General features: G+C 43.1%; 1 protein-coding gene across 4 annotated transcripts; it reads left to right on the forward strand.

The window, feature by feature from the left end:
• The first annotated feature begins 5010 nt into the window (after positions 1-5010).
• ZDHHC1 (zDHHC palmitoyltransferase 1) lies at positions 5011-48178 on the forward strand. 4 transcript variants are annotated; one of them, XM_073659604.1, is made up of 12 exons: positions 5011-5174; positions 11073-11459; positions 28928-29146; positions 30644-30819; positions 34186-34287; positions 34992-35116; positions 36375-36533; positions 38400-38515; positions 40019-40101; positions 41974-42064; positions 45232-45340; positions 47608-48178. In XM_073659604.1, exons 3-12 carry the CDS (start codon positions 28928-28930, stop codon positions 48111-48113), a joined length of 1686 nt encoding a protein of 561 aa, XP_073515705.1. In that variant the 5' UTR covers positions 5011-5174; positions 11073-11459; the 3' UTR covers positions 48114-48178. The 4 variants fall into 4 exon arrangements, with proteins under 4 accessions (XP_073515705.1, XP_073515702.1, XP_073515704.1 ...); XM_073659601.1 differs by having other exon boundaries at positions 5013-5174; positions 45229-45340; XM_073659603.1 differs by lacking the exon at positions 5011-5174 and adding an exon at positions 7965-8061 and having other exon boundaries at positions 45229-45340.
• The last annotated feature ends 23911 nt before the right edge of the window (positions 48179-72089 follow it).

Below are 72089 nucleotides of genomic sequence, written 5' to 3' on the forward strand. Positions count from 1 at the left end.
GGCTACTATTCTTGCTAATTTTTCAAAGCATGGTGAAGCTTTTCAATACAGTCTAATTATTAGACTGTGGAAACTTAGACAAGACAATCTCAATATGCACCAAATTGATCAAAGTGGTGATCCTTGATAAATTTGGTATATCTTTAGACTATCTAGTCTAAGTTCACATCACCTGTTAATTTTTGGTGAAAATTGCACCTGTATTTTGGCACATTTAGCATGATAAATTTTGCCCATTGACTAATAGGAGTAGATACTGATACTTACTGTACAGTGGGTACGAAAAGTATTCAGACCTCTTTAAATTTTTCACTCTTTGTTATGCTATGGGGCAGTGCAAATCTGAATTTTTTCATTGGCTGCAAGCCATAATCATCAACATTAACAGAAATAAACACTTGAAATAGATCACTGTTTGTAATGACTCTATATAATATATGAGTTTCACTTTTTGTATTTAAGAACTGAAATAAATTAACTTTTTTATGATATTCTAATTTTGTGAGATGCACCTGTATACACATATACACAGATACATACACCCATACCATATATAGGCACATACACATATATACTACTTATACACACATGATCATACACATATACACAGCCATATACAGTGAGTACATAAAGTATTCATTGCAGCCATTTGGTAAATTCTAAAAAGTTCATTTTTTTCTAATTAAAGTACACTCTGCACCCCATCTTGACTGAAAAAAACAGAAATGTAGAAATTTTCGCAAATTTATTAAAAAAGAAAAACTGAAATATCACATGATCATATTTAAGTCACATGCTGTCGATTTCCTTGTGATCCTCCTTGAGATGGTTCTACTCCTTCATTGGAGTCCAGCTGTGTTTAATTAAACTGATAGGACTTTATTTGGAAAGGCACACACCTGACTATATAAGACCTCACAGCTCACAGTGTATATCAGACCAAATGGCTGCAATGAAACAAAGAGTAAAAAATTGAAAGATGTCTGAATACTTTCTGTCCCCACTGTACCTGTCATCAGTGTCCGGAAGGCCAGGCAATCTGCAGCATTCAGCACTGCCACCCATCATAGACCAGATCTCCTAGGTTGCATCACTGATCTTCTAGGTTGCATCACTGATCTCCTAGCACCAGCTGATGACTTCATGATAAAGACCTATTTAAACCTAGACTCAGCATGCAGATTGCTGATTATAGGCATTGTGTGCTTGTGCTGGCTATTGCTATTTTTTCTTGATCTCTGTTACAGATCCAGCTCTGCCATGATTTGTGCGGCGCCGGACCCCTTTAACCCCATGAGGAGGAAACCGGACTAGTTAGTAAAAGCAAAGTCCTTTTTACTGTGAATCAAACTTATGTACAGACGGTGGCAGGAAATAAGCTTGTAGTTTTCTTCTGCACAATACAGAAGCACATTCTTAGTGGCTGATCGTCTCCCTTCGCCGGCTGGCGTATGACGTCATTGTCATGCGCCTGCTGTGAAGGGGGTGCACAACTCAGCCGCCAGAGAAGGAGGACACCGCACGGGAGTGCAGGAAAGTAAGAGGTATCTTTGTGTATATATATATATATATATATATATATATATATATATATATATGTACAGTGGGTACAGAAAGTATTCAGACCCCTTTACATTCTTCACTCTTTATTTCATTGCAGCCATTTGGTAAATTCTAAAAACTTCATTTTTTCTCATTAAAGTACACTCTGTACCCCATCTTGACTGAAAAAAAATGTATTAAAAAAGAAACTGAAATATCACATAATCATATTTAAGTCACATGCTGTCCATTTCCTTGTGTTCCTCCTTGAGATGGTTCTACTCCTTCATTGGAGTCCAGCTGTGTTTAATTAAACTGATAGGACTTGATTTGGAAAGGCACACACCTGTCTATATAAGACCTCACAGCTCACAGTGCATGTCAGATCAAATGGCTGCAATGAAACGAAGAGTGAAAAATTAAAAAGAGGTCTGAATACTTTCTGTCATCAGTGTCCGGAAGGCCAGGCAATCTGCAACATTCAGCAGTGCCACCCATCATAAACCAGATATTCTATGTTGCATCACTGATCTTCTAGGTTGCATCACTGACCTCCTAGCACCAGCTGATGACTTCATGATAAAGACCTATTTAAATCTGGACTCAGCATGCAGATTGCTGATTATAGGCATTGTTTGCTTGTGCTGGCTATTGCTATTTTTGCTTGATCTCTGTTACTAACCTCTGGACTGTTTACTAACTCTGCAGGGGTCTTGTTCTGACTTTGTGTACTATGGATCTGTCCTGGGCTTACCGGATTTTTCAATTGCTGTATTAGTACCTCTACCGATCTCATGTTCCCGACCCTGCTACCTATACTGTTACCAATTAGTAATGTCCACATTTCCGTGAGTGAATTCATATGTGAAGCCCATGTAATCCCTTAGTCCTTGTGCCTGGTTTAGCCAGCTTAAAATGGATTGTGACAACAGAGGATCCACTGGTGGTATTGTAACAGTTCCTTCTCTAGGTGGCACTTGGGAGATAGTGTTCATTTGTTTGGGCTAAGTTCACATTTCCATATTCAGTTTATCTTCCATTCTAAAAACTGACCCAACAAGGAACCCAGAAAGACAATATATTAATCTATAAGGTTCATCTTCTTCTGTTTGCATCAGTAATGCAACATATCCATACTTCACATGAATTCTAATTGTCAGATGTTCCTAACGGAACAGACAAATGGAATATGGAAATGTGAACCGAGCCCTACGTTTTCCCACTATGCATTACTAATGATCTCCTGGTCAGCTGGCCTCCTTAAAGAATTAGTTCTTTAATGGGGGGTGAACATCAAGCAACTTTACAATTTATTTCTTATTTCTCTGTTCTCGAACATCTCAAGGGATTTTTAACTCAGTTATGTACTGCTCATTACTACAGTACACTTAACCTGTTGAATGCTACTGTCAATTTCTGACAGCGGCATTTAAGACATGTCGGCATGGGGGCACGTCACTCAGTGCGCCCATCGGCGTGCCTGTGATATGATTGCGGGTCACAGATGGGTTGCTATCACAGCTAGGGGTCTACTGAAGACCTTCATGCTTGTCATTATAGAGCCCATTTGAAAGTCAGCCTGTGACAGCGCTTTAATGAAGACCACGATTTATGCTATGTGTATACAGCGATGCTGTGTATAGCATGAGCAATCAGTTGATTGCAGCTTCAAGGCCCCAAGGCGACTAACAAATATAGTGAAAAGTAAAAAAGTAAAGCAAAACTTTAAAAAAAAAAAAAAAAAAGTTCAAATCACCCCTCTTTTCCTCAAATAAAAATATATATATAAAAAAAAATACACACGTGGTATCACCACATTCAGAAAAGTCTGATCTATCAAAATCTAAAAACAAGTAACACAATCAGTAAACACTGTCAATGAAACAAATTCAAGGACGCAAAAATTATGTTTTTTTTGGCAATTCCACAAAAAATGCTGTAACAAGCAATCAAAATGTCATATCTATCCCAAAATGGTAACAATAAAAAGTTGTCTGGCCCTGCAAAATATAAGCCATAACATAGCTCCATCGACCAAAAATGAAAATAATACGGTTCCCGGAAAATGGCAGCACAACCCAAAAAATTATGTTTGAAAACTTCCGATTTTTTTTTTTCACCACTAAAATAATAAAAAATACTGGACATGTTTGGTATGAGGATAATCATTTTGCACGGTCATTTTTATCACACAATGTACACTGTAAAAACAATTCCCAAAAAAGCAATGTCACATTTGCATTTTTTTTTTCACAATTTTTCCCCTCTTGGAATTTTTTTCCCGTTTTCCAGTAAACTACATGGTAAAATGAATGATGCCATTCAAAAGTAGAACTCGTCCTTCAAAAAACAAGATCTCATACGGCTCTATCGACATAAAAATAAAAGACATGACTCTGGGAAGAAAAGGAGGAAAAAACGGAAGCGCAAAAACAGAAATTGGCCACGTAGTGAATTTGGTTTTTGGTGTGTATACATATTTTTGTTTTTATTCTTTATGTGCAGTATTACAGATGAAGGTCATTTTATAGCCGATACATCCATATTTTTGGATTGCTTGCACGTAATAAATTTGCATTTACATCATACTGGAGTGCCAAGTCTTCTCTACATGATTTAATGGTTAGGGACCATCCATATTAAAAGGTCACCTTGATGTGGTTGGATGGCTTTTGCTATTCTTTGATCAGAAAACACTCAGTACCTCATGTTTTTAATGTTTACAGCAATATTGTAGTTCATGTATTCATTAGTCGCAGTGCCCTGACACACCGTGTGTGTATATATATATATCTACATATATATATATTAGTATATTGGCCACATAGCGTATTTGTGCACCTGTACATTAATTGAATACTAAAGGTGTGCAGGCCATATTTTTTATTTTTTGTAAAGAAAGCTATAGTTTGGTGTCGCCGTAATTGTACTGAGCTGGACAATCATACTTTTACCACACGGTGAACGCCATAAACACAAAAAACAATTGCGGAATTGCGTTTTGTTTTAACTATTTCACTGCAATTGGAATTTTTTCCCTTTTTCAGTACATAGCTTGGTAAAATGAATGCCGTCTTTCCACACTATATCAAGCCTGATACAAGAACGGAAACATAAAAAAGCTATGGTTATTGTCAGAAGGGGAGGAAAAAAAGGAAACGCCAAAAACTGGAAAATGGAAGCTTTTCCCAGTGTATACACTAAATATCGCGCTCTGACCCACCGCCATATATAACTGCTGAGATGAAGGCTGTGGTGACTAGGTGTAATAATGATGGGGTACCAGTGATAATAACTGAGCCACATTTATGACAGGAATAACTGCTCAGTGACTCAGTCACCATTATTATTCCTATAGTTAGTCAATGGAGGAAGAGTCCTCAGAGTGGCGGCTACACCCAGACTCTACTGAGTCACTGCTCTCAGCAGCACAGAGCGCAGGATGGTCTTATGATGAGCGGACGCTTGGCTTCGCGTTCGCACTAGTTTGGTCCTCCTCCGCCGCCGTCCTGTTGCAGTATCTGCTCCCGTTGTACACAGCGCATCTGCTCCAGTGACCTCCTTGTGTACACAGCAGCTCAGGCGGCCGGTGTGTGCGGATCTGTACCGAGCACTGCCGTCTCCGGTACCAGGTGAGTCCACGCAGCAGTGACTTTACATTGCTGTAGCGATATGTCCCATGCAAACCGGGCGCAGCTGCCATAGCAACCAAGCAGATTGCAGCTTCTATTTGACACAAGCGCTTTCTGGTTGCTATGGGCAACAGCTCCATATTTCTTCTCCCCATCTCCAGTGTGCACCGGGTTATTAATTGCTAATATTGATGGTGTGAATGCGCCTATACCAGATGCGAGGGGTTTTGCTCCACTTTAATTTGGTGCAGGAAGTGTAGAAGCCATTCCAGCTTGTCATATTGATTGGTGCATGCACCATTTTTACCAAAAATGGCCCCATCTGCCTGACAACCAGCCTACACTGCCTGTTATAGATATGTCGGGGGTTTAGGACGTGTTCACACTGCGGATCGCTGCATAATGCGACTTGCTCCAGAATCCGCCACATTCACACCTACAGAAGGTTTGTGCATCGACTTACTGTTATTTCTATGGAAGAAAAATAAAATCAGATCTAATCACCATCTTCAGATCCTCTCTGTCGCTGCCAACAGTCTTTGTAGACAGGCTGCAGCGTTGATGGTGAAGTAACTGATTTTATTATTTTTTTCCCAAATGCAAAGGAAGGAGCATAAAGTTATTATAAATGGAAAAGTCCCTTTAAACGATATAGACGCTTTTTTTTTGCTCTTTATTCACCTATGAACCCAAACATGTGACCGCTGCAGCTAATCACTAGGCTGCGAGGATGGTGATTGGCTACAGCCATCACATGCGTATCGCCTATGGCTCGTTTTCACTGCAGGGCGATTAAAAGACAGTCAGGAATCACTGGAGTGGATGCACCAGAACAAGAGGGGGGTTGAGAGATTTCTTTTTATTATTATTATTATTATTATTTTAACAGCACTCTCTGTATTCTTTAAGTAATATATTTGTAAATCTTAAACAACCCCTTTTAATTGTTTTTTTTTTGTTTGCAAAATATCCAAACAAAACAAAAAAAAAATCCCTCTAAGACATTATAGGTTTAAATATTTATTTTAGCACATTAATGTATTAACTTAATTCTTTATACCAATATATACTATCTAAGTCATCTAGGGCAGACTGACTGCAGGACTATTGTACAGACCACTCTGGGATCCATTCTACGTCTTCCAGATTGACGCCCCCAGTCCCTGATTACGTCACCGGGACATCCTTGGCCTGATGAAGGTCATCCAGTCCCAGCTGTTAGGACAGGACCTAGGTGGTGATTGGTCAGCCAAGCGCACGCCCTAGGGTGACACAGGAAAACATGGTACTCTAGAATAAGTCACCTTAGAAAAAGACATATTAGTAGTGAATATAGGGGATCTGTCATCCGATATCACAATACATATCCCATCCATTATAAAAAAGGTCTTCCTATACCAAGTCCACGTCAGGAAGATCCTTTACATATATTTAAAAAAAGCCAAAATGCCAGGTATTTAAATGAGCATTTTCAGCAAAAAGTATTCAACCATTCTGACATGGACATCCACAGTAGGTACATCAGACTCATCAGGTCTAAGAAATCTATTTAATATCGTATACAGGTTGTTTTGTGAAAATTGGTGATAGATTTCCCTTAGGCCTTATTCACGTGTCCGTATTTTTCGTGCTTTGTATTTTTTAAACTGATGGCACACCGACACATTATATTCTACAGGTGCTTTTTTGGCTCATGATTTGTGCATCAAGCTCCCACATTGTAATAAGTCTTTATTTCCAATGGACAGCACCCTCCGCGTACTGATCGTATAAAGGGGATGTCCGCTTTATAGTATAACAAATGTTTGGGAGAAATTTTACATGTCCTTCATAGGAGAACTGCAATTTTGTTATATACTGCAAAATTGAAGTATATAGTATAAGCAATCAAAGGATCACAGGTTCACGACCCCCAGGGGGATTAAGAAAAAAAGCAAAAATTAAATAAAATAGGGAAAAAAATCTGTATGTTTAAATCAACCTCCCGTTCCCCCCTTCAACAATATAGAAATAAAACAAAACATATTTTTGTGTCATCGTGTAAAAAAAAAAAAAAAATAATAATAAAAAAAAAAAATATATATATATATATACCAGCGTAGCCTTCCCCCAAAAATGCATTAAAAAGCGATCAAAATTTTATATGTGCCCCAAAATGGCATCAATAAAAAGTCAACTCAGGGCGCAAAGAATAAGCCTTCACACAGGTCCATTGATGGAAAAGTTAAAAAAAAAGTTATGGATCTCAGAAAATGGCAACACAATTTATTTTATTTTTTTAAACAAATTTCAGATTATTTTTCACTATTAAAATAACCCCAAAAAGTAATGTAAGCTTGGTATCGCCACTCTCGTACTGGCTTGGTGAATGATGTTGCCAGCTATTTTTACCATACAACGAACGTTGTAAAAATAAATCCAGACCAATGGAGGTTCTACAGGTTTTTTTTGTACCACACTTATACTTTCCCACTATTTTTCCGTACTTTATACAGTAACTTGTCCTGCAATAACAAAAGCCTAAATACAGATATGTATGAAGTTATGTCTCTTAGAAGAAGAGGAAAAAAGCAAAACTGTCCCTGGTCATTCTAGAGTTAACTAAGCCCCCCTATCTCACTTCGGGCCCCAATCACACTTCTGATTTTATATGGAGATGCCCAGATTCTTGTAGATGTTGTGACAATCTAGACAAAAAGTATGATAAGACTGCTCGGCACGGGGAGTGCATCCACTCACAATAAATACACCAGGAAATCTCTAGGGCCACCCACTGTAATCTGAACAGGCCACTACCCAAACTGGTTCCCTAAGAGACTGTACACACAAATGTGCAGCACGCTAGGGATTAGTAATCTGCATGTGAAGAAGAAGCCAAAATCCGGAGGTATTCCCAGGAATTACATCCCAATCTGTCATGCCTGATGTATGTATTGTAGGATTTATGGGACACTTGTTTCGTGAGGCTCAGGATTATTCTGAAGCTAAATGTTGCAGAGCTGACCCATGATTGTGTTCACATCCTGAATATTACTGAAGCATGATGATTGGGGGTCAGGCATAGGACTCGATTAAAGGGGATGTCTGGAAATGTTAAGAACCTTCAAATCCAGACTGTACAAATGTGCTGATTGTAGTGAAATAGAAATGTAAAATGGTAAGGCTGTGAACGGGGGATATGTGACAAAGCATTAGTTGCTGTGGACAACTGCTTCACTTTTCAGTAGTTGTGATAAATGCTCCCAATGTCTTGATTGTTGTGTATAGCTCAAAGGATACTAATTGTTTTTGGACTAGTTTGGGTTGTCCAGTCTAAGAAGTAAAGTTTGCAGTCACTCTGTGTGCCGCACACTGTCATGATTCCCCTTGCGGGTGGGCAATCACGTCGCTGCATGTCTGTGATTTTCAGAATTGCAATCACATGCCAACTAGACTCCCGTCTGCTAGAACATTGAGAAGTGAAGGCGAGTCTAGTCGGCATGTGACCACAAGTATGCAAATCGCGTATATGCAGTTGTGACCCCTCTTATGCACAGGGAAGATGGGAATGGTGGCCATGATCGTATTGCATACTCAGTGTGCAGGAGCATAGAGTGACTGCAGACTCTTCTATTTTTCCTGCACAGCCACTTCTGGCTCCTGGATGAGCATGACCAGACCCCACCCATGGAAATGTGATTAGGGCTCAAAGGTTAACTTAAAATGTCATCTACTGTTCATTAAATGGGAAGTGTGATTAAAGCTTAAAGGGATGTTCCAGAGTCTTGATGTCAGAAACATGGAGGTTTGATTCTTGCTGACTGACTGGGTCCCCTTGTTCTAACAATCGCCTCCTTTCTAGATGATGAGGCGAGGCTCTTTCATTTTTGTAGAAACTGCATGATCCTGCAGCTCACTGCTGCCCGGCCCGTCATCCGATCAGTGGGGTGCTGGAATCTGAACCCACAGGTCTGGTAAAGCGAAGGGCACGCGGAAGTAGCTGAGTAAATAGTGACACTGCACGGAGATGTGACCTAGAATAAAAACAAAATGAATAAATACCCTGCAGTAAGTAGAGAGTCATAGTAAATAACATGGGTACTTAGTTGATACTGTTTTGATTTAAAAAAAGCATAAGGCTGTGTGCCCACTATACGTTTTTCAAGCGTTTTTGCCGTGGAATTTCCGCAGCGAAAACGCTTAAAAAACGCTTGGTAATACGTGCCCCATGGTCCCCAATGATAATCTGTGCACATGCTGCGGAAATTTCCGCTGCGGATTATCATTGCGGAAAAATCCGCAGCATGTTCTTTAATTTTGCGGACACGCAGCGTAATCTCCGCCATTGACTTGCATTGGACTACGTGACATCCGCATCACTGCATCTGCACATGCGGATATCACACGGTTCAATGTGCGGATGGTACCCAGGTCTGGAGAAGAGGAGACTCTCATCCAGACCCAGGTACCTTAGTACCTGTTAAAAAAAGAATTTAAAATAAAAAAATAAAGATTATACTTACCTTCTGATGTCCCCCGGTCTCCTCAGCGATGCGTGCGGTGTGTTGGGCGGCTCGCGGTGGTGTGAGGACCTGCGATGACGTCATCGGCGGTCACGTGACCTGTCACATGACTCAATGACGCCATCGCAGGTCCTTCACACCACCGTGAGACACCAAGGAGACCGGACACATCGGAGAAGGAGACCGCGGGCCATTGGAAGGTAAGTATAATCTTTATTTTTTATTTATCACCATTCTTATACTTTTTTTTTTTAACTATTTCTTGGTCAAACTATATAAAGCCATGCAGGTTGCATGGATTTATATAGTGTGACCAAGTTGTCAAGCACTTTCCAAGTGATGCTAAAATCACTTGGAAAAGCGCTTGGTAACCCGCATGCGGAAATGCATGTGAAGAACGCTTCACAAACGCTTCTACCTGGCGGGAAAAAAGCATGTAAAATCCGCATGCGTTTTTCCTGCCAGGGAGAAGCGGAAAAAATATGCAGCATTTCAGCAACGTGGGCACTTAGCCTAACAGCCATCCCACCCATAACAAGGTGAACCGAATCAGGACTGTCCTACCTCTAATGTTAAACCTCTTTGTGCCAGCAGGACTCAATAGATGCGAGCAGAGCAGGACCTATTTTTTTTTTTATTCTATGTTACGTTTGTTATTGGCCACAGTCTGAATGTGCACTTATACAAAATTGTAACTTACACCAACAAAAAATGCAAATATATGTAGTAATCACCTATAAAGAACTTATATTATTGCATCTATGATGAAAACTCTTTATGGGTAATTAGTACATATATTTGCATGTTTTGCACATTTTATGTCTACAGGTATTTTGCACATATTTAATCCAGTTAATGGCCATTATATATATAGGTGCTGATCATATATGCTTTTACCCTTCGAGTAGGTCCTATTTACCTTTTTGTGACATGTTATACGCAGAACCTGTTTATTATGGAGTGTGTCATTTGTTAGGTGGTTCTCAGCCCTATTCTGGGTGACGTTCTGTCATTTTGTTTGACTTTACATTGTTTTTAAACTTTTTGTGGCTCATTTGCACCAATAAAGCATTGTTCTATTTTATGGTGATCCTTGTGTATATGTCATGTTTCTTTCTCTCACATGTTCTAGTTGACATGCCACAGGCGGATCCCAGGTATTTGGTGGTGCCCTCCATTTCCTTCTGTTGGATTGGGTCACCTTGTCGTGGTGGGATGGCTTTTACACTCTTTTGTTCAAAATAGTGTCGGACTATGTTCCCTATGTTATTTACATGCACTGTTACGGTTTACTTACTGCAGGGTATTTAGTCATTGTGCTTTTATTCTAGGTTATGTTTATTAATATAGCGTTTTGCTTGCTTTTCTGATCACTTCTGTTCTTTTGTATCTGTAGGTCTTCAGCAGTCGACTCCACATTGTAAATAGAAGATAATTTCTGTTCCTGGAGCCGAGCATGAGACGCCAGGACTACGCCTCACTGTGTGCAGTTTGGCCCAGAGCAGGCAGTGTCATCTGCGGAGGATTAACCCTGTACTGAGGAGCATGGATGGCTGTCCAGTCTGGACTTTCCTGCTCCCCTTTTATGTCAACCATCAGTTTTAGTCTGATTTTTATCCCATTATATATAACGTATACTGTACACTGCTCCTGATATTCATGTATCATTATATCCAGAAAGGCCCAGATGCGTGTCAGCCAGAACACTCCGTTCTGGAAGAAATACCACTAACTTTCCTACCAGTCAGAAGCCTCTTGGAGGCGAAAAATCAAGGTGATTCTGGTAAGTTCCATAATTCTTCTATGCAAAGCTGTGAATCCATGGTGACTAACTTGTATCACTGACACAGGATGAGAATTTTGTATTTATTTTTCTAGTGACTCCTTATGGTAAATTCAGAATTTTTCTGATTACAAGAGAGCAGTGTAGATGATCATCAGAATTTTTTATATCTGTGCGGAGAAAAAAGCAAGACGTTCATCCAACACTTTACACCAGGAAACTTTAGTGCAACAGGTTGTGATGTCAAAAATGTAGCGACTTCTGGCATTTTTTACCCCCCAGGTCCATGTTTTTTTAGTATAGGGAAAATCTGTATTCTTGTACCGTGTTAGCCAGTCGATAGAAACATATTTAGATTTGAGAGTTCTCAGTGGCTGATACCTTTTAATGGCTAACTGAAAAGATGGTAACAAATTGCAAGCTCTCGAGACTACTCAGGTCTCTTCATCAGGCTAGTATAACGCAAAATCTGAAGAGTCACATATTTATACACAATAAGACAACACAAAAAATGCAATAGGTAAGACAGGTGATGGAAAGCAGAGTTATTATGGAAGAGATACACAGTTCTGGCTATAAATATTTTAGCAGTTAATAGATAAGGAGTGTGAAGGTTTTATTGGCCTGTGACTAGGTCCAGTGTTGTGATGGCCTCACAAGTCTGAGGGGCACATTCCTTAGTTGATGTAGAATGACATAAATCCATGCGACACATTCATTCCTGCTCTGAAAGTGTTTAAGGTCATCATCAGTTTATATTCTGAGATTCTTCTTTCTCTTTGAGATTTGTAGTTACCTTTTAATACCAGTAATTTCATGTATTTTATGCTGTGATCAGGGGAACAAAAATGCTTGGCCACAGGTACATCTATTCTTTTTTTTCTTTTATTGTGTGGCGATGATGATTCATCCTTGTTCTAAGTTTTTGCCCTGTCTCCCCTACATAAAGACCCCAGCTGGACATTTGGTGCATATAATTAAGTACACCACATTAGTTGTGATACAGCTGAAAGTACCTGGGATATTGTAGTCCTGATGTGAATTGGGGATCTTTATCTTGTCTGTGGTCATTATAAACTGACAAGTTTTACATTTTTTCTGGTTGCAAGGAAAGGTACCTATAGCTGGAGGAGATGACAGGGAGCTTCTGACAATGATGCTTCTTAGATTTGGGGGCTGCCTGAAACACAGAAGTGGGGGGTCTGGAAATATGGATTGTAATCGGGCATCTTTTTGTAGTAAGTGTTGTAGTTTCTGTGCAGCTCTCCTTAGCGCCTCCAGATTTGGATTGTAGGTGACTACTAGAGGCACCCGGTTGCTTTCTTGTTTGGTTTTGTAATGTAGGAGATGATTCCTTGATATTCTGGTTGTTCTTGTAATCTGGTTCTCTATTGTTCTTGGATGGTAGCCCTGCTTCAAAAAAGTCTTTCTGAGGCCACTAAGGTGTTTGTCTCTAGCCATAGGGTTGGAACATATCCGATTGTATCTGATGGCTTGGCTGTAGACAATAGAGTTTTTATGTGTTTTGGATGGAAACTGTCCCGTTTAAGGTATGTAGGACTATAAGATCCCAGGTACTTTCAGCTTTATCACATCTAATGTTTATCTCTTCCATAATAACTCTGCTTTCCATCACCTGTCCTACCTATTGCATTTTTTTTGTGTTTCCTATTGTGTATAAATATGTGATTCTTCAGATTTTGTCTTATACTATGCCTGATGAAGAGACCTGAGTAGTCTCGAAAGCTTGCAATTTGTTACCATCTTTTCAGTTAGCCATTAAAAGGTATCAACCACTGAGGACTCTGAAATCTAAATATTTTTCTAGTTTATTTTTGTGAAATTGGTGGGGCTTAGCTGAAGTAGCAGAAATGTACAACTTGCTTCACAATTTCTCTTTTATCAGAAGTGTTAATAATATTTTTTTTCTGATAAAAAAGTAATGAAAGCTGAAGCTAAGGAACATCTCAGATAGGCAGTTTCTGCACAAGTCTCTTCCTCTGGGATTGTCATCCGTTTTGTACCCATATCTGCTGATTACAGTAGGACTTGTAATGATCACTTAGCACAAATGTGATATTTAGGATTGGTGTAAACTTTTGTAAATGATGAGTTCATAAATGATTGCTGGTAATGCCGTGGTGTGTCATCATGAGGTTTGTGGGTGTTATGTTGTTAACATTTACTAGAAATGTGTTATATTTAGGAGTAACCTGCCCTAATTATACAGTAACCCAATTTTAGAAGTTCCCTGGTCACACTTTTAATAGGATTCTGTATACTTAGTGCACAGGCGCGGTGATGCACGTAACCTTAGATGACTGTCGAGTGCACTAAGGCTCAGCCGATCATTCACCCCGGACACCTTAGATCAGTGATTTTCAACCTTTTTTGAGCCGCGGCACACTTTTTATACTTAGAAAATCCTGGGGCACACCACCAACCAAAATAGCACAAAATGACACTAAAACAGTCATATTATACATATAGTTAATAATATAGATTCTAAATTTATTTTACTCACTCAGTGTGAAACCTGGGCCTGTTTCGATAAACACAAAAGGGATATCCTGGCAGGAATGGTGGAAAGACACACACGAAGCTCTTCCTCAACAGTTCTCAGTTTCTCCCTGTTTTTAGTTTTTATCGCAGTCAAGCTTGAGAAGCCCAGCTCACATAGATATGTGGTTGAAAATGGGAGCAATGTCAAAATAGCTTTGTTGGCCAGAATGGGAAACTCCTTGGCAACAGATAACCAAAAACTGTCCAAAGGAAGATCAGCAAACTTTAGCTTTAAACCGCAATCTTGCTTCAGTTCAACGAGTTCCTCTTGCTCCTTTAAAATCATGTCCTTTCCAGCAACGGATAATGATCTGTATGGGTCCCTAACCCAGTCAAGGCATTCTGTGAAGGCTGAAGAGAAATAGAACGATAACTTCTCCTCAAGAGTTTTCAAATGTCTGCCAATCGCTTCGCACATTGCAGCAGTATTGTCATCATGCAGTTTCTCGGTGAGTGGGAACATCTGAAGGTTGCCACCCTGCACATGTTGTTGCCAGAGCTGCACCTTTAAACGGAATCCGTTCATTTTATCAGTGCTTGTAAGCAGGTTTTCATTTCGACCTTGCATCCGTGTGTTTAGTTCATTCAGATATTGAAATATATCAGCCAGGTATGCCAGCTTTGCACACCACTCATCACTTGCAAGCAGCTTTGAATAATCGGACCTCTCGTTTGTAAGAAATATTTTAAGTTCCTCTCGCAACTCATACACACGGGCCAGCACTTTGCCGCGTGACAGCCACCTGACCTCCGTGTGGAGCAATAAGATTTTATGTTCCGCTCCTATTTCTGTACACAAAGACGCAAATAAGCGACATCTCAAAGGTCGCGTCTTCACAAAGTTCACTATGCGCACAACATCATCCAACACAGGAGCTAGATCTGCTGGTAAGGTCTTTGCAACGAGGGCCTCACGGTGCAAGAAACTGTGGGTAGCAAGAACATCTGGGTTTCTTTCTTTAACCCTACTTACAAAGCCTTTGATGCACCCGACCATGGCTGCGGCTCCATCAGTGCAGACACCTGTGCAGTTTTCCCATTTAAGTCCACTTTTATCAAGATATTCCGATGTGACTTGGAATATTGCCTCTCCTGTTGATTTTTCTGTCAGTGCCTTGCAAAATAGGAAGTTTTCTCTAATGGCTTCACCATCCACAAAACGCACATTGGCCAACAACTGACAATGTCCACTGATATCCGTCGACTCATCAAGTTGCAAGGCAAATTTCTTACTGATGCGCACCTTTTCCAAAACAACTGTTTCAATGTCCGCAGACAAGTCATCAATCCGTCTGGTAATTGTGTTATCAGAGAGAGGCACTTTAGTTATCTCTTTAGCTGCTTCAGGGCCAAGCATCTCATTTACAATAGCTTTACAAGCTGGTAGTATTAATGTTTCTGCCACAGTGTGGGACTTTTTTGATTTAGCTATGAGTTCAGCAACAAGGTAGCTAGCTTTGAGGGCTCTCTCATTTACCTTTGTGCTTTTTCTCAAAAAAGTTGCCCCTTTCTCATTGTTTGTACGTAAGCGTACAAAATACTCCATCGGTTTATTTTGAACGGAAGGGTGTTTCGTTTGGAGATGGCGTTTAAGTTTGCTTGGCACCATAGCGCTATTGGAAAGCTTCTCACCACACACCAAGCACAGTGGTGTTGGTGCTGTCGCATCCCCAGTGGAAGTAAATCCAAATGAAAGATAGCTTTCACTCTATTGCCTTGAGCTCACCGTCTTGTCTTTTTTCTTTTGTCGAACTCTCATACTAGGGCCTTCATTTGGGTTAGAATTGTGTCCACGGTCCTGTTCGGCATTTGCCTTTTCCATTCTCCATCACTGCTGAGATAGTGTGCGCAGCCACACACTAAAATAGAAGAGTATTACATTATCTGCCACACTTAAAGGACCTCTGCTAGGCATATTTCATTCCTGAGGGCTTAAAAAGCAGCTCTCGTGGTGACAAGAAGCTGATTTAAACCCCCCAAGAGTGAACTTCGCGAGAGCTGTATGTGTGTGATAATAACTTATATTACTACGGTCTGCATTTCCTGCTTGAATTGACACTAGTGACGTAGCACTCAGCTTTCTCTATAAGTAGAATAGAGCCGGCTGCCAAGTGCTACGCCACTAGAGTCAATTCAAGCAGGACATGACTGCTGAAGAACGGTACTAATATCATTTATTATTCCATACATACAACTCTCACGGAGTTCACTCTTGGGGGTTTTAAATCAGCTTCTTACCACCACAAGAGCTACTTTTTTAGCCCTCAAGAGTGAAATATGCCTGGCAGAGGTCCTTTCAATAAATTATTTATTTTAAAAAAGTGAAATAAAAAAGGATAAACCCCTCATATATTCAATCCCATGTAACCTCATAAATACAGTCCCACGTATATGAGCACATGATTATCAGCATCATATACTGTGGTGATGTGCACTGTACAGCGCCACAGTATATGGTGCTGATTATTATGTGGCTCATATACTGCAATATAAAGGGGTACAATGAGAAGTACTATGGCCATGAGGCCAGAGTACAAGTGCCAGCTCATATACTCAGCATATGAGCTGGTACTTGTAGTACTCCAGCCTCATGACTATAGTATTTCTCATTTTACATTTCTCATTGTTATATGCAGTATACTGCTGGAGTACTAAAAGTACCAACTCATATGCTGAGTATTCTGCCAACAGTTCATATACTCAGGCAAAAGCTCATATAGTCAGCATTATTGGCGGGCATTACCTTGGCGGCGGGCAAATACGAGAGTCTCTCCGCTCTCAGGATGACACGCCGGCCTCGGTGACGTCATTAAGTCGCGCGAGGTTCAAAGCTTGTTCATGTGTTATTGTACACGTCTCCTACATTGTAAGAAGGCGTGACTGCGCATCGAGCACATTGCCGGGAAACAAAACACAGGGGGCACCATAGTTTGGGGAACTTTCCCCGCGCACACCGCCGCGGAACACTGGTTGAAAATCACTGCCTTAGATGACTGTCGGGGGGGGACTACGGCTCGGCCGATCATTCACCCCGGACACCTTAGATCAGGGTTCCCCAACTCCAGTCCTCAAGGCCCACCAACAGGTCATGTTTTCAGGATTTCCTTAGTATTGCACAGGTGATGTAACTATTGCCTGTGCTGATGATGGAATTATCACCTGTGCAATACTAAGGAAATCCTGAAAACATGACCTGTTGGTGGGCCTTGAGGACTGGAGTTGGGGAACCCTGCCTTAGATGACTGTCGGGGGGGACTACGGCTCGGCCGATCATTTACCCCGGACACCTTAGATGACTGTCGGGGGGGGCTACGGCTCGGCCGATCATTTACCCCGGACACCTTAGATGACTGTCTGGGGGACTACGGCTAGGCGATCATTCACCCCGGACACCTTAGATGACTGTCGGGGGGACTACGGCTCGGCCGATCGTTCACCCTGGACACCTTAGATGACCGTCGGGGGGGACTATGGCTCGTCCGATAATTCAGCTGGCTGCTATCTCAGCTGTTTGTCTCATCCACTGAAGCACTCACTAGGCCAAGTGCTTGTTTGTTCCCTATAGAAGAGCCGCTGTCTTATCCCTAGCGATTTTATCTTTTAGAGAACAAAAGGATTGGCGGTACAAAATCGGACATACCAGATCTTTAACTCCCCTGACTATCATGTCTGGACCCCACATGTACATTAGACTCTCAGCCCAACCAGTCTACTCGAATGAACATGGGGGGCATTAGACTGACGAGAGTCAGATCTTTTGAACGCTGCTGAGATGATACAGATTGGATGACGTTCGCTCTCTGTTCTATACTTGGGGATTAAAATCCGGTGTTCTCTTGTCATACTGATATCTTATTTTTTTCGGAAGCGGCCAGCTGGCAAGGCAATATAACATTCTCCCAGTAGTGATGTTGGAAAAAGAAAATACAACCAATGAGTCTGCATTATGTTATTTGATTTCTCTGGGACCTCTTATGTATTTGCGACTCATGTTTTAAAGTAAATCTGCCTCCAGATTTCATCAAACAATTTGCATTCATTATTAAATGGATCTCTGAGACCTGATGACCTTGGTGTACTTACTTTGAAACGTCATGTTAAAATGGCTGTGTAATCTGTTATTAAAGTTTTCCTGCCTAATATGAAAATAAAGATTTTAGAAGTTCATCTTCATCACTGGCTTTACACCTTTTTCTTTCTATTTTTGTGTTTTTTTGCCCCTTTTTTTGTTTTCAGTTCATTATTGTGAAGTCTATTTTAGATGTGCTCGCGTGTTTTTCTTTTCTTTTTTTTTTTTTCCCGATTTGTGGACGGAGTTTTTACCGATTTTTCTCATGTTTTCGCCTGATTCATCATCAATTGCGACTTTTTAAAAGGTTACAAGATTTGGCGCAACTCCAGAACTCCCTTGGTGTATTTTTCAGTGCATTAGTATTTTACTGCAATTTTTGTGCCCTTTTGCAAAACTGTTGACTTTTGGTGCCAAAAAATTTTCAAAGACAGTTCAAGATTAGGAAAAGAGAACATTTTTGACTTTGCACCAAATTCTTGAATCACATGCACCTTTTTTTAAGACTTTGGCGCCAAAACAGAATACCACAAGAGAAGGAAAAAGGAAAGTGACTTAAAAAAATGCAAATTCTTGTGTTCTTTTTCAAACTAAGTATCCCAGCCTCATGAGGTCTAAACTCTACTTAGTAATGTATTGGTAGAAACAAGGAGAGAAATAAACGATCAAAAAGCCATAAATATATAAATATATCAAAAGTTTATTTAACACATAATAGCATAAAGGGGTAGAATACAGATACCATGGACAGAAACCAAAATCCACGTGTTGAGTATATCATTGTATAGTTGCAAAATTGCAAAATAAATAGTCACTACCGTAGCCCCATAGTCAAAGGTACAATCAATAGATATCTATCAGAAAGTCATAATGTGCCCTTAGACATAACAATAGTATTCATGTAGCAATCACATATAAAGCCATAGAGGTCCCGCTATACATACCAATGGAAAATAAAGAAGGGAGAGCTATAAGCAAGCAGTCAGGGCACAGGGGCAGAGGACAAGCTACACACGTGGAGCAGGAACCCCGACGCGCGTTTCGGATGTCCCTTCGTCAGGGGGCTTGGAGACATGTGTGGAGGATCCACGTTATATCGGCATTACGCGATGCCGAAAACCGGAAGTGACCGGAAGTGACGCATGCGTCACCATGGAGATCGCGACGCCAAGCGGCGTCCGCGTCACATGACAACCGGCGGCAGGCCACACGTGACCCGACGCCGGAAGGCACCAGAGACGCGGAGAGCCGGTCAGCGTCTAGAGTTCACAGGGCACATACAAGGATATAGCAATGCATATACATTCTATGCATTGGGACAGTATGGAGCCAAATATCTATCAGAACAAATGAAATACATTGAACCACACATCCACAGCATGACCATGAAGAGATATACATAATATGGTATGATAACATGAAGTCACTGTAGTGGCCCCAAGGTGTTGGATCGCAGTATAATATTACCGATTACAACATAGAGGGAGGCCATCAACTTAATAAATCTACATCCATTTATATATATATATATATTTTAGTAATGACCACATATCATCCACCCATAAATTACAGGGTATTACATACCACATATATACATCTATATAATGATCATGCAGGATCCATATTTTCATGTCATGGAATTCAATACATGTCAAATAGATTTTATTAAAACACCAAGGCAAACAATATTAACCCAAGTGAACGGTTAGCATCTCATGGCCGTAGATTTTCACTCTCTGTTATGTGTAGTTAATTCGGTCCACTGAAACTGTCCCAACGTATAGTGTGAAAGAGCATTCAAAAATAAAACAAGATCCTAAACAACACAAAAAAAAAACCGTAAGTTAAAAACATATAAAAGAATAATAATAAACAAAAATTATCCATAGAACCTGTTTAGACGGTATAATCGTAGTCACATATAGCAAAGTAATGTGATAAGCAGGTGCAAAAGGCAGACGATCAGAGAAAAGGTGCATAACTAATGCTTTCATTTAGTCCTACTGGGTGGAGGGTATTCAAGGTCCAGATCCAGCGGGACTCAAGTTGGGCCAATTTCTGTCCGATTTTTCCCCCTCGTATATTGGGTATAATTGAATCAATCCCCCTAATCCTAAAAACCGAGGCGTCGCAATTGTGATAGATTTTAAAATGGCGCGGTATAGTCTTAAGGGTGGATGTATCCGTGTGGTCGGCAGCAGCAATAATCCCCAACACATGTTCGCGAATCCGAACCTTGAATTGTCGGGTAGTCATCCCTACATATAGTAATCCACATGGGCATGCAGCCGAATATATCACATATTTGGTGGTACATGTGATAAATTTTTGGATCTTGTAGATTTTGGACCCATCAGATCCCAGGAACGTATCGCAACGTTCAACGTTTGGGCATGCCACACACCGACCACACGGAGTACACCCAGATCTCCCAGGCTGTCCGTCCAGAAATGTGCCACCCCCAGAGCCCTCATAATGTGACCGTACTAGATAATCACGAAGATTCCTAGACCGTCTAGTGGTGATTGATGGTTTATCCGAGATAAACCTTGAAATAATCGGATCGGCCTTCAAGATATGCCATGATTTAGATAATTCCCTCGTCTCAGAGGGATACTGGGAGTTAAAGCTCGTGACAAATCTAACTTGCCCAGAGTTACATCTCCTGTTTTTATTGTCATATAGTAAACTATTTCGGGAAGTGTGCTTAGCCCTATTATACGCCCTTTTGATCATGCGTCGGCTGTATCCTCGAGCGAAAAACCTATCACTCAACTCCAACGCCTGTCTCTCGAAGTCAGCATCTGTGGAGCAGATCCTCCGAATGCGGAGAAACTGACCCACAGGTACCGACTGAATAACATGTCCAGGGTGTGAGGAAGAGGCATGCAGTAGCATATTAGTAGATGTGGGTTTACGATATACAGAAGTTTGTATGCAGTTATTATCATCTCTCTTTAAGGACACATCTAGGAATTCAATCTGATGGTAATCGAATTGATATGTTAAATGAATATTACGATTGTTATCATTTAAATGCTTCATGAATACCTCCAATGAAGCTATATTTCCCTGCCAGATCAAAAGGACATCATCGATGTACCGCGTCCATAAGAGGACGCCGCCCATCGATTCACTATGATCTGACAGGCTGAGGTCCCTTTCCCACAGCCCCAGGAACAGGCAGGCGTAGGCCGGAGCAAAGGCCGCACCCATAGCTGTCCCCTGGAGCTGCAGAAAGAAGGACCCCTTAAAAACAAAGAAATTATGATGAAGGGCAAATTGAAGGAGTTCGAGGATAAGATCCCTAAGTGGGCCTGGTAAAGATGATGTACCCAAAAAGAATCTTACGGCTGCAAGTCCGTCCACATGTCTAATGTTAGTGTACAATGACTCAACATCCGCAGCCACCAGTACAGTGTCATTCTCAATATGTAAACAATCCACTCTCCTCAATAATTCACCTGTATCTTTCAAAAAGGATGGCAGACTCTCCACCAGCGGCTGCAGATGTGAGTCAATCCACCTACCGACATTCTCCAAGAAGTTCCCCTCTCCTGAAATAATGGGGCGACCCGGGGGGGCAACAGCATCTTTATGAATTTTCGGTAGTAGGCACAATGTAGAGATTGTTGGCTCAGATACAATCAGAGCGGCAGCCAATTCCTTCGTGATGGTACCCTCATCTACTGCCTTGTGAACAATAGATTTAAGTTCCGTCACATATGATGTTAAGGGATTGTATGTAAGTTTTTTATAACATATTTTGTTATTTAGCTGACGGTATGCCTCTTTCTCATACATTGACCTTGGCCAGATAACAATATTGCCCCCCTTATCCGCCGGTTTTATCAATATATCAGGTATTTTCTGTAATGCACTGAGTCTCACACGTTCGTCTCTTGTCAGATTGTCGCGGCGGGCCCCATGGCGGGACAAAGCCCTGAGTTCCCCCGAGACAATCCGAACAAAGAGGTCCACGTTGGCACAGGTCGCCATGGGGGGGAACTTCTTGGAGCGGGGACGTATAGACTCAGGGATCTTACCTCCTATAGGAGTATTATGTTCAGAAGATAATTCCTCGAGTGTCCTTAGCGCTGCCTGTTCCTCCTCTGTTGGGAAAAGATCATTGAGACCACCATCAAAGAAGTGTTTCTTAAAGATCAAAGATCGAGCAAAAATATGCAAGTCTTTTATTGTGGAAAATATATCAAATTGTGCAACCGGTGCAAAAGATAGCCCCCTACTTAGTAAGGAGTGATCTGACTGAGTCAATATATAATTACTGAGGTTAATTACCTTAGTATTATTCCTCTTATAATCAGGAGATTTAGAATCATGACGTTTGTATGGATGGAAGCTGACATCCCGCAGCCTTTTATTGGAGGTCCCGGACCTTGTCAGCATAGATGAAGAGGAAATCTCGGAACACCCACTTGTTGATGTAGCGGAAGAGTTCGAAAGTTTCCGCAGGGGGTTAGGTATTTGCACTCCAGTCTTACGCCAGAAATATATCTTCTTCTGGTGGTAGTCCTTCAGATCTCTATTAAATTTAGATATCTGTAAATCATGTATCTTTTTAACTGTAGAATCTAGGATTTTATCAATCTGAGAGTCAAAGTAGGCAATCTTCTCAGATGGATAGCAGGATCTAATATCAGCCTGGGCCGTATCTATTTGTCCATCTAATTCCAAGATGGATCTAGAGTTTAAGTCTATTAGGAGCTGCAAGAGGGACATGGAACATTTAGTACATGTCTCCTCCCATTTATTAATAAAAAGTTCATCGTCCACCGGAAATGTGGGAGTAACCCGGATCCGCAGTCCTCTTGGGATCATCTGTCGACCAATATATTTTCCCAAGAATGCCCTATTCCACCACAGTTTGGTTCTTTTGATTAGCAGATTTTGAATCATAGTAGATTTATCTTCCCATCCCCGATCATCTACCTCTTGCACATCCGTCACATCACCCCCAAATGCTTGCTCAAATTGGGATAGCCAGGACTTTTCCTTAGCCCTGTAATCCATAATACCAGAACAGAGAGCACCTGTGCAAAACACAGCAATCGTTAGATAATACATACAGTTCATGGAAGCAGCAGTAGTTTATATCCCATACGGGAGTCATCAATATTATGCTCAATAAGTATTTTCATATCCAGGACTACTAGGATGTGGACATATAATAGGCTAAATCGTAAGCAAAACATATGTTAGAAACAAGGAGAGAAATAAACGATCAAAAAGCCATAAATATATAAATATATCAAAAGTTTATTTAACACATAATAGCATAAAGGGGTAGAATACAGATACCATGGACAGAAACCAAAATCCACGTGTTGAGTATATCATTGTATAGTTGCAAAATTGCAAAATAAATAGTCACTACCGTAGCCCCATATTCAAAGGTACAATCAATAGATATGTATCAGAAAGTCATAATGTGCCCTTAGACATAACAATAGTATTCATGTAGCAATCACATATAAAGCCATAGAGGTCCCGCTATACATACCAATGGAAAATAAAGAAGGGAGATCTATAAGCAAGCAGTCAGGGCACAGGGGCAGAGGACAAGCTACACACGTGGAGCAGGAGCCCCGACGCCACTACAGTGACTTCATGTTATCATACCATATTATGTATATCTCTTCATGGTCATGCTGTGGATGTGTGGTTCAATGTATTTCATTTGTTCTGATAGATATTTGGCTCCATACTGTCCCAATGCATAGAATGTATATGCATTGCTATATCCTTGTATGTTCCCTGTGAACTGACCTTGCACGCATGCGCACTGTGGATATAATGATATACTCAACACGTGGATTTTGGTTTCTGTCCATGGTATCTGTATTCTACCCCTTTATGCTATTATGTGTTAAATAAACTTTTGATATATTTATATATTTATGGTTTTTTGATCGTTTATTTCTCTCCTTGTTTCTAACATATGTTTTGCTTACGATTTAGCCTATTATATGTCCACATCCTAGTAGTCCTGGATATGAAAATACTTATTGAGCATAATATTGATGACTCCCGTATGGGATATAAACTACTGCTGCTTCCATGAACTGTATGTATTATCTAACGATTGCTGTGTTTTGCACAGGTGCTCTCTGTTCTGGTATTATGGATTACAGGGCTAAGGAAAAGTCCTGGCTATCCCAATTTGAGCAAGCATTTGGGGGTGATGTGACGGATGTGCAAGAGGTAGATGATCGGGGATGGGAAGATAAATCTACTATGATTCAAAATCTGCTAATCAAAAGAACCAAACTGTGGTGGAATAGGGCATTCTTGGGAAAATATATTGGTCGACAGATGATCCCAAGAGGACTGCGGATCCGGGTTACTCCCACATTTCCGGTGGACGATGAACTTTTTATTAATAAATGGGAGGAGACATGTACTAAATGTTCCATGTCCCTCTTGCAGCTCCTAATAGACTTAAACTCTAGATCCATCTTGGAATTAGATGGACAAATAGATACGGCCCAGGCTGATATTAGATCCTGCTATCCATCTGAGAAGATTGCCTACTTTGACTCTCAGATTGATAAAATCCTAGATTCTACAGTTAAAAAGATACATGATTTACAGATATCTAAATTTAATAGAGATCTGAAGGACTACCACCAGAAGAAGATATATTTCTGGCGTAAGACTGGAGTGCAAATACCTAACCCCCTGCGGAAACTTTCGAACTCTTCCGCTACATCAACAAGTGGGTGTTCCGAGATTTCCTCTTCATCTATGCTGACAAGGTCCGGGACCTCCAATAAAAGGCTGCGGGATGTCAGCTTCCATCCATACAAACGTCATGATTCTAAATCTCCTGATTATAAGAGGAATAATACTAAGGTAATTAACCTCAGTAATTATATATTGACTCAGTCAGATCACTCCTTACTAAGTAGGGGGCTATCTTTTGCACCGGTTGCACAATTTGATATATTTTCCACAATAAAAGACTTGCATATTTTTGCTCGATCTTTGATCTTTAAGAAACACTTCTTTGATGGTGGTCTCAATGATCTTTTCCCAACAGAGGAGGAACAGGCAGCGCTAAGGACACTCGAGGAATTATCTTCTGAACATAATACTCCTATAGGAGGTAAGATCCCTGAGTCTATACGTCCCCGCTCCAAGAAGTTCCCCCCCATGGCGACCTGTGCCAACGTGGACCTCTTTGTTCGGATTGTCTCGGGGGAACTCAGGGCTTTGTCCCGCCATGGGGCCCGCCGCGACAATCTGACAAGAGACGAACGTGTGAGACTCAGTGCATTACAGAAAATACCTGATATATTGATAAAACCGGCGGATAAGGGGGGCAATATTGTTATCTGGCCAAGGTCAATGTATGAGAAAGAGGCATACCGTCAGCTAAATAACAAAATATGTTATAAAAAACTTACATACAATCCCTTAACATCATATGTGACGGAACTTAAATCTATTGTTCACAAGGCAGTAGATGAGGGTACCATCACGAAGGAATTGGCTGCCGCTCTGATTGTATCTGAGCCAACAATCTCTACATTGTGCCTACTACCGAAAATTCATAAAGATGCTGTTGCCCCCCCGGGTCGCCCCATTATTTCAGGAGAGGGGAACTTCTTGGAGAATGTCGGTAGGTGGATTGACTCACATATGCAGCCGCTGGTGGAGAGTCTGCCATCCTTTTTGAAAGATACAGGTGAATTATTGAGGAGAGTGGATTGTTTACATATTGAGAATGACACTGTACTGGTGGCTGCGGATGTTGAGTCATTGTACACTAACATTAGACATGTGGACGGACTTGCAGCCGTAAGATTCTTTTTGGGTACATCATCTTTACCAGGCCCACTTAGGGATCTTATCCTCGAACTCCTTCAATTTGCCCTTCATCATAATTTCTTTGTTTTTAAGGGGTCCTTCTTTCTGCAGCTCCAGGGGACAGCTATGGGTGCGGCCTTTGCTCCGGCCTACGCCTGCCTGTTCCTGGGGCTGTGGGAAAGGGACCTCAGCCTGTCAGATCATAGTGAATCGATGGGCGGCGTCCTCTTATGGACGCGGTACATCGATGATGTCCTTTTGATCTGGCAGGGAAATATAGCTTCATTGGAGGTATTCATGAAGCATTTAAATGATAACAATCGTAATATTCATTTAACATATCAATTCGATTACCATCAGATTGAATTCCTAGATGTGTCCTTAAAGAGAGATGATAATAACTGCATACAAACTTCTGTATATCGTAAACCCACATCTACTAATATGCTACTGCATGCCTCTTCCTCACACCCTGGACATGTTATTCAGTCGGTACCTGTGGGTCAGTTTCTCCGCATTCGGAGGATCTGCTCCACAGATGCTGACTTCGAGAGACAGGCGTTGGAGTTGAGTGATAGGTTTTTCGCTCGAGGATACAGCCGACGCATGATCAAAAGGGCGTATAATAGGGCTAAGCACACTTCCCGAAATAGTTTACTATATGACAATAAAAACAGGAGATGTAACTCTGGGCAAGTTAGATTTGTCACGAGCTTTAACTCCCAGTATCCCTCTGAGACGAGGGAATTATCTAAATCATGGCATATCTTGAAGGCCGATCCGATTATTTCAAGGTTTATCTCGGATAAACCATCAATCACCACTAGACGGTCTAGGAATCTTCGTGATTATCTAGTACGGTCACATTATGAGGGCTCTGGGGGTGGCACATTTCTGGACGGACAGCCTGGGAGATCTGGGTGTACTCCGTGTGGTCGGTGTGTGGCATGCCCAAACGTTGAACGTTGCGATACGTTCCTGGGATCTGATGGGTCCAAAATCTACAAGATCCAAAAATTTATCACATGTACCACCAAATATGTGATATATTCGGCTGCATGCCCATGTGGATTACTATATGTAGGGATGACTACCCGACAATTCAAGGTTCGGATTCGCGAACATGTGTTGGGGATTATTGCTGCTGCCGACCACACGGATACATCCACCCTTAAGACTATACCGCGCCATTTTAAAATCTATCACAATTGCGACGCCTCGGTTTTTAGGATTAGGGGGATTGATTCAATTATACCCAATATACGAGGGGGAAAAATCGGACAGAAATTGGCCCAACTTGAGTCCCGCTGGATCTGGACCTTGAATACCCTCCACCCAGTAGGACTAAATGAAAGCATTAGTTATGCACCTTTTCTCTGATCGTCTGCCTTTTGCACCTGCTTATCACATTACTTTGCTATATGTGACTACGATTATACCGTCTAAACAGGTTCTATGGATAATTTTTGTTTATTATTATTCTTTTATATGTTTTTAACTTACGTTTTTTTTTTTGTGTTGTTTAGGATCTTGTTTTATTTTTGAATGCTCTTTCACACTATACGTTGGGACAGTTTCAGTGGACCGAATTAACTACACATAACAGAGAGTGAAAATCTACGGCCATGAGATGCTAACCGTTCACTTGGGTTAATATTGTTTGCCTTGGTGTTTTAATAAAATCTATTTGACATGTATTGAATTCCATGACATGAAAATATGGATCCTGCATGATCATTATATAGATGTATATATGTGGTATGTAATACCCTGTAATTTATGGGTGGATGATATGTGGTCATTACTAAAATATATATATATATATATATAAGTGGATGTAGATTTATTAAGTTGATGGCCTCCCTCTATGTTGTAATCGGTAATATTATACTGCGATCCAACACCTTGGGGCCACTACAGTGACTTCATGTTATCATACCATATTATGTATATCTCTTCATGGTCATGCTGTGGATGTGTGGTTCAATGTATTTCATTTGTTCTGATAGATATTTGGCTCCATACTGTCCCAATGCATAGAATGTATATGCATTGCTATATCCTTGTATGTGCCCTGTGAACTGACCTTGCACGCATGCGCACTGTGGACTCTAGACGCTGACCGGCTCTCCGCGTCTCTGGTGCCTTCCGGCGTCGGGTCACGTGTGGCCTGCCGCCGGTTGTCATGTGACGCGGACGCCGCTTGGCGTCGCGATATCCATGGTGACGCATGCGTCACTTCCGGTCACTTCCGGTTTTCGGCATCGCGTAATGCCGATATAACGTGGATCCTCCACACATGTCTCCAAGCCCCCTGACGAAGGGACATCCGAAACGCGCGTCGGGGCTCCTGCTCCACGTGTGTAGCTTGTCCTCTGCCCCTGTGCCCTGACTGCTTGCTTATAGATCTCCCTTCTTTATTTTCCATTGGTATGTATAGCGGGACCTCTATGGCTTTATATGTGATTGCTACATGAATACTATTGTTATGTCTAAGGGCACATTATGACTTTCTGATAGATATCTATTGATTGTACCTTTGAATATGGGGCTACGGTAGTGACTATTTATTTTGCAATTTTGCAACTATACAATGATATACTCAACACGTGGATTTTGGTTTCTGTCCATGGTATCTGTATTCTACCCCTTTATGCTATTATGTGTTAAATAAACTTTTGATATATTTATATATTTATGGCTTTTTGATCGTTTATTTCTCTCCTTGTTTCTAACATATGTTTTGCTTACGATTTAGCCTATTATATGTCCACATCCTAGTAGTCCTGGATATGAAAATACTTATTGAGCATAATATTGATGACTCCCGTATGGGATATAAACTACTGCTGCTTCCATGAACTGTATGTATTTAGTAATGTATTGGGAAATTTGCTGATAAATCTGCTTTATTTGATATGAACATTTAAATTGACTCCAATGTTACATGTATTTAAATTATAGAAAATGTTGTGTGTAAATGAACTGCACTCTCTCTTTTTTCCAGATGACCATCTGCAGGAAACCGTCTGGTAAGACAGTGCCCGACAAGGAAGGGGTGGACACTGCAACAGAGCCCCTTCAACACTCTCGGAGAAATGGCTGGAGTTGGCCTCCGCACCCCTTGCAGTTTGTGGCCTGGTTCACTTATCTTCTGTTCACTATCATCGGATTTGGCATTCTCGTTCCGCTCTTGCCTCGACATTGGGTGGCTGCTGGCTATGTGGTATCCTTTAAACATAGATACTTATGATTTGTCTTTTATGTTTGCACAATAGATCATACCTATGATATCTATGTGTGAAAGTCTATAATATATGTGCCTGTGTGTGTGTATATAATATGTATGTATATGTATGTGTGTGTACATATACTTATATACATACAAATATATATAGATTCCAACTCACCATTGACATTAGCCACATCCGCTCGGACAACGGCTCTGCCACATTCCGAATAAGCAATAAATGAAGAAATAGTCCAGCTTCACGGATAGATTCGTCTTTATTTAGATGAAAGCCATACACAGGACATAAGTCACAATAATGATCTAGCGTTGATATAACACTCGCCTCTAAGCGTTTCAGGTGAACACTCACCCTCGATCATGATTAAGGTGAATGTTCGCCTGAAACGCGTGGATGCGAGCGTTATATCAATGCTAGATCACCTGTCCTCTTATGTCAGACTTGTGTCCTGTGTATGATTGCCACTCTGGACTAATAAACCACTGTTTATAAGCGTTCCTATAATAACAATGATTAGTTCTCCCCGGAAACCCTCAGCGAGGTGTGAGCTGGTCATGACATTATTCTGTGTTCTGGAATCCAGGCTGACAGATTACAGGTTGCTGTAGATGCAGGTGATGGACTGCTGACTGGTCAGTAGAGCAGGCGCAGTCATCGGGAGTGTCACTTACTGTGACTCTTAGAGGACACAATGCATATAAAATAAAGCTGTTAAAAATAATTGTGCGCAAAACTAATTACAAAGGTATTTTCAAGAGTCCAAATACAAATGATGACTCACTGGACACCGTCTACACTTCGGTCTCCTTTCTTAAGAGAGAGGAAAGACTATTGTGTCCCTCAGTGATACATAGCCCATCTCCCCATGTATACAGGGCGTGCTGCCCACGAGATGACAATGTATGTTGGGCTAAAATCAGCCAGTGTAAATGTGCCTTCACCAGTAGAAATAGCTGCCATAACCTTAAAGGGGTTGTATTGCGAAAGACATTGATGAGCTGGAACCAGCACCTATCATGGTGCCTCTTTCTGGCGAAGGCTCAACTTTCTGTGCCCGGATGCAAAGAGGGGATAAGAGGCGCAGTGGTGGGATCCACACCTATTAGACATTTATGATGTTATGCAACTCTGATTGGACGAGAGTGCATGTGTCCTGACCCTGAAGGAGCAGATGAGCCTCCAGACACTTGTCTGGTTCCTTTAATTACACAATTTAGGATGCTTCTTAAATATTTTTTACTTATCTTGCTGTAGATTTACTTATCCTGTCCAATTTTGTAGATAGCGTGCACTTGACAGTCTAATAATGTGGCAATTTTATCTAAGTAACTCATGCTAGATGATAAATTTGGTCATCTTGGTGCACCCCAAAGTACTTAAGGAAAAAAAAATGAGCCCAGCAGAACAAAACAATTTTCACATTAACACACGATTGTACTTACTATGTTATTCTTCCTTAACTGTCATTATAGTGTATGGGAGTTCTGTTCACTTTACATTGTATTGTCCATTTTTTGGCTGTTACCATTGATCCAGCAGATGAAAATGTACGTGCCAAGGGCTCCCCTGGTCCACTGCCTGTATTCGATAGGACCAAGCATGCTCATGTCATTGAAAACATGCATTGTTACATCTGTGAGGTGGATGTGTAAGTAGAAGTTCTTGTGTCTTGTATGTGTACTAGTCTTACAGATGAGATGAGCTGTGCACAGCAATGCTCACAAATTGGGTGAGCTCTGCTTATCTTTCTTGGGGTACTTAAATTACAATAATGTAGATTTTGTTTTGGCCTTGTGTCCCACTGTCCTTTTAATCAGTGGGGGGCATCATGTCCAATCCATGGTGGTTTAGTGGCTTCCTCTTCCATACACAGTTGTCATATGATCCTGTGAAGTCAGCTCTGCTATGCAGCCAGGAGGCTACTTCCTCTGTAACTGGGTTAACATACTAGCCCCAGTTACAGGGAAAGTCTGATTTAAATAAAAAAAACTCAATAGGCCAGAAAAAAAACTTAATGGGTCCTGACTATATATATATATATATATATATATATATATATATATATATATATATATATATAAAATAAATCCTAAAGATTAAACCAGACTCTTCTAAATGTCTAAAAAATCATTCTTTATTAAATAGTATTTTTACAAAAGATTAAAAACAGAATGATAAAAAAGGTGAGAGAGACCTGCACTGCAAGAACTAAAGAAACGCGGTTTGTATATATAGCCTCATGGTAAAAAAAAAAGTGCAATTCCACATTTTTTTTTTTCTTTTTTTTTTTTTACCACGTTCACTGAATGCAAAAACTGACCTGCCATTATTATTCTCCAGGTCATTACGAGTTCGTAGACACCAAACATGTGTAGGTTCTTTTTTATTTAAGTGGTGAAAAAAAAATCTAAAGTTTGATAAAAAAAAAAAATGGTGCCATTTTCCGGGACCCGTAGCGTCTTCATTTTTCTGATGTTTTTATTGATACCATTTTGGGGTAGAGCTGATGTTTTGATCGCCCATTATTGCATTTTATTGCAATGTTGCGGCGACCAAAAAAAAACGTAATTCTGGTGTTGAGAATCTTTTTCTCGTTACGCCGTTTACCGATCGGATTAATTCTTTTTTTATATTGATAGATCGGGCGATTCTAAATGCGGCAATACCAATTATGTATATATGTGGGGTTTTTTTTAGCAGATGAGCAGATCGCCTGTGTGTAGCAGATTTGCTCACTTGCTATGAGCGCCGTCCACTGGGCCAGTGCAGACCCCGGGTTGTCGTGCCAACCCATCGGTGACCTGCGATCATGTGTCGGGGTCACCGATGGGCGAGGTAAGTGACACGCATCCGGTTTGCGCGAGTTAAATGCCGCTGTCAGAGATTGACAGCGGCATTTAACTAGTAAACACGCCATCCACGGCTGTTTGCGAGCACATGTCAGCTGTATAAATCAGGACCTGAACAGGGTGTTATGATGTGGTGCGTACTATTACTTACCACGTCATAAAGGGGTTAATATTTTGTAAAAATACTTGTGATGAATGGCACCAGAGAGATCACGCAGAATCCCACCGCGCCTCCCGCCTGAAGTCACTATTACATCAAACGGATCACGTGATACAGATCCGCACTTTGCACTAACGTGACGTTCAGCAACCCCTCGGGGACACGTAAGGTCAGATTGATACAGTTCTACACAAGACACCCCCTGTCTTCACAGGTTCAGGAAGGTACCAGAAGTAGGATGAGGTGGCCCACTCGGTCACTGACGTGGCACCACACTCGCTCACACCCCTGACAGGCTGAGAGGCCCCTCTCACTGACCCCAGTGAAACCGAACCTTATCAGCCCGGTAGAGCTTCTCTCAGTTCCTATTAGACAGACATAAGCCCCGGTCCGTAATGGGAATTATATCAGGCCCGGTAGCGTGTGAGTTGAACCGAAGAATGTACATATGGATTCATGGATCGAGATAAAACAGCACCCCAAGGTTAAATTATATATTTAATCGCCTTAAGGGCACACTACACAATACACTATATACATAAGGGTTATGCATACATAATGTTCAGATATGCAAACACAATAGTAGTGGTACAAAAGATATAAGCAGATATTAAGAGTCAGTTACAAGTCAGATGGAAGGCCTGGCTTGCGGGGGAGGGGCTGCCACATGGGAAGCTTATGGTTCCTGCTGTTGGGTGACTTCTCCCACATGATGTGTTGTCACGGCCTCCCAGGGAAAAAGCAATAGGCCAAGAGCTGCAGGAGCTTTTTAACCCTTCTGGGTCATCCCCCTGTTGCCCCTGGGCTGGACCCAAATCTCCACCCCTGGCTTCTAGTAGCTAGAAACTCCAGAAACTAAGATGGGTCATAACTCCTGAATGGACGGTCCTAGGGAGCCGGTTCTGGTGCCATCGGATCCAGCTGGGCCCCTGCTACGCGTGGAGACTAAACACAGTGGCCCTGGGAGTTTCCGAATGGCTGGATGTGCTGTGTATCTCCCTATCCGTATGTGCTAGACTGGGTTGAGCCCCAGGCGGACATTCACCTCATCCTTGGGATTTCCCAAATCTATTTGAGGTATGCCTAGGACGTATAGTATTTCCATAACTCGATATGGAATTCCTATCTGTCTAACTAAAGAAAACCCACATAGCATACAAGTCCTTTGTTCTGAGTTGAGCAGGTTCAAGGTGTGATATTTGTCACTCAATCTCTTGACCCTCCTGCAGCTGCTCAGTGTCTTGTTACAACGGTACTCTGAAGGGGCTTTATAATTCTCTGCCAAATAGGATACAACAATTGACATGGAATTATATCTCCAGTATTCTTCACAATACTATTTAATAATGATTTTTTTTAGAAATGTAGTTGAGTCTGGTTTAATCTATACATGTATTAAAAAAATAAAAATAAAGTATTTTAATGTTGAAATCCCACCCTAAGTTTTTTTTAATGATTTTATGTGGGGAGGGGGGGGGCATATGTGAAAAATAAAAATCAGGAAAAAATAAACAGTAAAAAAAAGCCTCACACAATCCATGCTATTACTGTAAAAAAATGTTTGATGTATAAAAATAATTATGTAAAGGGGAACAAAGTTTAAAATGCATCTCTGGTCCTTTTGTGGTTATAAAAAAAAAAGTGGAAAACCGACACATTTCCTTTTTTTTCCCACCAGTATCGCTTTGTATTAGCAAAAAAATAAAAAAATTAAAGATTATGAAAATTAGGTGTCACGCATTACAAAAGAAGATGCACAAATTATTTGAATATCCGAATTGGACATTTTTTTACAGCTCTTTATACCACATGTATGAATAAAGAACAAACATGCCTTGAACTGATTAATAATTAAATTGCTGCATTGTTTAATTGTTATGTTGGTCCACATTGACCTCATTTATGTCTATTTTTTTTTTTTTGTTAGTGTTGGCTCATGTGCATGAATTATAGGTCATCGGTGGTTCTCATACCTGGGGTTATACATATTTTTCTTTCTCCACAGGGGCGCAAAGTCAAAGCACTGCAGCTTATGCAATAAATGCGTCAGTGATTTTGATCACCACTGCAAATGGCTCAATAACTGCGTGGGAGGAAAAAATTACTGGTAAGAGGAACATGCAGTTACAGGGTACCTGTCACATTAATAAATGCTATTAACCTGCAGATATGGGGTTAATGTGCAGGTTAATATCATTCTGAACCTGCCGGCGACGGCACTTTGAGCCCCACTGTCAGGAGGAAATTAACCTTATTCCTCCCGGCAGCGTTTGGTGATCAGTCATAGGGGCAGCGTCGGCAGGGGTTCAGTCACCGCTTTTTTTGTACTTAGTGATTGGCAGCTGTAACTGCGCCCTCCGCACTGACTAACAGCAGCTTAGCATTAGGGCCGGCTGCCAGTCAGTGCCGGGGGCGCGGTTACAGCTGCCGCTCTCTATACACATAATGGTGACTGAATTTGTGCTGGCACCTGCCCTATGATTGAAGCCTGGACGCTGCCAGGAGGAATAAAGTTCATTTCCTCCTGGCAGCGGGGCTCTCAGTGTGGGCACCAGACAGGTTCAGAAAGCTATTAACTTAAAAATTAACCCCATACAGTATCTGCAGATTAATAGCATTTTTTCATGTGACAGGTTCCCTTTAAAGAGTTGAGCTCTTTAATAAATCTGTAAATCTGACACTTGTTCATTGTATTATAAGGCAAAAGTGCAGGAACAAAGTTGTGGTTACATCCATTGGTAACATATTGATTCATATAGGATAAGGTTTGGTAGTATGTAATTAATATAATTTTGTCTTTCCACATTTTAGGTTGTTTTTGAACTGTCTTATATCTGCATTCCTGGGCACAGTTCTGCTGAGCACAATCTCGTCCTATGTATTTGTTGCATACTTCGTTGACCCAGCGGTGTTGAGGAGTGATCAGCATTTTGAAGGTGATCTTATTTATTTTTTCACTAAAAGATGTTGTAGACTCTTTTATAAATGCTCTTCTTCAATATTTAGTATTTGTAATAAATCCTATGCCTCAGTGCTGTTCTAAGAAATAGATTCAAAGGCCATGGACTCCTTAAAGGGATTCTGTCAACCCAAACTGACAGTATAAACTAAGCCTCACCCTCACTGGGATTGACTGCACTGACCTGAGCTTTCTGTACAGACATTGCTCGCTTCAGGCAAGCCAGTGCTGTCCATCAACAGTGAGGGAGGCGGGAATATGCAAAACCAGTGGGCGGAGCAGTGCACTGAGCTTCTTGGCCACACCCAAGGTGCTCCAAGCACCCTAATTATCATATTTGGTTACACTTTAGATTCTGCAGAATTTAATTAAAAGATATTCACTTTGCAGCCTGCTCCTAGTTTCATATTTTTCTCTTGTGGGTGTGCTCCTCCTAGTAATGCATGGTGGATATAATATCTCTGGCTAGTATGCTGCTGCCTACACAAGCTCTTACGTATCAGCACAGCTTCATTCCTTCAGTGATTTCCCATCCTTATCTACTGCCTTTTTCCTCCTGAAGAACATGGATGCTTTCCCTCTCCTCTCCCCATGCTAATCTGTGTACACCACCCTCTATAAACAGCCAGAGCTACAGTTGTGCTCAAAGTTTTACATACAACTATGAGTGGAGAAAGTTTTTTGTTATCATTCATATTCTCTGAAACAAGGCCAAGAAAGCAAAAATTCTGCCGGGGTATGCAAACTTTTGAGTACAACTGTATATAGGGTCCGCATCTTTTAGACGTTTGTTGGATATCACGTGGATGTACCATAAATGTTAGTCATAAGACAACTTTTAATGTATTTGTCCTACTTGAACATCTCCATTAGCTATCCCTTTATGACACTGCAGTATTTTACTGCCTATTCCTGTCCACCTCACTGGCGATAAAACCCCTTTCTGCTGCCCTGGCTATTTAGGTCCATTGACCACTTTCGGAGAAGCCATTTTCCGTTTTCTGTTGAAAGAAGACTGTAAATGGTGGGCTCCTCTCTCATATGCCCTCTGCCTGGTGCGGAGATAGGCCAGAAGCTAGAACCCATTGGTTTGCTGCCTTTCATGTGATGTGCATGATAATCTTTTCTCCAATTTACACCAATTCTAGGTATTTATTTAATAAAGTGCACACTCACACAAGCTGTTGCACATGTTGTATATTCAGATGATAACCTCGATCGTCCATGTTTTCCAGCCATCCGGAACCTCTCAGACGTGTGGTTTGTGTTCCTGCCTGAAGCCCCAGTGGAAACCCAAGCATCTGTCATTCTGGGGCTGGCGGCTCTGGTGTCCGTGATGGGGCTCATAACTATTCTGCTGATAGGACAGCTGCTCTGCTTTCACATCTACCTCTGTAAGTCACAAATGCTTCTCCACAAGGAGGACCGTTACCCATTGGATCCCAGTCAGACGCCTCTCACCCATCCAAACAACATCTCACACTTTGCACTGACGAGGGGCAAAACCCCGAAACAGTGTCTGCATATTGAGATTCCTGGTTTGGCTTTTATCCTAAGTCCAGGCTCGTTAAAGGGTCAATTATTGATTTTTAGGGTATGTGCCCACGTTGCGGAAATGAAGCGGAAAATTTGCCCTTCATTTCCGCATGTCCTTTCCCGGAAAAACGCATGCGGAATTTCGCAAGCGTTTATCGTGCGTTTTCGACATGCGGAATTGCCTTGCGTTTTTTATTGCATTGCAAAGGCAATTCCGTATGTGGAAACGCAAAATTAATTGACATGCTGCGGATTTTTATACGCAACAAAAACGCTGCGGAAAAATCCACAGCATGGGCACAGAACTTGCAGATTCTCATTGGAGACCATGGGGTGCGGATTACCAAGCGTTTTACAAGCGTTTCCCTAAGGGTATGTGCCCACGTAGCGTTTTACAGACGTATTTGATGCGGAATTTCCGGTAGCGGAAACGCTTGGTAATCCGCACCCCATGGTCCCCAATGAGAATCCGCAAGTTCTATGCCCATGCTGCGGATTTTTCCGCAACGTTTTTGTTGCGCACAAAAATCCGCAGCATGTCAATTAATTTTGCGTTTCCACATACGGAATTGCCTTTGCAATGCAATAAAAAACGCAAGGCAATTCCGCATGTCGAAAACGCACGATAAACGCTTGCGAAATTCCGCATGCGTTTTTCCGGGAAAGGACATGCGGAAATGAAGCGCAAATTTTCCGCTTCATTTCCGCAACGTGGGCACTTACCCGTAGGATTGCTTCATCCAATAGGGGCACTACAGTTCTAGTCCTCGTGCTCTCTGAAGAGGCAATTTAAATGTTTAATGAGCACACAACATGCGGTCAGCCCTTCAGCATTGCTAACTGGACTCTATGGATATGTGCACAGGTTAAGCATTTGCTGCAGATAATTCTGAACCAAAAATTAGTCTTTTGGCAGGAAAAAATGAAGTGCATTCACGTATCTCATTCACTCTGCCGGGACAGTAAAATGCTGCAGTTTTGCAGCAAAAAACGCAGTGTGAGAACATACCATTACAGTGTCAGATTAATCAAGTGATTGAGGTGTGCCAACTGTGCAACTGGCGCCAGAAGATGGGGCATTTAGTGGCGGAAATGACCCACTAATTTGTCTTTGCTAGTATATTTTTGTGTTTTAATAAAATAAATAATTTATTTTATAATTATGTGACTTAATTAACTTATTATTTTTTTTTCTGCTTCCCTATTCTTCATTGTATGTGTATTCCTCTATCTGTTATCCAACTTAAAAGGTAACATTTACACACCACTTAGGCTATGTACAATTTTGCACAGATTTTTTTTCTTTCTTTTTTTTGGTTCATAAATACAAAATTAAGCAACACCTTTAATGGTTTCCAATACAAATTATCTACCATTTTGCTGCTGTAGAGTGTCTGTAAGTTAACTACTTTCTCAAGCTGAGTGCTTTACAATCAAATCCATCAGGGCTCCTGCTCCTAGTTATGACGTCCCTCTCCCACCTCCCTTATCTTAGTGTTAGAGAGAGCAGCGGAGGAAGAGGTGGAATTCTACACAAATCTATAAAAGTTTGGAGAGGGGAGAAAGTATTTACAGTCTTGTGGAGGGCAGAGAAAACAGGTCTTATGACTTATTTTGCAGTAGGGATCAATGGTTTTACATTATTCATATAATCCCGGCTTTTAGCTAAGCCTAAATAAGTGTGCGTACATTAAAAGTGATCGTGTTTTCTCCTTTTATGCTAGTGTGGAATAAACTAAGCACTTATGAATATATAATGCACCAGCGGCAGAAGCAGGAGATGAAGTCAAACTGCAGAGACCTGGAGCCTGCAGGAACACCACCCACAGGACGAGCTCCGGTAACTGATGATCAAATAAGACCATTAACAAAAAAATGTTTTAAACTTCCATTATCTGAAGTGCATAATTTATAAATCCGGTCAATTTTAAGTGAACCGGCAATACAAATTTTGCTTTCCTGGTGCTGCTGAGAGCAGATGCTGGGACTGTGCTCAGCAGAAAACACGCTGTAAATGACACTTTATTCTAACCGCAGTATTTTTGGGCAGTACTTCAGCAGTATTTCTAATCTGAAACCAGGCCTCGCTCCAGCACACATTATACTGCTGAACGTCCGTTATAGTGTTTCCATCTGTAGATGCAATTCCAGAGTTTGGCTTACAAATATGGCGTTCTAAGGGCCCACCACTTACATTGACTGTAGGGGCCCACTCTTCTACTAGGTGTAAATATTACATTACCCTTATTCACAACTTTACCTATGCGTCTATATAATAATAAACGGGGTAGGTTGATGAATGATCAGATTCTGGCTTTGTCAGTACATAGTGAATCCAGAATATTGTGCCAAGTACTGATCATATAGGGAGTTGTGGGGCCCACCGGGAGATTCTCCTGTTATCCTGTGTGCCAGTCCGAGCCTGAATATGGATGAAATACTGACGTGATGTAAGCCATCCTTACCCGTTAGATGGCTGAACATTCGACCCACGGCCATCTCAGCCGACTCTCCTATACACAAGAGAATTTGTTCGGTTGAGCGCTCCTTTGTTTTCAAAGAGAAAGCCGAAATCGGACATGCGCGATTGACATCTCCCTCCACCATCAGTTGGCCGGCACCCCCATACACAGTACACCGTTGGCCGAACCAGTCAATATTGTCGGATTTAGACAACTTAAAAGGGTATTCCCATCTTCAAGATCTTATTCCAATATGTAGTAGGTGTAATAATAATATCAAATACCTCCAATTACAAATGTAGTATAGTTCTTCTGATTCACTATGTCTCTTTCCTCATGCGCAGGCATTGCAGGACCTTAGGTATCCATGGTTACGACCACTAGCAACTAGCTAACCAATCACTATGTCAGTGGACGTAACCATGGATACCTAAGGTCCTGCAATGCCTGCACATGAGGAAAGCGACATAGCGAATCAGAAGAACTATACTACATTTCTAATTGGAGGTATTTGCTAATATTATTATTATTACACCTACAACATATTGGGATAGGATCTTGGAGATGGGAATACCCCTTTAAGTCTCATGTCTGGGAGCTCTAAGGCCTAATTGCGTAGAAGTGCGTTTTGTTTCTTTGTATGTTTTATTATTATTATTATTATTATTATTTATTATAGTGCCATTTATTCCATGGTGCTTTACATGTGAAAAAGGGGTATACATAGCAAAAACAATTACAATAATCTTGAACACAATGTGACAGCGACTGGTACAGGAGGAGCGAGGACCCTGCCCGCGAGGGCTCACAATCTACAAGATTTATCTTATTTCTCTCTTTTACACGTTGTAGTACACTTCTCTGTTTTCTTTTCTCCATAGAATGAGAGTTATGGCGGGAGTCTCATTTACACTAACCCAGATGTTCTGATTGAGAGTCCGTCGTCTGGATCTCTAAATACAGAGTGAGTCTATTGAACTCCTTTATTGCTCCATAAAATGGGCTTGATGGTGATCACATCAGGAAATATCTGTAGAGTCTCAAAGTGCATGGATTTATGGTGTAATGTGGATTTGTCCGTGGCTTGGGGGCCCCTTACACAATGGATAAGTCGGCTAAACGACGGTCGAGATAGCTCTCCCAACTCCTCTACACATAGTGCTTGCTCTGCTCCTGTGCTAGACATCTCTGGCTGCGGCTTATCTCATGGAGAACAAAAGGATCAGCAGCGCCAAATCTGACATCCGGACCCTTATCTCCTGGACAAGATCTGTCTGGGGCCCCATACATATTATACTTGGTTCAGCCTGTCAAAGGCGGTTTAATTCATGGGATGCAGCGATCAATAGTGATTTCAGCATAAAGGAGGAGCAAAAAGAGTTATGGGTATACAGAGAGCAAAATTATCCGCATTATTACAGGGGGTTAAAGTTAGGACAGATAGAGAAACGGCCTTACCCACACTAGGTCAGAATACCAATATACGAGCAGGATGAAGCAGACCCCCCATGATAAAGGCAGGGGGATGCAGCAGGTGCAAAATACTGATGAAACAACCACACACAACCCTACCAATTCATGGAGGGGGTGCTCACCTAGTATTAGATAAGGCTTGTATAGGGCGCAAGTCACACAGATATGTGTGATGCACAGTGTCTGGCTCTCAGCCTATCGATGACGCCCATACTATTAGATCAGGTGGGCTGCACAGTGCTATATAAGTGCACGCCAGCACCTGACTGCATCCTGCATAAATGTGCAAGAAATAGATGTATAAAATGCATGAGGTATTGATCGGTATTTTGGCCAAAATACACAAGCTCACGACCCACGTCAGAAGTCCTCTTTGTCTTATATATGAAAATGTCTCGTATATTTGTGTGACTGGCGCCCCATGCAAGCCTCGTCTGTGTGCATTTATAATACTAGGCATCTGCCCCCTCCATGTGTAGTAGGTTTGTGAGCGGTTGTTTGCATCAGTATTTTCCACCCTTTTCCTTGCAGATTTGAGCCATTAAAGCATTTTTTTTCAGATTTCAAGCATGTCAATTCTTTCAATGTTCTTACAGCATTTTTCACCCATTCAAATGAATGGGGAATTAACACACGCAAAAATCCCAGGTGAACATACCCTTAGTCTGCATATACTTTTTGATCATATCTTTTTTGCATTTTTGTGCAGAAAACACATTTAGTACATATTGCGTTGTGTCAAATTGCTCAGCTCTGCTGCATGTGATACTGCAAGGAAACATTCCTGTAATTGGATGATCTATTATTTAATTTTGTTGTTCAGTATCTATTAGATCCTATCATTTTGCTCACTGATGACCCAGGTGAAGATGTGACAGTAACTTATCATATTTTCACTGGGGTTGTGCCTGTATTAGGGTCATCTGTGACCTATGTGTTTTATATTATCTTATTTTACTTGCTTATATGGCACCATAAATTAAACAGCACTTTACAGACATACTATCACCACTGTCCCCATTGGGGCTCACAATCTACATTCCCTATCAGTATGTTTTTGGAATGTGGGAGTAAACTGGAGAACCCGGAGGAAACACATGCAAACACGGGGAGAACATACAAACTCCTTGCAGATGTTGTCCTTGGTGGGATGTGAACTCAGGACCCCAAGGCTGCAGTGCTAACCACTGATACGTAAGGACCAACAGAGTAGAATCTGCCCATTGATCGGCAGGTCCGCACACCTTGAATTGCAAATACACGTACCTTTTTGGTGTCAGTTTCTTGCAGAGGTTGATGATACAGAAGTGACATACGCAGACTAGTAGTAAAGCCTTTCATTGACATTTGTGTCTGTATGCAGCTCTCCGGTGCCCCCTAATGCTGACCATGGGACCAGAAATTCTGATTTCGACCATAAAACATCACCAGCAGAACAGAGAAAACCAAAGAAGGTTGGCACCAAGAATATATGTATTTTTCTTCCTTGGAGGAATAATGCTGACCTTATAAATCAGATTGAAGTCCAGGACACTGTTGTTTTCATTGATTTTTTGCTTTCAGTTGAGGACAGTAACACATATCTGTCCTATCACACTTTGGCCGTCAGCTTTTGTGATAAATTCCAGCATTCATTGTGTAGTATGACTTACAATTTGTGTTGTTTAGATCACATTCTCAGCCTTTTTTTATTTGTAAGGCTGGAGTCACACTAGCGTATAAAAAATGGGTCCGATGTTGATCCAGAAAAATAGAACAAGTGTCATGCTAGTACAATGCGATTTTTCTCAACTGGCATCCCTATGACATGCGTATGCTATCCGTATGCAAAGCGGTTTTAACATCATCTTTTACATACCGTAATTCTCTATGTAATTTAAAGGTAGTTTTCAAACTAATAAAGCAATCTTATATACGGATATAGATAGACTATATAGATATCCTGTAGACATATGATGTTGCAAGCCCCCTAAATAAACTTTCACCCCTTAGAGTGCCTTTCATGTGGCAATAGAGGGTGTTTAGCCTTATTACAATTAAAAAAATTCTGTGGGGTCCCCCCCATTTTTCATTACAAGCCAAGGTAAAGCAGACAGCTGGGGGCTTATATTATCAGGCTGGCAAGGTCCCTGGTTATTGGGCCCTTCCCAGCCTAAAAATACCAGCCGTAGCCACCCCACAATTGGCGCATCCATTAGATGCGAAATTTCTGATGCTTTGCTTCAGCTATACCTGATTGCCCTGGTGTGTTGGCCATAGAGGTAATGGTTTATGGGGTTGATGTCAGCTTTGTAATGTTAGCTGGCATCAATCCCAGGTGTAAGTAATGGAGAGGCGTCTATCAGACACCCCCATTTACTAACCCAGTCATTTTAAAAGAAAAACACACACACACAGAAAAAGTAGTTTATTTTAAAAAACATTTCTGCACACCTCATTCACCAATTTAATAAAAAAAAAAAAAAACACCTGAAGATCCAAAGCAGTCCAGGGAATCTGAAGTAGTCCAGAAATGGGAACCTGAAAGACATAAAAAGAGAATTAAATAAATAAAGACAATAAACACTCCCTCATTTACCAATTTATCAATAAAAAAAAATCCCCGCAGCTCCGACATAATGCAGCGAGATCCCATGACGTCCAGCAATTCTGTACCACAACCGATGGAGCGTTGTTTGAGAACCACACTTCACAGGTCATTCCCGGTCATGTCTTGCGCTCGGTAACGTCAGTAACATCATCCGCGTGAAACATGACCGGGAGTAGCCTATGAAGTGCTATTGTCAGAACAACGCTCCGTAGGTTACAGTAGAGATTCAAAGTTGCCGGCTCCCTCCAGACCTGGCGGCTCTGAACAGCGGTGACATCAATAACTACACCACTCACCAGCATCGTCGAGTCTCATATAGGACTCTGAGACTCTGTGACCTTGATGAGCGGTGTAGTTACTGATGTCACAGCTGTTCAAATCTAATGGATGTGGCAATTCTGGGGCAGCTGCGGGCTGGTATTTTTAGGCTGGGAAGGGCCAGATAACCATGGACCTTCCCAGCCTATTAATATCAGCTCATGGCTGTCTGCTTTGCTTTTGCTGGTTATCAAAAATGGGGAGGACCCTAAAAAAATGACACTCCCCCTCCCTTTTTTATAATCAGCAAAGGCAAAGCAGACAGCTGTGAGCTGATATTAATAGGCTGAGAAGGTTCCTGGCTATCTTGCCCTTTCTAGCCTGATAACATAAGCCCGCAGCTGTCTGCTTTCCCTTAGTTGGTTAATAAAAGTAGGGGAGGGGACCCCACGTCATTTTTTAAAAAATTATTTAATAATGTTAAACACCCTTTTAGTGACATATGAAAGGCACTAAAGGCTGCTAGTTTATTATATGTAGGGGTTTGAGACATTAAATAGATAAGATAGATGTCCTATAGATATCTATTCTGACAGTTCGGGCTGTGAATTTACTGTACTTGGCTGATGAAATGTCGGGTTTCCTATGAGTTGTGTGCGTAAAAATTGCACAGCACATCCATGGTCCGTGTTATGTGCATTTTTTTTCTCACACCCTTTGACTTGCATTGACGAGTGAGATCCGATCCTCGCATCCACTCACAGCATACGGCGATTTATTTTTATTTTTTATTTTTTTTCCACAGTCCGATTAGAGTGGAGGAAAAACTCACAGATCAGCACTGTTTCATTTACTAACATTGGTCAGATTGCAATGCTATGTTTTCTCACATTGCACTCGTCCGATTTATACGCCTGTGTGAGCGAGCCCTAAGACATTGCACAATAAATGCTGGAATTTATCACAGTGCTGTCCTCCACTGTTTTCTATACTTGCAATCAAAATTATTCAACCCCCCCATTGTAAAATAGGTTTATTAGCAAAAGAACAATGTTAGTGACTCAACACAACTGATATATCAAATGGGTTCTCCAAATTCAGCATAAAATGCCAAGCATCTTTAGTACTTAGTAGAGCACCCTCTGGCTGTTGTAACCTGCTGCAAATATAATACATAGCCAGACACCAGCTTCTGGTGGCGTTCCTGAGGAATTATAGCACATTCCTCATGGGCAACGGTTGCCAATTCACTAGTATTACTAGGTTGTTAATGATTTTTTGGGCTAATCTCTTATCTTGTAAAATCAAAAAAAAAAGGATACAAAAAACAACTGTCTTGAATGTTTCTAGAGATGTAGCCATTAAAAGTAGCATTTTGTGTTGAATTTAGAGAAACTATTTGTTATATTGATTGTGTTGGGTTCATTAAATTATTCATTATTTTTATTCAACTGGTTTATTGCAAACCGCTAAAAGATTGCAAATTTTGCTCATAAACTTAATTTCTTTTGTGGGTTAAGGGGAATCTGTCAGTAGGATCAACCCTCCTAAGCCTTCTTTATGTGCAATGGGCACATTGGTCATAGAAAGCTGAATACAGTGATACCTTGATATCTGCGATGACTCAACTCTTCTAAAGTGTAACTGTAGTTCCTCTTATTGGGAATCACTATGATTTTCCAGTCTTGTAATTTTTAAAATATTTTTATAAAAACACACTTGATATTTAAAGTGAACATTCAGGTATATATGTGATTTACCTCCCACCAGAAGAAGAAAAAGAAAAGGACAAAAAGCAACAAAATCTCTCCTGAAGACGTGAATAAGCATTGCGGTGACATCCCAGGTCTCCGTGTCATTCCCCCCTCTAATGAAGACAATGGTGAGACCTAAAGTACCACATTCTGATGGCCATGTTATGTTTTTATGCGGAATACAGGAAATATTGCTGTATTGGATCTGTATTTTATGGAACAAAGGGGTTGTCTTATCTTTATGACCCACCCTCTAATCTCCCCAAGAACCCCCTCTACGACATCTCTATGTCCTACCAGGCGTTGTCCTAACTGTTTCACGGCTTTCCATCCTTATTTTTTTCCTTATTCCGTCAATATTTTCTTCCATGCTACAGTAGAGAGAAAAATTAAGTACACCCCTCATCAATTCTATTAGATCAGGACATCATTAAAAAATACATCGGGTCCTTTTTAGAAGGTCTAAAAATAATACATCTCAAACGAACTAACATGACAGATTACACTGTGGTGGTGTTATTTAACGAAAACTAGAGGAAAATGCAGAAGCAGTATGTCAAGAAATGAAGTACACCCCACAAATTAATATCTTGTAGAACCACCTTTAGCAGGAAGAACTTGAAGCGATTGTTTTGTGTATGATTATCAGTCGCGCATCATTCTAAAAGAATTTTGTCCAATTTTTCTGAGGTTTGTGGTGTAGGAGTTTAGCTCTTTGGTAGTCGCCAGGTCCATACAGACACAAAACTTCTTAGTGCAAACAGGAAAGTTTATTAGACTTCATAAACTTTCAGTATAAGGCCACGGCCCCACTATCAGTATTTGGTCAGTATTCGGTCAGTATTTTTTCTCAGGAGTGGGTGATAAATGCAGAATTGGTGACTTGTTTCTATTATACCTTTTCTCTGATTGTTCCTCACCTGGTTTTGACTTCCACTCCTGAGAAAAAACACTGACCGAATACTGATAGTGGGGCCGTGGCCTAGGGGAAAACAAACAGCCTCTCCTTCCGCATAACAGCAAACAGAAAATAAACACTGGAGGTCTTTACACCTCCACTCACAGGCCTCAATGAGGCAGCTGAACTGCTTTATATAGGCCGTACCACATCTAGCGGTGGAGATATGGGAGCAGCCAGTCTCCCCAATCTCTGTGACTGCTCCTAAACCCTTCCCTTGCTACACCCTATTAACTCTCCCAGCACTAGACATGCTGGAGCCTGCTCTTCTGGGCTTAGATCCCCAAGGTTAACCACCTCGAGGACACACCGCTCCTCTGGATGACCTGTTCTGTGGCCATCTTACAGTGGACATTAGGTTTCACTGGGTTGAGGTCTGGACAGTGGGCCACTACTGCACCTTGATTCTTTTTAACGATTCTGATGTCGATTTGCTGCTGTTCTTGGGATCATTGTCCTGTTGCATGACCCAGTTTCAACCAATCTTACAGAGGAGTTCATGGTCCATTCAATGACTTCAAGGTGCCCAGGTCCTGTGGCTTCAAAACAGCCCAACACATTATCCCTCCACCACCATGCTGGACAATTGGTATGTTGTGTTTAGCCAGGGTACAATGTTCCTTTTTTAGAAAGAAGAGGCTTTCTCCTGGCAGCACTTCCAAACCAGCCATACTTATTCCATCTTTTATTCTAATTATACTTACATGAACTTAAATGTTTAACATTCTACTTGTTTTTTTTTCAATTTCATTGAAAGTTAAGGTGAATTTGCCGGGACATGCACTCTTGGAAAGATTGTCAACTGTCCTGAATGGTTTTCCACTTGTCAATATTATATCTCACTGTAAAAATGATGAACTCCAAAATGTTTAGAAACAAACTTGTGACCCTTTCCAAATTGATGGGCAGCAAATATTGTACTCCTTAGCTTTGTTCACACACGCCTGAATGTTGCAGACCAGCAAATTGACACAACTTCTGCTTCTATAGAGGTGATCACACTCGCTGATGAACAATTTATCACGGGTATTTGATTATATCTGGCTACTACTCCCCCTCTTAAGTCCTATAGGTGCATTGGGAGTGTACTTAATTTTTCACACACTGCTTCCGCATTGTGGCTCGTTTTTTGTTAAATACTTTACTCTGAGGTTTGATTTACCTAATTTTATGTCCTTCCAGGGCCTAGATGTTTTGATTATATTAAGCCATAGAGTGTGTATAGGGTGTACTTAGTTTTTCTCATGGTTGTATGTGGACAAGTACTGGGCTGGGTGTAATTAATGGGTGTAATATACCAATCTGTGTTATGGACTTGGTTTCATCCATTGGCTTGGTTGGGAAAAATATGGAATGCAAAATATCTGAACGATTTTACATCTTTAAATGAAAATTAACCTAACAACCAATTACATTTTAGTTGTCTCTTTTTTTTAGAAGTGCCGATGTCCCTGACGCCTCCCAGTTTGGCTGCTCAGTCTCCTAATTTCCCATCAAGGTCTTTACCTGTTTTGGCTCCCATTAACCTGCATCCTGTTCAGGCTGCCAGGCCTCCGGCAGAATATCATTCTGATTCTGCTGAGTCCATGGAAGAAATTCCAGTAGCCCAGACGCATCTTGGCAGCTCTTCTATGAGCGAAAACCTGTTTCTCACACAAAGAAGTCCCACAGACACAGTAAGCGAATGTGACCTCGGACCGAGACAAAGTTACTTCTGGCCCGTCGCTTTGCAAAAGTTTGAACTACTTCCAAAAACTCCTTCTGTATTTGTCAGTGAGAGCAGTGGAAAACCTGTGTCCAATGGATTTGTTGATGAACCCAAAGTACAAGACTGTCACAAAACGCTTTACAAAAATATGTGGGTGGCCAAGGGCATGGAAGGAGAGCAGGTTCTTTCCATCTCTAATGCAGAAGCTTTGCCCTCCATCTGTGCTAATAAGTAGCTAAAGCCTTTTTTTTCTATGAAGTCTTATAACCATTTATTCTTAATAAATTCTTTTATATTATATAGCATGGTGTTTTACTTTTTAATTTCTTTCTGATAAATTAGTTTTACACAAAATCTGTAGAAAAAGCATGGTCATCTCCTACAACAAGGTACAACTAGTTTTGGAGCATAGGCGAGCCAATTCTCATGCTCTGTAACTTAGTATACACTCTTTTTGCGTACACAGTTCATCAGTATTTTGTCAGCACTATAGGTGCTGGTACCTCCTTTATTTCCCAGCATGCACAGCCTCTACCATTGTCCAATGGATCAGCTGCCAGGAATTCAAAGCCTGCCTCCCTCTCTGTTATCCATCCTTTGTCTGAAGGACAATAACCCCTCCCCACTTCATTACTGAGTATCTACTGCTGGAGACTGATTACCCTTGACAACAGGCAGAGGGACACAGGTTAGTGAGAAGGAAGACCTCTAGTGGCTGGCACTTTGGAGTGAATGGTCAAGGGTAAGACAACAACATTTAAATTGTCTTAAAGAACCGTAATCCTCTAACTCCGGTAAGGTCGAGACCTGTGATGTTCTCTTGAACTTATAAATTTTACAACAAACGGGCCTATAGTTCAGATATGAATCCTATAATTTTATTTAACATGTGTCCACCTGCATATTGGCACCTGGCATTTCATGTGCAGTGGCTTACAAACCACTCACCCCCTTGGCATTTTTCATGTTTTGCTACCTCACAACCTGTAATTTCTCTGGTATTTTGAGGGTTTGCATCAGTTTATGTAAAGAACATGCCTACAACTGTGAACATTTGGTTTTCTTTTATTATGAAGCAAACAACAAATAGGATAAAATAACGGAAAACTTCAGTGTGCATAATTATTCACCCCCCTAAAGTCAGTACTTTGTAGAGCCTCCTTTTGCGGCAATTAGAGCTGCAAGTCGCTTTGGATAAGTCTCTGAGATTTCCACATCTTGCCACTGGGATTTTTGCTCATTCCTCAAGGCAAAATCGCTCCAGCTCCTTCAACAAGACATCCTATCAATGATGGAGTCTTTGTTTAAAAATTATCAAGATTTTTTTCTCTAATAACCCCCCACAACAGCACACAGGAGGATGTAACCCCACCCTAATATGGACAGGAAATACGAAGAGGTTTAAATAGCCCCTCCCACATCCTCCCTCTAGTGTTATTTCCTGTCCCTATCAGGGTTGAAGAGGTCATCCCCGGCGTGCTGGGCCGGCGACAGGCACTGAGGGAAAGCTACTAGCCGGGCAGCGGAGTATCGAGCAGTCTTTACCTCTCATCCTCAAGGCGCTGCCCCCGTCTCCTCCGGATTTGGGACCCCCTCCTGCAGTCCGCACTCTCGGGCAAGGTCTGCAGGATCTTCTGACCGGAGGCCTCTCTGAGCTCTACGGTCCCTCTCCTCCTCCTCTCCCCCTCTGGATGCGCGAGCGATGCCGGCTCCCGGATGTGGAGCGCACGCTGCGGTGCCGGAAGTGACATCGGACGCTGGGCGGTGGATGATGACGTCACTTCCGGTAGTTGCGTTCCACTGTGAACCGCATCAAAAAACAATGGGGGAAGAAGAGAGGAATGCCGCCGGTGATCAGAAATCTTCACCTGGACACCGGGGGAGGAGCCCTCTAAACAGAGGGAGGCGCTGGTCTGGTCGCCCATAAAAGGAGCCCTGCACAGGAAGACCTCTACAGGTAGGACAAAACCATGTCTGTTGAAGCTTCTCGCTCTGTATCTGTAGAGCCCAGCGCCGGTCCGGTCCCAGTAAGTATGGCACTGTTAGTCTATCTCCCAGATGCAGGAAATAGTGATTATAGTTCCCCTCCCCTTCTCTCCTCTCTTGTAGGGGGACAAGGAACCTGCATCTGGAGAAAAAGTTAAACCGTCATGCAGATGTCCCATCTGTACAAAAAAACTATCGTCCTCCCATAGAAAGCCCCTATGCAAGGACTGTACGGAGAAGATTATCAGGCAGGAACAACCTTCCTTAATGGAGGAGATAAAGGGGATTGTACGCCAGGAGATCAAATCCTCCTTAGCCTCGGTCACTCTCCCTACGCCATCACCTAGTCAGGGTTCTACATCTACTCCCTCTGCAGTCAAAAAGAGGAATATTAGCCCGCCAGAGGGAGGGGAGGAAGACTCTCAAGAGGAGATATATATCTCGGAAGACCTTCCAGAGGAAGGTGAACTAAGTCCAGCTCCTGATAACTCCCAATGAGGGAGATATTATTTTCCATCAGATAGTTTGGAGGAACTCCTCATGGCAGTAAGGAGAACTATGGAGGTCGAGGAAGAAAAAGTGCCCCAAACAGTACAGGATCAGATGTTTGAGGGGCTACGTTGCAGGAAAAAATTGGTGTTCCCTATACACCAGAGTATTAGGGACTTAGTCTTAGAGGAGTGGGAATCTCCAGAAAAGAGATTAAATACTCCTACAGAGCTAAGGGATAGATTTCCTGTGGACAATGAGACGGCAGAATGCTGGTTTGAAGTTCCAAGAGTGAATATCCAAATTGCACGAGTAGCAAAGAAAACCACACTGCCCTTCGAAGATTCCTCTCAATTAAAAGACCCATTGGAACGCAAAATGGAGGGACTACTCAGGAAATCCTGGGAGACCTCTGCAACACTATTAAGCACCAACGCAGTCTCTACGGGTGTAGCTCGATCAATGGCTCGTTGGCTAGATCAACTGGAGGAACACCTAGTTTCAGGTACCCCCAGAGAAGACATCTTGGCATCCCTACCACTTCTACAGAAGGCTACGGGGTTTTTAGCAGACGCCTCTGCAGAATCCGTGAGAGTGGCGGCAAGAGCATCTGGGCTATCAAACTCTGTAAGAAGGGCCCTATGGTTAAAATCCTGGAACGGCGACGTGGCATCAAAAATTAAGTTGTGTTCCATCCCGCTTAAGGGGAAATACATGTTCGGGCCAGCCCTAGATGATCTTCTAGAGAAGGCCTCAGACAAGAAGAAGGCCCTCCCGGAACCTAGGAATGTGAGGAAGAGGCCTTTTCGTCCCTCCCAAGAGCAGACCCCTCAATATAGGGGTAAAGGCAAAGCAGGACGATGGAGCTACCCAAAGGGTAGAGGAGCCAAAAATCTTTTTCTCTCCCAAAACCAACGTCAGAACAGACCATGACGTCAGGACAGTCGGGGGCCGCATCTCGAATTTTCTCCCTCAGTGGAAAGAAATCTCCTCGGACCCATGGGTCCTGAGGGTTGTCGAGTTTGGAGTAAAAATAAATTTCTCCTCCTATCCTCCAGAGAGGATAAGGTTAACACCGCTCTCCTCTGAGTCGTCAGGCCACCCTGATATCCGGTCTTACAGACCTATTGTCCTCAGGGGTGATATCCCTGGTTCCTACAAGAGAGATAGGCACAGGACATTATTCCAGGCTCTTCCTAATAAAAAAACCAAATGGCTCACACCGAGTTATAATCAATCTAAGGCCACTGAATCAGTATATCCACTACCAACGATTCAAGATGGAATCCATCAGGTCGACGGTCCCTCTGATAGGACAGGACCATGTCATGGCCACAATCGACCTCCAGGATGCATATTACCACATCCCCATACATCCACTTCACAGGAGGTTCCTAAGATTCGCAGTGGCTCAAGGGGATCAAATAGTCCAGTATCAATTCAATGGTTTCCCATTTGGAATTTCATCAGCCCCACGAATATTTACAAAAGTCATGGTGTAACGGGTCTGGGAGGCGGAACCTCTGAGCTACTATACAAGGGGGCGGTCCTTGTAAGGGAGCGGGTGGCGACCAGGCAGGCAGTCACAGCAGGTGACCGGGACAGTCTCTGGAAGAACGGGCAGGAGATCACGACAAGTGACTGGGGCAGTCTCTGGGTGAACGGGCAGATGGTCACGGCAAGTGACCGGGACAGTCTCTGGAAGAACGGGCAGGAGATCACGGCAAGTGACTGGGGCAGTCTCTGGGTGAACGGGCAGATGGTCACGGCAAGTGACCGGGGCAGTCTCTGGGTAAAGGGTTGGTACGACCTGTGGCGGCTGATGGTAGACTTGAGCTCCCAGGTGAGCAGGCGAGAGTCTCTGGAAAAACGGGTGGTCACAGCATTTGACGGCGGAGCCTCCAGGAAGACCAACAGACAGGCGGCAGATGAGCGCTCCCAGATGAGCGGACAGGAGTCACTGGACAGGCAGGTGGTCACAGCACGTGACGGCGGAGCCTCCAGGTAGGCTAGCAGACAGGTAGCAGATGTGCGCTCCCAGGCGAGCGAGCAAGCTGGTCCATAGACAGACTGACAGGAGTTGGAAGGCAGACCGTCGGACCTCAGGCAAGCAGGCAGGTAGCTGAAGTGCGCTCCCAGGTGAGCGGGCAAGCTGGTCCTTAGACAGACTGACAGGAGTTGTAAGGCAGACCGTCGGACCTCAGGCTAGCAGGCAGGTAGCGGAATATCAGGCAGGAATAAGACAGCAAGCTGGCAGGAATCTGGCAGGTATCTGGCAGGTAACTGGCAACGGGACCTGAGGGCTGAAGCAGAGTAGTGAACAGTGCAACAACATTGCTCGGGCACCTCCATTTTGGAGGAGGTGCCTTATATATGGTGAAGTCCTCCGGCCATTGGCCGGGGACTCCTTAGGACAGCGCGCGCGGCCCCTTTAAGAGGGAGGGAGAGTGCGCGCGCCCTAAGCACAGTGGCCGGGAAGGAGCGCGCGCTGCCAGCAGAGCGGGAGGAGGACGCCGGGCACGGAGCAGGGAGGTGAGGGGAACAGCGTCCCTGCCTAGCAGAGGGCAGGGACGCCGGCGCTACAGTACCCCCCCCCCTTTAGGCCCCCCCTTTTTTAGGCCAGACAGAAATTTAGCAAGGATAAGAGGGGCATGGATGTTCTCCCGGGGCTCCCACGTTCTCTCCTCAGGACCAAACCCCTTCCAATCTACTAGAAAAAAGGTCTTTCCTCTTACCCTTTTGGTGGCAAGAATGTTCTCTACCTCAAACTCGTCCTCAGCAGAAACCGGAGCAGGAGGCGTACCTGTAGACTTGGAAAAAGAGTTAAGTACCACAGGTTTGAGGAGAGATACATGGAAGGAGTTAGGGATCCGTAAGTTGGCCAGGAGTTTCAATTTATAGGCCACCGGGTTGATCTGACTGATGACCTCCAGGGGGCCGATGAACCGAGGCCCTAACTTGTAAGAAGGTATCTTGAGCCGGACATATTTAGATGAGAGCCAGACTTTATCTCCGGGACGAAATTGTGGAGGATCCAGGCGTTTTTTGTCAGCGTGTCTTTTCATCCGTTCGGACGACTGAAGGAGTGCGGATCGGGTAGTCTCCCAAATGGAGGAAAATTTGCTAACGAGAGATTCCGCAGCCGGGTTGTCCACAGAGGTGGAGACAGGAAAAGGAATCCGAGGATGCTGACCGAAGACTACAAAAAACGGGGATTTGGAGGAGGATTCGCTCTCGTGATTGTTATAAGAGAACTCGGCCCATGGTAGGAGATCCACCCAGTCAGAATGATGGGCATTAACGAAGTGCCGGAGGTAACTGGTCAGGTTCTGATTGATCCGCTCCACTTGACCATTGGACTGTGGGTGGTAAGCGGAAGAGAAGTCCAGGGTGACATCTAGCAGTTTACAAGTGGCTCTCCAGAAGCGTGAGGTGAACTGTACCCCACGATCCGACACGATGTGGAGGGGCAGGCCATGAAGACGAAAGATGTGATGAATAAAGTCTTTAGCTAGCTCGGGTGCAGACGGGAGGCCTGGCAGGGGAACGAAATGAGCCATCTTGGAGAAGCGGTCAGCGACCACCCAAATGACCGTACAACCGGCAGAGACTGGGAGGTCTGTTATAAAGTCCATTGCTATATGCTGCCAGGGGGCAGCAGGTACTGGGAGCGGAAGGAGGCGACCGGCTGGCAGATGTCTCGGAACCTTGTTGCGGGCGCAGGACACACAGGCAGAAACAAAGTCTATTACGTCCTTGTGCAGGGTAGGCCACCAGTAGTGCCGGGTAATAAGCTGGAGGGTCTTTTTCTGACCGGCATGGCCAGCTAGTTTAGACGAGTGACCCCAGTGAAGGATCTTCTCCCGATCAGGTACTGATACGAACGTCTTTCCGGGAGGGAGACGATTTAGACTCACGGGAGCCACCTGCATTACTCTGGCGGGATCGATGATGTGTTTCGGATCTTCCTCGAGATCAGACACCAGAAAGGATCGAGACAAGGCGTCCGCCTTGACGTTTTTGTCAGCCGGGCGAAAATGAAGAACAAAATCAAAGCGAGCAAAAAACAAGGACCACCGGGCTTGGCGCGGGTTAAGTCTCTGGGCATGCTGGAGGTAAGCCAAGTTCTTGTGGTCAGTGTAAATTATTACCGGGTGAAGAGCCCCCTCGAGCAGGTAACGCCACTCCTCCAATGCCAGTTTGATGGCCAATAACTCTCGGTCTCCTATGGAATAATTGCGCTCTGAGGAGGAGAAGAGTTTAGAGAAGAAGCCGCAAGTTACCATCCTCCCGGAAGATGATTTTTGAGTAAGTACCGCTCCGGCTCCAGAGGAGGAGGCGTCAACTTCCAGGAAGAACTGCTTGTTGCCGTCCGGGCGATGCAGCACCGGGGCGGAAGAGAAGGCCTGTTTTAAGGAAAGAAAGGCCTCCTCTGCTTCGGGTGGCCACTCTTTGGGATTAGTACCCTTACGGGTGAGCGCGGAAATTGGGGCAGTCCGGGAAGAGAAGTGTGGTATGAAGAGGCGGTAGTAGTTGGCGAAGCCCAGGAACCGCTGAATGGCCTTCAACCCCTCCGGTCGAGGCCATTTCTCGATGGCAGACAGTTTCTCTGGATCCATTCGTAGGCCGGTCTGAGAAATAATGTAGCCCAAAAACGGAAGCGAGGTCTGCTCAAAGAGGCACTTCTCGTATTTAGCGAAGAGGTGATTCTGCCTGAGCCTGAGCAGGACCTGACGAACGTCCCTCCGGTGAGTCTGGAGATCCGGAGAGAAGACCAAGATGTCGTCCAGGTACACCACTACGCAGGAGTAGAGAAGGTCCCGGAAGATGTCATTGACCAACTCTTGAAAGACGGCAGGAGCGTTACAGAGACCAAAGGGCATTACCAGATATTCATAGTGGCCGTCCCGGGTGTTGAATGCCGTCTTCCATTCATCCCCCTGACGGATACGAACCAGGTTGTACGCCCCAAGGAGGTCCAGTTTAGTGAAGATTCTAGCCCCTCTCAGACGATCAAATAACTCCGGAATGAGCGGAAGGGGGTACTTATTCTTCACCGTGATCTGGTTAAGGCCTCTATAGTCTATACAGGGACGGAGAGAGCCATCCTTCTTTTTTACGAAGAAGAAGCCTGCTCCCGCCGGGGAGGTAGATTTCCGGATGAATCCCCTGGCCAGATTCTCCTCAATATATTCGGACATCGACCGGGTCTCAGCAGCGGATAATGGATAAATACGCCCACGGGGAGGAGTAGTACCGGGTAACAAGTCGATAGGGCAGTCGTATGGTCTATGAGGGGGTAGTGTCTCTGCTGCCTTTTTATTAAAGACATCAGCATAAGACCAATAAGGAATCGGAAGTCCAGGTAGATTAGCTGGGGTAGGAGAAGGACGGACGGGATGGACGGGAACCAGACAGGTCTTATGGCAGTCCTGTCCCCAGCGAAGGACTTCTCCGGTCTGCCAGTCAAGCACGGGTGCATGTCTCTGGAGCCAAGGTAGACCTAGTAAGAGGGCGTGAGAGAGTCCAGGCAGAACATGAAAGGAGATACTCTCAGAATGCAGCATTCCCACCTGCAGAGTAATGGATTCGGTGATGAGTTGGATGGGGCGTGGTAAGAGACCCCCATCCACGGCAGCAACAGACAAGGGTACAGCCAGAGGTTTGGTGGGGATGCGGTATTTCTCTACCAGGGACTGTGAAATAAGATTCCCGGCTGCTCCAGAGTCCAGTTGGGCTAGTTCGAAATAACGGTTCTCCCCGCAGACGATTGAAACTGACAGCAGCAGAGATGGAGAGGATTTATTCTTGTCTAGGTCGACCTCTCTGAGCGAACCTAGACACAGGCATTTCCCGACCTCTCTGGGCAGGCACGGATCCGGTGCTCCTTACTGCCACAGTAGAAGCAGCTCCCCTCGGCACGGCGTAAGTCCTGACGGGTTTTGACCATCTTGGTCTGGTCGACCTGCATAGGCTCAGGAGAGTGTACCTGGGGAGAGACGGAGGGAGTGACGGGTTTCTGAAAAGTAGGAGCTAGACGTGGAAACCTCCTCTCACGGGTGACCTCTTTGGCACGCTCCTGGAACCGTAGGTCAATCCGGGTGGCAAGAGTTATTAGGTCATCGAGAGTGGTAGGAACGTCCCGACCGGCAAGTTCATCTTTAATACGGCCGGACAGACCCTCCCAGAAGACGGATACCAGAGCGTCGTTATCCCAGGCCAGCTCCGAGGCAATGGTACGGAACCGTATGGCATATTGGCCCACGGTGAGACTTCCCTGACGGAGGCGTAGCAGAGATGATGCGGATGAGGTCTTCCATCCGGGTTCGTCGAAGACTTTCCGGAAAGCCGTGAGGAAGGCAGGCAAGTCGGACACCAGGGGGTCTCCTCTCTCCCATAGAGGATTTAGCCAGGCCAGGGCCTCCCCGGTGAGATGGGACATGATGAAGGCAATTTTGGCCCGGTCGGAGTTAAACTGGTGGGACAATAGTTCAAAGTGCAGGGTGCACTTATTAATGAAGCCCCAAGCCTGGGCGGAGTCGCCTCCGAAGCGAGGAGGTGCAGAAAGCCGGGGTCCGGGGTAGGATACCATGGTATTGGTGGGCAGCGGAGCTGCCGGGTTGCGAGTCATGGCACTGGCGGTGGTTGCTGGTGGAGCAGTCAGAGTGTCCAGGCGAGAATTGACATTCCGCAGGTGACCCAGGATGGACTCCTGTTGGGACCTCTGACGGGACAGTTCATGACAGAGGTCCGAGAGCGAGGGAGCTTGGGTGCCACCGGGTTCCATGGCCCGAGCAAACTGTAACGGGTCTGGGAGGCGGAACCTCTGAGCTACTATACAAGGGGGCGGTCCTTGTAAGGGAGCGGGTGGCGACCAGGCAGGCAGTCACAGCAGGTGACCGGGACAGTCTCTGGAAGAACGGGCAGGAGATCACGACAAGTGACTGGGGCAGTCTCTGGGTGAACGGGCAGATGGTCACGGCAAGTGACCGGGACAGTCTCTGGAAGAACGGGCAGGAGATCACGGCAAGTGACTGGGGCAGTCTCTGGGTGAACGGGCAGATGGTCACGGCAAGTGACCGGGACAGTCTCTGGAAGAACGGGCAGATGGTCACGGCAAGTGACCGGGGCAGTCTCTGGGTAAAGGGTTGGTACGACCTGTGGCGGCTGATGGTAGACTTGAGCTCCCAGGTGAGCAGGCGAGAGTCTCTGGAAAAACGGGTGGTCACAGCATGTGACGGCGGAGCCTCCAGGAAGACCAACAGACAGGCGGCAGATGAGCGCTCCCAGATGAGCGGACAGGAGTCACTGGACAGGCAGGTGGTCACAGCACGTGACGGCGGAGCCTCCAGGTAGGCTAGCAGACAGGTAGCAGATGTGCACTCCCAGGCGAGCGAGCAAGCTGGTCCATAGACAGACTGACAGGAGTTGGAAGGCAGACCGTCGGACCTCAGGCAAGCAGGCAGGTAGCTGAAGTGCGCTCCCAGGTGAACGGGCAAGCTGGTCCTTAGACAGACTGACAGGAGTTGTAAGGCAGACCGTCGGACCTCAGGCTAGCAGGCAGGTAGCGGAATATCAGGCAGGAATAAGACAGCAAGCTGGCAGGAATCTGGCAGGTAACTGGCAACGGGACCTGAGGGCTGAAGCAGAGTAGTGAACAGTGCAACAACATTGCTCGGGCACCTCCATTTTGGAGGAGGTGCCTTATATATGGTGAAGTCCTCCGGCCATTGGCCGGGGACTCCTTAGGACGGCGCGCGCGGCCCCTTTAAGAGGGAGGGAGAGCGCGCGCGCGCGCCCTAAGCACAGTGGCCAGGAAGGAGCGCGCGCTGCCAGCAGAGCGGGAGGAGGACGCCGGGCACGGAGCAGGGAGGTGAGGGGAACAGCGTCCCTGCCTAGCAGAGGGCAGGGACGCCGGCGCTACACATGGCTTATATCAGGGGTCAGAACATTTCAATAGTACCATACCTCGACGACCTGTTATTAATCGGGCCCTCAGTACCAGTACTCCGAGAACATCTACAAGTTGACCACTCATATCCTATCATCGTCTCTGGGCTGGTTAATGAACCAGGAAAAATCAGAGATGGTTCCCTCCATGACAAAAACATTTCTATGAGTACTATTGGATTCCCACAGCCATATGTCATTCCTGCCCAAACAAAAACGGGTCATGATTAGTGTTGAGCGAGTATGTTCTATTAACCCTTTCGGCGAGTATGCTCGGGCCGAGCTCCGAATATTTACAGCTGCTCGGTGATGCGTTTGAATCGCTCCCGTGTGCATGATTTGCAACTGTTTGAGAGTTTTATTACATGTGAGGAATGTCTATTTCTTACACATTCCTCACATGTAATAAAACTGTCAAACAGTTGCAAATCATGCACACAGGAGCGATTCAACCATATCACCGAGCAGCTATAAATACTCGGAGCTCGGCCCGAGCATACTCGGACAGAACATACTCGCTCAACCCTAGTCATGATAAAAGCAAAAATCAATGTCCTGAGGGGCAGAAGATCAGTATCATTAAGAAACGCCATGTCGGTCCTCGGGTCTATGACTTCTTGTATTCAGATGGTGGCCTGGGCTCAGGCGCACACCCGAACATTACAGACCCACATCCTTACGAATTGGGACGGATCTCCATGGACTCTGAACAGGAGAATCCCTATACCACCACGAATAAGGACTTCTATATTCTGGTGGCTGAACGGAAAAAATCTGAACAGAGGAGTACCAGAATCCGCTGGTAACCATAAAGATGAATGCCAGCGAAAAGGGATGGGGAGCCATGGTCTCCCAAGAGCTATTCAAGGGTATATTGACCAAAGAAGTTAGCCAACGCTCATCGAATTTCAGAGAACTAAAGGCCATAGAGGAAGTCCTCAGAGCAGCAGAGCCTCTGGTCCAGAAATCTCACATTCAGATATTTTCACCACTGGAGCCCACCTTCGTCATCAAGGGGGCACACGATACGAAAGCTTAAAAGCAATCTCAGCAAGAATATTCTCCTGGGGCGAAGAACATCTTCTATCCTTGTCGGCTCTTCATATCAAAGGTTCAGTCAATATCCAGGCCGACTTCTTAAGCAGAACAAAGATTCATCCAGGAGAGTGAAGCCTAAACCCAGACGTCTTCCAGATGTTAGTCTAGAGATGGGGCTATCCAGAGGTAGATCTCTTTGCCGGACACCATGACGCAAAAGTACCTCAATATTTCTCCCTGGATCCAAACGGCCCTTGCCTGGGCGTGGACGCATTCGCTTCCAAATGGGAGTTCAAACTAGCATATGCCTTTCCCCCACTACCCATCCTTTCAAAAACCTTACAGAAGATAGGGACCAGAGTAATCCTAGTGGCCCCTCGCTGGCCAAAAAGGAGTTGGTTCGGAACGTTAACCAGTCTGAGTGTGGAGAACCCTCTAATCCTTCCTCCCATCAAGGATCTCCTTCTACAGGGACCGATTCACCATCTGGATCCCGAGAGACTACACCTAACTGCCTGGCTTCTGAATTCCTGATATTAAAGACAAGAGGCCTCTCAGAGAAAGTTATCAAAACTCTCCAGAAGAGCAGGAAACCTGTAACGAACACCATTTACCATAAGATCTGGAAAACCTTCTTAAGGTGGTGTGCACCCACTCGCCCAGACCCTCATAGGGCTCGATTCTAGACTTTTTACAAGAAGGCCTGGACAAAGGTCTCAGACCTAGTACTCTTAAGGTCCAGGTAGCGGCGTTAAGTTCTTACTTCGATCAAAGACTAGCGGAACATCAGTGGGTGAGAAGATTTATGACAGCAGCCACCTGCATCCACCCTAGAGTAACAGACCTGGTTCTCCCCTGGGACCTTAACATTGTTCTGAAAGGGTTAACCCTTCCACCCTTTGAGCTGTTATCAACCATAAGACTGGACAGGCTGACCTGGAAAACGGCTTTCCTGGTGGCAATAACTACAGCCAGAAGAGTGTGTGAACTACAGGCCCTTTCGATCAACGAACCCTACCTGAGAATCCTGGAAGATCGTCTAATTTTCCAACTTGACCCTTCATTTCTACCTAAGGTGGTCTCAAATTTCCACAGATCTCAGGAGATAATCCTTCCATCTTTTTGTGACAAAAAAGAGATGGAATTCCACACTCTGGACATTCGGAGAATAGTACTGCAATATCTTCAGGAAACAGAAGAAGGAAGGTTCTTGTCTTTCCTATTTGTCCATACACAAGGTCCAAACAGAGGAAAGAAAGCAGCAAATCCACAATAGCCAACTGGATTAAGAGGGTGATTACGGAGGCTTACCAGATCCAGGATCTACCTCCTCCAGCAAAGCTCAAGGCCCATTCTACAAGGGTGATATGTCTCCTGGGCTGAAAAAGCCAGCGCATCCATCGAACAGATTTGCAGAGCTGCCACATGGTCCTCAATTCATACTTTCTCCAAACACTACAGACTAGACCTAATGTCTGTTGGAGATTTAGCCTTCGGAAGGAAGGTCCTTCAGGTTATTGTCCCTCCCTAGTATATCTTTGGTATATCTCCTGTGTGCTGTCGTGGGGGGTTATTAGAGAAAATAGAATTAGACTTACCGGTAATTCGGTTTCTAATAACCCACCACGACAGCACGGGTAAATCCCTCCCCCTCGATTGTTTCTACGACAGCTTGATCAGTAGAAATAAAAATTAATTTGAAGCATCTATAGTCTTGTGGTCCTTTGTAATAACACTGGAGGGAGGATGTGGGAGGGGCTATTTAAACCTCTTCGTATTTCCTGTCCCTATTAGGGTGGGGTTACATCCTCCGGTGTGTGCTGTCGTGGTGGGTTATTAGAAACCGAATTACCGGTAAGTCTAATTCTATTTTTTATTGAAACAAAACATAATACAAATATAAAAACATGAATGAATTTAAGAGGTGATGTACAAGAAAGCATCACATGGCTATATCACATATGGACATTTGTAAAGAAGCAGCAGTCTGAAGAACCGTGTTCACATGAAGGAGTTTACCCTGGTATGCAAACCAATTATTAAATAGCCAGTCTTGATCTGATATTAGAAAGTACAATTAAAATATAATCAAGAGTGATTGGATACTTCCGTAAAGTGCCAAGTGCATAAGACAGCTGTATAATCAGCTATCACTGTCTGCACCGCCTCCATGACTGTAAGCAAGCAGCTGCAGAGAAGATGTATTTTAATTTTCTCCCAGTAGCTGCTCTTACAGTAAATCAGCCAGACATAATTAAAACACTATATACCTGTTACATAGACTACCACGATATTTGCAGGTGGCCGTTTCCCTGTGAAGGAGACCTGTCAGGCGATTCATGCAGCCCAAACCGTTAGCAGCATGAATCACAGCCTGGCTCCACGATTGCAGCTAAGTATATTACTCTAATGCTCTGGGATTTCAGAGAAAATATAATTTGTAGATCTGTCTCTTCCCAGTGCAGGTCATTGACAGTTCTTTCCCTTGCATGTACATGTGGTGAGTCCTGTCGATCATCTGCAACAGCGCTGGTAATAGCCGGCCAGGGGCAGCGCTGGTAATAGCTGGCCAGGGGCAGCGCTGGTAATAGCCGGCCAGGGGCAGCGCTGGACTAGACTTCTCTTGCTATGGGCTCCAAAGTCTATTTTCTCTGAAATGCTCTTTGCAGGAAGTACAAGAAATGGACTGAAGTGCCCTAGATTAAAGTCATTTTCTCTAATGAAGTCCCCTCCAGACTGGGTGGGAAAATTTTGCCTAAGAACACTGCTGTGAATAAAGAATGGGATCTAATCATCCTCCTAGAGCACACATGTCAAACTCTGGCCCGCAGGGTGATTATATTTGGCCCGTGATGCCGGCACACACGACCCATTTTACTGTATAGAGGACTATGTGGGACCCATTTTACTGTATGGAGGACTATGTGGGGCCCATTATACTGTATGGAGGACTATGTGGGGCCCATTATTCTGTGTAGAGGACTATGTGGGGCCCATTATTCTGTGTGGAGGACTACGTGGGGCCCATTATTCTGTATGGAGGACTATGTGGGGCCTATTATACTGTATAGAGTATTACGTGGGGCCCATTATTCTGTGTGGAGGACTATGTGGGCCCATTAAACTGTATGGAGGACTGTAGGGCCCATTATACTGTATGGAGGACTATGTAGGGCCCATTATTCTGTATGGAGGACTATGTGGGGCCCATTATACTGTATGAAGGACTATGTGGGGCCCATTATTCTGTGTGGAGGACTATGTGGGGCCATTATACTGTATGGAGGACTATGTGGGGCCCATTATTCTGTATGGAGGACTATGTGGGGCCCATTATTCTGTATGGAGGACTATGTGGGGCCCATTATTCTGTGTGGAGGACTATGTGGGGCCATTATACTGTATGGAGGACTATGTGGGGCCCATTATACTGTATGGAGGACTATGTGGGGCCCATTATTTTGTATGGAGGATTATATGGGACCATTATTCTATATGGAGAACTATGTGGGGCCCATTATTCTGTATGGAGGACTGTGTGGGGCCGATTATACAGTAAGTAAGACTGTGGGGTTTATTATACTGTATGGATGACTATGTGGGGCCCATTATACTGTATGAAGGACTATATGGGGCCCATTATTCTGTGTAGAGGACTATGTCGGGCCATTATACTGTATGGAGGACTATGTGGGGCCCATTATACTGTATGGAGGACTATGTGGGGCCCATTATACTGTGTGGAGGACTATGTGGGGCCCATTATACTGTATGGAGGACTATGTGGGGCCCATTATACTGTATGGAGGACTATGTGGGGCCCATTATTTTGTATGGAGGATTATATGGGACCATTATTCTATATGGAGGACTATGTGGGGCCCATTATTCTGTATGGAGGACTATGTGGGGCCCATTATTCTGTATGGAGGACTGTGTGGGGCCGATTATACAGTAAGTAAGACTGTGGGGTTTATTATACTGTATGGATGACTATGTGGGGCCCATTATACTGTATGAAGTAGGACCCATTATATTGTGTGGAGGGCTGTTAATAGATATCGAGGCTGGCCTGCGATTTTGTCCAAGTTTTTTATTTTGGCCCTCACTGTATTTGAGTTTGACATCCCTGTCCTAGAGCAACAACCCAGAAGCAATTTGGGGATGGACAATGTTTTTCCCAACATAATGGAGACCATGTCAGAAGGCAAAATTGATATCTAAGTGGCTCAGGGAACATTGAAATTTTGGGTCCATGACCAGGAAACTCTTTGGATCTCAATCCCATTGGGAACCTGTGGTCAATCCTCAAAAAGCAGGACGACGAACAAAAACACAGAAATTGTGATAACGTCCAAGCCCTGATTAGGCAAGACTGGGCGGCCATCAGTCAGGATCTGGCCCAAAAGCTGAAATCCAACATGTCAGGGTGAAGGGCAGAAATCATGAAAAATAAGGGACAATCTTGTCTGAGTCTTTACATAGACTAGATGTATTTGTCATTAAAAGTTTTAAAACTTATGAATTGTACTTCAGTAACCGTAGAAACATCTGATTAAAAATCGAAAAATGCTGAAGAAGGAGCTGTGACAACCAAAATCTTTTAGTCTCATAAGTTTTCCCATGACTAGTTATTTGGATGAAATCTCTCCACAAGTCAAGAAAGGAGATGATTTGGGCCATCTTGTAGGCAGGGGATGGTATGTGTCAATTTAAAATAGTAGTCCGAGATTTTTTTTAAATAGTTTTTTCACCACCTACTGACAAAAAAAAAGACACCAGGATTTTACCTGGTTGTAATGAAGATTGATGCCAGAGCACTTTTTTGTCTCTTATTTCACACCATGATGCTACTTTATTTATGCTATAAATGTAATACAAATATCCTCCACTAGATGGCAATGTTGGCAAATTGTAAACCACTTGTATAGAAAGAAACCCGCACAAATTTATCACCGCTAGATTTGCATTTCTTGTAAACCGACAATTACATACAGTACAGACCAAAAGTTTGGACACACCTTCTCATTTAAAGATTTTTCTGTATTTTCATGACTTTGAAAATTGTACATTCACACTGAAGGCATCAAAACTATGAATTAACACATGTGGAATTATATACTTAACAAAAAAGTGTGAAACAACTGAAAATATGTCTTATATTCTAGGGTCTTCAAAGTAGCCACCTTTTGCTTTGATGACTGCTTTGCACACTCTTGGCATTCTCTTGATGAGCTTCAAGAGGTAGTCACCGGAAATGGTCTTCCAACAATCTTGAAGGAGTTCCCAGAGATGCTTAGCACTTGTTGGCCCTTTTGCCTTCACTCTGCGGTCCAGCTCACCCCAAACCATCTCGATTGGGTTCAGGTCTGGTGACTGTGGAGGCCAGGTCATCTGGCGTAGCACCCCATCACTCTCCTTCTTGGTCAAATAGCCCTTACACAGCCTGAAGGTGTGTTTGGGGTTATTGTCCTCTTGAAAAATAAATGATGGTCCAACTAAACGCAAACCGGATGGAATAGCATGCCGCTGCAAGATGCTGTGGTAGCCATGCTGGTTCAGTATGCCTTCAATTTTGAATAAATCCCCAACAGTGTCACCAGCAAAGCACCCCCACACCATCACACCTCCTCCTCCATGCTTCACGGTGGGAACCAGGCATGTAGAGTCCATCTGTTCTCCTTTTCTGCGTCGCACAAAGACACAGTGGTTGGAACCAAAGAATTCAAGTTTGGACTCATCAAATCAAAGCACAGATTTCCACTGGTCTAATGTCCATTCCCTGTGTTCTTTAGCCCAAACAAGCAAACAAGTCTCTTCTGCTTGTTGCCTGTCCTTAGCAGTGGTTTCCTAGCAGCTATTTTACCATGAAGGCCCGCTGCACAAAGTCTCCTCTTAACAGTTGTTGTAGAGATGTGTCTGCTGCTAGAACTTTGTGTGGCATTGACCTGGTCTCTAATCTGAGCTGCTGTTAACCTGCGATTTCTGAGGCTGGTGACTCGGATAAACTTATCCTCAGAAGCAGATGTGACTCTTGGTCTTCCTTTCCTGGGGCGGTCCTCATGTAAGCCAGTTTCTTTGTAGCACTTGATGGTTTTTGCAACTGCACTTAGGGACACATTCAAAGTTTGCCCAATTTTTCGCACTGACTGACCTTCATTTCTTAAAGTAATGATGGCCACTTGTTTTTCTTTGCTTAGCTGCTTTTTTCTTGCCATAATACAAATTCTAACAGTCTATTCAGTAGGACTATCAGCTGTGTATCCACCAGACGTCTGCACAACACAACTGATGGTCCCAACCCCATTTATAAGGCAAGAAATCCCACTTATTAAACCTGACAGGCCACACCTGTGAAGTGAAAACCATTTGCGGTGACTACCTCTTGAAGCTCATCAAGAGAATGCCAAGAGTGTGCAAAGCAGTTATCAAAGCAAAAGGTGGGTACTTTGAAGAACCTTGAATACAAGACATATTTTCAGTTGTTTCACACTTTTTTGGAAAGTATATAATGCCACATGTGTTAATTCAAAGTTTTGATGCCTTCAGTGTGAATGTACAAGTTTCATAGTCATGAAAATACAGAAAAATCTTTAAATGAGATGGTGTGTCCAAACTTTTGGTCTGTACTGTACATGAATTCTGTCTATGTATAACAAGTCTCCATTCCTACGTTTTTTCAGAGATCCAGCGTATCCCTATAGTGTTCTTGGTTACTTTCAATGGCTAATTTTTAGACTATGACTTGGGATCCACATACACGGCGTTCTAGTCTGTACAGACAAATCCATAGGAGGAGGCTCCATATTTCTGCCAAAATACAAAGTCACTTTTTTTTTTATTGAATTGTGATTTTTGTTGTTTTTTGAGCAAAATTCATCAAAATGGCACAAACAATTTTTTTTTCTGCCTTTTTAATAATTTTTGCAATTTTTAGCACAAAAAGTCGCATGTTTTGAAAGATGTCTCAAAAGAAAAAAAAATAGGGCTGGCATGCCATTACTTGGGTTGGACTGAACAGTTGCAGCTAATTTTGCGACTTTTTAAAAAAAGTTCCATTTTATGAATCATCTGCAAAAGCCACACTGAAGTCAATCAGTAAAGTAACTAAACCACCAAAGACAATATGAAAAAAAGCAAATCATTTGCTGAATTTGTCTCACATCACAAAGTCACTAATGAAGAGTTCACGCCAAATAAATGGCAGAAATTCAGTGATGAATTGGGCTCAATGTTTTGACATATGGAGATTTCTGCCCATAACATGTGACAATTGTCAATAGAACAATTAACACTCATTTAAAGGGACGGCCAATACTTTTTATAGCAATGGTATATCCTGCAGGATAGTTCATCAACATCAGATATTTCAGAACAGCGTAGCGCCGTCACCTCTATAGTGGCTACGACAGGGTACTGCACATCCACCATAAAGCCATTGGCTGTACATTTTTAATTGTATAGCATGAAGTAACATTTTTCCAAATTGTCTCTTCAGAGAGGAAGAGGACTAGAACTCTAGCGTCACCTATTGGAATCAGTGATCCTAAGAGTCAATATTGTCCCTTTAACAAGCCTTGCCATATGACTTAGAATAAAAGCCAAACCAGAATGTCAATTTGCAGACACAGTGTTGCCCCTAATCAGTGCAAAGTTTGAGATCTGATTTGGCTAGGTGAGAGGCTCTGGACTGGAGTCTAAGGAGCTACATTTCTCCCTGAGGAGAGTGACAAGCCAAGCCTGATTGAGGAGACTTATAAGCCATGCATGCTTCTCTGGGAATGGGAAATTAAATATGCAAATTGTCTCTTCCCGAGAGGAAGAGGATTAGAACTCCAGGGCTACCTATAGGAAGTAACAATCCTAAAAGTCAATATCGACTCTTTAACGAGTCTTTTCATATGACTTAGGATAAAAGCCAAGACCAGAATCTCAATTTGCAGACACTGTGTTTCGGAGTATTGCCCTTCCTCGGTGCAAATGTTCGTTAAAGAGTCGATATTGACTTTTAAGATTGCTGCTTCAAGTAGGTGGCACTAGAGTTCTTGTCCTCTTCCTCTCTGAAGAGACAATTTGCATATTTAATAGAGTAGAATGCATGGCTTATAATTCTCCTTACTCTGATATGCCAGGAGAAAAGTTACCCTTTAGAACCAAGTCCGGAGCCTCTCACCTAACCAAATCCGATCTCATACTTTGTACTCATGAGGGGCAACATCCTGAAACAGTGTCTGCAAATTGAGATTCTGATTTAGCTTTTATCCTAAGTCATATGGCAAGGCTCGTTAAAGAGTTGTTATTGACTTTTACGATCGCTGCTTCCAATAGGTGGCGCTAGAGTTCTAGTTTTCATCTCTTCAGACAGAAACATTTGCATATTTAATTATATAGCGGAAAGCCGATGTGAATTTTAGGAAGCGAATTCATAGCAGTCACACTTTGTAAACACTACCTGGACTTTCAGCCTGCCACAATTTTTTATCATTGATTCATATGTAGAATATCGAAAGTGTTGATTACAGATCAGTACAACAAGGATGTACAGGATGGGCCATTTATATGGATACACCTAAATTAAATGGGAATGGTTGGTGATATCAACTTCCTGTTTGTGGCACATTAGTATATGGGAGGGGGAAAACTTTTCCAGGTGGGTGGTGACCATGGTGGCCATTTTGTAGTCAGCCATTTTGGATCCAACTTTATTTTTTCAATGGGAAGAGGGTCATGTGACACATCAAACTTATTGACAGGGTTGCATTGACAATCCAACACAATGGGCAGCACTTTGAACACATTTTATAAGTGGACATAAACTTGTAAAAAACTCATGAAAGAATAAAGTTACATTAAAACCAAGCACACCATTTCTTTTCTTATGAAATTCTCAATAAGTTTGATGTGTCACATGACCCTCTTCCCATTGAAAAAAATAAAGTTGGATCCAAAATGGCCGACTTTAAAATGGCCACCATGGTCACCACCCATCTGGAAAAGTTTTCCCCCTCCCATATACTAATGTGCCACAAACAGGAAGTTGATATCATCAACCATTCCCATTTAATTTAGGTGTATCCAATTAATTGGCCCATCCTGTACATCCATGTTGTACTGATCTGTAATCAACACTTTCGATATTCTACATATGAATCAATCATAAAAAATTCCCATTTAATTTAGGTGTATCCATATAAATGGCCCACCATGTATAATGTGGCTGTGTCCAAAGAGCCTAAGAAATTGTATTTGTTTTAATATTCATCTAAAGCTAGCTACAATGTTGCGATCAAAATTAATTGTTACAAGTGAGGAAGGGTTAAAAAGAACTCTTCTCTTTACCTCTCTGTAACTCTCCATATACCTGACCCACCGCTATGAGTCCACCGATTTCATCGTATGTCTTCTACCTTTACTCCTGGTAGCCGGATCTTCCATTTGCTGGCCCCATGAGGCCGTGTACACATTTGGAGTCGTCTAAAGCTAAGCAATTTCCCCCTGTTTGTCTACCCTTGTTGTCTATAGAGTTTAGTGGAGATCGACTAGTGCTCATCTCCTCCCATCCCTAGCCTTAGCCATATTCCAGGGAAAGATTGGGCAAGGCACACGTGCGGCGATTGCCGAGGAGGCAATATAGGGACGATAGTTGAGACAGGGTGACACTAGACCAGACTTTCCCTAGTGTCTGGGCTCCCTTTCCCTTTTCCCTCTGTGTTGCATTAAGTCTTTCCCACACCTGGCGTGACACCGACGATTCAGCTGCTCTACATTAACAGAGCAGCTCTTCTTCTTTCAAGCCGGTCTGTCGATGGGTCGTGGCTGCCAACGTCATGTTGATTGACAGCTGGCTTCCTGCAGTTAGGCAGTGGGGAGCCGACTGTCCATCAACATGACATTGGCAGTCACGCCCCGTCAATAGAACAGAGAGGAAGACAAGCCGCTGCTTTGTCAATGTGACGTCAGTGATCTATGACCGCTCTGTGCCGGCAGAGATCAGCGCCGGGCACATCAGGAAAGTACTGTAGGTAGAAAAAAAACAAAGACAAAAGCGAAATGCACAAATACCTAAAAGTGAATGGATAAATCGCACAGTGCATAAAAATAATGATAAATAATAAAGGGTATTTAGTTAACATAAATTTTGATCAAAATAATGTAAAAGCCATCCCGCCACCTCAGTACTGTACTGTACTGTAGGTAGCAACTACTTGCATGATGGTTCTTAGGCCCCTGGAAAAAAAAATCTAAATAGTAGTGGATAACCTCCTTTAAGACTCTATTCACATCTGTTGTGCAGTGCAAACTGATCCATAGAGTTTCATTGATCGATACACACATTCATTTTACAAATGGAGTATAATGCGTGATACTCAGAGTAGGTCCTACATTGATCCGTTTTACTGATCATTAAAGTCTATGGGGAAACGTTAAAAAACAGATGGAAAATGAAAGACATTCTATTCACTTCCGTTATCCATCAGTGTTTCACCTGATTTTAACTGATCCGTTGTCAATCAATAAGAAAAGTTCAGACCGCCTACATCGTTCAGTTAATGGAAAAACGGATGCAACAGAGATGTAAAGCAGTCTGTTTTTGATGGATCTAAAAACCTAAAACAGATAATCACACCACATAAAAGCGTTCATAAATAACCTTATGTCTACTTTGTCAGCATAATTTTTAAATGTTCTTTTATTTTTTAAGATGTTGGAAGGTTTTGAAGTTTAGTAGCAGTTTTTAATTTTTTCTACTTAAATGATATTTTGGCTCTAAACTTTTCACAAATGGGAATATGAGAAAATTCACCCACAATCTGTTGCACCGTTCCCCCTTTGTGTAGCAGTACCGAATATATGGTCAGAAACTCCTGTTTGGTCACACGACAGGGCTCAGAAGGGGAGGAGCGTGATTTGATTTTTGGAGCTCAAATTTGGCTAGAAAAAAATGCAGGTGCGATGTCACATTTATAAATCCCAGAACAGCAGAAAATACCCAAAAGTGACCTCATTCTGGAGACTAAATCCTCACCAAATTCATCTTGGGGTGCAGTGAGCATTTTGAAACCACTGGAGTTTCACCAAATTTTGTAACATTGGGCTGTAAAAACCAAAAATGACATTTTTTTCCATAAAATGGTTTAGTCCCAAATATTTTATTTTCACAATTAGTGATATGAGAAAATGTACCACACAATTTAAGCATTTTCACCCTGAGTGCAGTAATACCCCATATGTTGTCAGAAACTGCTATTTGAGCTCAGGTCAGGACTCATAAAGGAAGGAGCGCTACCTGACATTTGGAGCGCAGATGTCACATTAGCAGAGCCCCTGAGGTACCAAAGAGCAGTATCCCCTCACATATGACCACATTTTGAAAACTACATCCCTCCAAAAATGTATCTAATGGTGTAACAAGCATTTTGACCTTATTGGTGTTTTCCAAAAATAGATGTCCAGAAGGGTTGAACAAAAAGATTTCCTACCCCCTTGTCCGGAAGGACCATGGTAGTGTGATCTTCCTCGGCTCGAATGCCGGAATCTTGGATGCATCTTGTGATCACTAGCCTCTCGTGACATGTCATGATGTTACATAAGGCCTAATGTACAGGGGGTCTAGTAATCACAAGGGGAGCCCAAAATGACAACACTCAAGTGCTGGCCAAGGAAGATCGCACTGCCCTAGTTTTTTTTTTTTACCACGGAGTACCAACATGGACATTGGAAAAGGTCCTGCAAATTGTTTTGCTCCACTCTAGTGGCCAATTGTTGCCACCATAAAAAAGACAAATCTCTATAATGCATGTGACTCATCTTTTGCTTGGACAGACAACAAACAGTGCTCTCTTTCTATGATGTGTCCAAAGTAGGCAAGTCGTAGCTTGGTGATCCTTGCTTCGAGTGACGTCTGGCTTGATTTGTTCAAAGATTGATTTGTTTGTTCTTCTTGCCATCCATGGTATTGCTAACATCCACATTCTCCAGCACCATATTTTGAAGGCATTGATTCTTCTTGTGCTTTGTTTCCTTATTGTCCAGGTTTCTCACCCATATGTTACTACAGAAAACACCGGATTATGTACGAGCCGTGTCATCATCGCCAGTTAATTGTTCCTCGATTTGAAGACCTTTTCCAGAGACTTCATTGTTCATTTGCTCATAGCTATTCTCCTATTGACTTCTGGTGTCTTAGCTGCATCTTGAGTTCTCATCGATCCAAGTAGGTTGAAGTCCTTGACAACTTCCAGTTCATCACTATCCATCTCAAATGAGTCCCTGTATTACATAGTATTGGCTGACAATTGCAGCGGTCTTGGGGGTGAAATAAAAGAAACTCTCAAGTCCCCATTCATGAACTACACCCCTCCAAGGGAATTTATCAAGGGGTGTAGCAAGTGCTACAGATATGCTGCCTAGCACTGATGGGGACAGAGGGTCAGCTAATGGGCACTGAGATATGTCAGATTTAACCCGATGGTCATTTCTGCACAATCTGGTCACTTCTCCATTATACTTTAGTTAAACCCATAATAATGCAAGTGCTGTGCAAAAAAATACTGATCAGATCTTCTGCAGAATAAAATACCATTTGGAAATAACTAGTGATGAGTGAGCTTGCTCACCACTACTCGGTACTCGCCCAAGCATCACTGTGCTCAACATGCTCGGCACTCGGCGAGTATTTCCGGGTCGCTAGGGCGGGAGCTCGGGTCCCCGCCCTCATGTTTGGCGTACTTTAGAGAGCCAATGAACA

This window comes from Phyllobates terribilis, unplaced genomic scaffold (assembly GCF_046119375.1).
Source record: "Phyllobates terribilis strain yellow unplaced genomic scaffold, ASM4611937v1 Scaffold_13__5_contigs__length_258822181, whole genome shotgun sequence".
Lineage (NCBI taxonomy): Eukaryota > Metazoa > Chordata > Amphibia > Anura > Dendrobatidae > Phyllobates > Phyllobates terribilis.

Excerpts from the sequence above, each read along its gene's own strand:
- ZDHHC1 (XM_073659601.1), top strand. The coding sequence starts at position 28,928 with ATGACCATCTGCAGGAAACCGTCTGGTAAGACAGTGCCCGACAAGGAA. Across the intron at positions 34,288-34,991 it reads GTGGGAGGAAAAAATTACTG|GTTGTTTTTGAACTGTCTTA; the intron begins GTAAGAGGAACA and ends TCCACATTTTAG. Across the intron at positions 42,065-45,228 it reads AACAGAGAAAACCAAAGAAG|AAGAAGAAAAAGAAAAGGAC; the intron begins GTTGGCACCAAG and ends ACCTCCCACCAG.